This window comes from Oryctolagus cuniculus, chromosome X, assembly GCF_051225735.1.
Source record: "Oryctolagus cuniculus isolate XC-2025 breed Fujian yellow rabbit chromosome X, ASM5122573v1, whole genome shotgun sequence".
In the NCBI taxonomy this organism is placed as follows: domain Eukaryota; kingdom Metazoa; phylum Chordata; class Mammalia; order Lagomorpha; family Leporidae; genus Oryctolagus; species Oryctolagus cuniculus.
This window is the reverse complement of record NC_142888.1, coordinates 25,066,110-25,136,874: the sequence shown is the minus strand read 5'-3', so window position 1 is coordinate 25,136,874 and position 70,765 is coordinate 25,066,110.

Below are 70,765 nucleotides of genomic sequence, written 5' to 3'. Positions count from 1 at the left end.
TTTTCTCTGTTCTCGAACTTTCTGCAAAAAGGCTCATACAGTTTGGGCTCTTCTGTGTCTGATTGTTTTGCTCAACATAATGTGTGGAGCAGTGCAATTTGATTATTCTCATTACAGTGTAGGATTCCTTTGCATGAACACACCACAATTTATTTATTCATCCCACTGTTCACAGGCACTGGAATCCTTTGGCAGCTGGAGGTTATTACAAATGCTGCTGGGTGGAACATTCTTTGTGTGCGTCTCATTTGAACACATTCCATTGAGTATATACTTAGGAGTGGAATGGCTGGGTTGTAGGGCCTACTGATACTCAATTTCAGTTGAACTTTTAGATATCATTAAACCATGATTTAGGATTAAGAAACATTCCAAACACACAGAAAATTCCGGGAAGTAACGCAAAATAGCCATGAACCTACCCCAGAGGTTAGACAAATAACATTTGACCATATTTCTTTCATTTCTCTCTTTCATATAGTTAAAAAGTGGAAATTTCCAAATATAGCTAAATCCCCATGTCTCCCGCCCGTCTTTGCTCCTGAGGTTAGCACCTTCCAGGGGCCGGTGGGTCGCTCTCTGTATGGTTTAGATGGATATGCACTTGTCCATAGAGCACGCACAGCATGGCGTTCAATGCCTTTACATTTTCCATGCTGTACGTCTCCTTTTGAAATTCGCTTTTTATCACTCAATATTACTTGCTCGCAATAGCAGAGCAGCGGGGACCTCTACAGTGTCTTCCCCTAGAAGATCTATTGTGCCGGCTGCAGTCACGGACACCTGTCTCCGTGGATAAGCAGAGACCACAGAATGCGGCTTCTCTCTGAGCTGCGGCAGGCCGGCTGCAAGAGGGGCGAGCCGGAGCGAGACGGGCTGTGTGCGTGTGGGGTTGTGGGTGGGTGCGAGTTCGGGGCTCCATGTGTCCCTGGCTGCCCTGCTGAGGGCTGTTCCTTCTAGGAGCTGGAATGTTGAGCTTCCTTGAGACTGCTGGACGGCCAGGCACACGCATGCACTGAGCCAAGTCCACATTCAAAGAGAGGACCCAAAAAGCCCTCGTAGCAAGCTTTGAGCCCTGGCGGTGGCGGCCGGCAGGGGCAGGTGGCTTGTGGCTTCCTCTGCTGCGCTCTGTCACTACCGTGGCTCGGTGGCTTCCCGGGCAGATACCTGTGACTCACACTCTTGGCTGTGGGCCACACAAGGCCCCTCGGTTGCCTCAGGCACGGCAAGCTTGTTTGTCTGGCTGCCATCAGCAGTCTCAAGGAACAGGGCCCAAAGCGTGTGTGGAATCCTTGGAACTGGGGCTCGGTGGTGCGCTCCGCCCCGCCCACTTCTCTGAGGCCCAGCCGCCTCTGTTGGCACTCGCTCTTGGCTAAGTGCTGGCTGGGAGTCACAGAGGACAGTACCTGCCGCCGCCCGGTGCGACCCTCTCTGCTCGGTTGCTCTCCAGCCAATGGGTCAGCAGCCCGGGCCGCATTTTCTCAGCCATGGCTCGGTGGTCCATGTTGTGGGTTCCAGTGGGAAGGAGCAGGCTATTGACAATTAAGTGCAGAAACTAATGGCCCAGCCCCAGGGCTTTTTCGATCAGCCGCAATATGAGGTAAGAGGAAGGGGACGTGCCTGAGCCTGCAGGCCTTCTACAGGTCCTGGTTGTCCAGGTGGCCCTATAAAAATGCTGATTTATTTTAAAGACAGAGACACAGATTTCCTCTCCACGGATTCACTCCTCAAATGCCTGCAGCAGCTGGAGCGGGGCCAGCCTGAGGCTGAGAGCTCTGTGCAGGTCTCCCACGTGGGTGGCAGGAACCCGAGGACTTGAACTACCACCTGCTGCTTCCCAGGATGTGCACTATCAAGATGCTGGAATCAAGAGCAGAGCTGGAAGTCAAACACTCCGATACGGGATGTGGGTGCTCCAAACAGCGCTTTCACCACTATGCTAAATGCCTACCCCATTTCCTAATGAGGCTGCCACATGGGACAGACATTACTGCCTTCCTTTTACCGCTTCCGAGGGCCCAACCCTGTCCCCAAATGGCCACAAGGCTGGAAGTGGGCCAATCCGAAGCCAGGAGCCTCTTCTAGGTCTTCCACATAGGTTCAAAGGCCCAAGGACTTGGGCCATTCTCTACTGCGTTCCCAGGCCATAACAGAGAGCTGGATCGGAAGTGGAGCAACCGGGACTTGAACTGGCGCCCATATGGGATGCCGACACTGCAGGCGGCGGCTTTACCCACTATGCCACAGCGCAGGCCCCATGGCTAACTGTATGCAGTGAACAGTGAACCCAGCAGGAGTGAGCACGCTAGCACCACGCACACGGTGAAAAATAACAAATACTAAAGAGATGCAAGCCAGTGACTGCACGTAACTCACTTGTGGTGTGTGTGTGTGTGTGTGTGTGTGTGTGTGTGTTTCCCTTCATTTTATTTGTATGCCCCCCAAAAGTTTTAATTAAAAAATATCCAGGCCCTGGGGACCTCCGAATGATTCAAGCGCGCAGGTCCTTAGAGAACTCATCGTGGCTGTAGACGCGGCGCACATGATTAGTATTTATTGTTATTTCCATTCCAAGAAATGGCGAGCATTCTTCCGCACTTTTCGTGGTGATTTGTGGCCCTAGCAACTCTGATGCCTTGTAGCTTTTCGAGATGCCCTGGCTTGATGCTAACGGAGGGCCGCGGCCGCGCTCTGCACAGCTGTCTCTGCTCCTCGTTTATTACCGTGGGGCTCTAACTGCCCGGGGCGTCTTCCGTTTCCAAACCAAATAATTCAGACCCCTGATGTTGGAGCAAGCTTCCACCCCCAGTACCTAGGAGGATAGCGACCCAGAAGCTTGGCCCCGAGGCCCACTCTGCCTTGAGCTGGCTTGCCAAGCTCTCCGCAGCCCAGGGGAGTCAGCTGCTGCATGATTTATGTGCCTGAGAGAGCTCCTTGTCTGGAGGTCTGTCCCACCCTGGCCAGACTGAGTCCCTAGGCAGCGAGGAAAATCGAGGTGGGGAGAGAGGGGGGGGGGAGGGAGGAGAAAGAGAGTAAGCCTGGTAGCCACGTTTGTCCAGGCCAGATGGCAGGTGACGAGGCTGGCAGTGCCCAGGAGCAGGAGGACCCATGAGCCGCAACAAGGCCTGCTAGGCTGTCTTTGCCTCACACACCTCTCTCTCTGTCTCTCGTGCCTCTGTCTCCTCTTTCAGCCCTGCCAGCCACTGCCCTCTGTGCGCAAGCCCCAGCGTCCCAGAGGATGGTCCCCAGACCATCTGTTATGGTTTGGGTCCCAGCAGAGCGGAGCCGAGTCCAGACAGCAATTGGAGTGCCAGCAGCTCATTTGGAAGGAGATGGAAGGAAACCCCAGGAGGGGAGCGAGGGATGGAGACAGGGAAGAGAAGGAGCCAGAGAAGGCTGTGGGACCCAGCCAGTTACCGATGTGGGCAACTGGGGCTAGGAACTCTGGGAGGCTCCAGAGGATGTGCCTCCACGTTAGCCCCCTGCTGCGAGGAGGCGCTGGGCTGTCAGTCATTGGTTGAGAGCCGCTCTGGGGGAGGGGCTTGTTAGACTCTGGCACTGTAGGCAGGTGCTCAGAGGCACGGTGGCCTCCCATAGCCAAAAAGGCTCTCAGACAGAGACACGCAGTGCTGGCACGTGGACACCAGGGCCAGAGTGCCTGAACACGCCAAGCTGAGCAGGTGTGGGCAGGACGCCGTGGCTTCTGACCGTCTCCCAAGTCACAATGGTCTTTCCCGTGGTGAGGTTCGCTTGGAACCCTGGCTCCGGGAAATTTTCTGCAAGCAGAAATTGAGTCCCGGATGAAAGGGGGCTCGGGGACACGCAGCACTCTGTGTCACTTTACCAATCAGCGCACGCATTCCTCTTGAAGGCTTTGAGATAGCTTTGCGAGAACAAGCCCTGGTGGATTTGCTCAGCCAGAGCTTCCCAAGGGTTGGGGAGGGGGAACCGAGGAGTCCTGACTTGGCTGGAGTCCATACTGACTTCAGCTCTGTGCAACTGCTGTTCCAGCCGGCCCAGGAAAAAGGCAGGTGGAGCGCATGTGTCAGCACTTCGTCTTGCCACTTATCTTCCACCAAACGGGGTCGTGGGAAGGACGTGGCTAATGATGTAGGGGACGCCAACATCTGCCTCGGGGGGAGATGGGACGAGTGCCTGCGAGGTTACAAGAGGGCAGATGTCACATGATGCCGGCTTTCAGCTCCAAGTCACATGGAGATGGTGTTTCGCACAGAGAATGGAGAGACTCAGCTGCCTGCTTGGTGAGGTCCTGAGCTCCCTGTGGCTGCGCCTGCTTCAGCACGGACTGCGGCTGTTGGGAAGAGGCAGGGGGCTGCTTGCCTTGGGTGGCGATTGGGCCAGGAACCCATGGGCTCCTTCCATCTCTCAGGTTTACTGTGCTAGGCTTCAAGGCACTGATTCTATTTGAGAGAAGGACTGGGTTCTGCACTTCTTCATATTTCCTTCAGTGCCTGGATTGGTTCTAGGCATATAGTGGTCACTAGTAAAAATTATTGACTGGATGAATGGATGGGTGTGTGGGTGGGTGAGTGGATGGATGGGTGGGTACCTTTGTGGGTGGGTGGATGGATGGATGCATGGATGGGTAGATGGCTGGATGCGTGGATGAGTGGGCGCATGGGTGGGTGGATGGCTGGGTGGCTGGGTGGCTGGTTGGGTGGGTAGATGGATGGCTGGGTGGGCGGGTGATGGCTGTGTGCATGGATGGCTGTGTGGGTAGCTGGGTGGATGGCTGGCCGGCTGGCTGGATGAACTGGTCTGCTGGCCTAGCAGTGCTTTGGCAGGGCTGATGTCGAGGGCTTCCTTACCCATAGCCTGCGCCCGCGTCCATTTAACACGAGCTGCAACCTGGTGCCCTAAAGCCGAGTGCCATGTGATGATAACAGCCATGAATCCAGGGTATGATTAGGTTGCAGCCACTGTGCAATGCTCCTCCTTTGGCCCTCACAGCATTCTTTTTTTTTTTTTTTTTTTAACAGGCAGAGTTAGACAGTGAGAGCGAGAGACAGAGAAGAGAGAAAGGTCTTCCTTCTGTTGGTTCACTCCCCAAATGGCTGCTACAGCCGGCGCGCTGTGCTGATCCGAAGCCAGGAGCCAGGTGCTTCTTCCTGGTCTCCCATGTGGGTGCAGGGCCCAAGCACTTGGGCCATCCTCCACTGCCCTCCTGGGCCACAGCAGAGAGCTGGCCTGGAAGAGGAGCAACCAGGACAGAATCCGGCGCCCCAACCGAGACTAGAACCCGGGGTGCTAGTGCCACAGGTGGAGGATTAGCCTAGTGAGCCGCGGCGCTGGCCCCTCGTGGTATTCTTATGAGGTAGGTATCCTCAGGGGGACCACGTCCTTGCTGGGAAGATTAAGGCAGGCGGAGGTCACCAGGCTGGACCATGGTGCAGCCTTGACTCCGGGACTGGGGCCGGAACCACTCTCATCACACTTTCTTGGACCCAGGGCCTCATTGCTGCCCCAAAATTACTGCACTGCTTCATACATCCCCCTCGGGGCCGCTGTCTCCTGGGCAGGCCGTGAGATGGCTGTCTACCTGTCATTACAAGTGGGGAAATGGAGGGGAGAGAGAGCGAGCGAGTGAGTGAGGCTTGTTTAGGAAGATGATAGGAGGCAGTGAAACAACACACTCTGGGTGGGGGATGGGGGGGAGTCCTGAGCCGGCTCACTTCCTTCCCAAGCCCTGTGTGGGTAGGATCCTCCCCATGCCTCTCCGGAGGGAGGGGGAGGGGAGAGGCGGCACAGACGCAGGGGGTGGGGAGAGGTGGTGTGGCCATCTGGATAGCATTCCAGGTGCGCAGAGGTGTCTGGACCATCTGCGTGAGCCCGCCCACCTGCTTTCCCCGTGAGGCCCCTGCGAGTGGTTAGGGCTGCAGCTCTTCATGACGGCCACACTGCATGCTGCACACAGCTCTGCTTTCACGGCCGTGAGGGCTGCACCCATCACAGCTGGGAGCACACTTGGCCACGTGCGCACGCGCGTGTGTGCGCACGCATTCCCACCTGCCCTGTCCAGTCCAGAAACCTTCCCCGCCTCCCTCTGTCAAAAGGAGGGCACACCTAGCCCCCAGCATTTGAAACCAAGGAAGCTCAGCTCCCTGTCCTGCTCCCTCCCCGGCCCAGCCTCACAAAGGCAAACAGGCTGGTGCTCTTGTTACATGGTCCCTGAAGAGGACCCCGAAACTGCTTCCCGCTTCCGGCCCCTCCCCCACCTTCGCCCAGTGCCATTGCTCTGAAGAAAGATGGATCTATTGCCTGTCCCGCCGATGCTAGGCTTGGCTGAGCAACGTGTTGTGGCCATTGGAATGTGGACGGAAGGGCTGCCCTGCGTCCCAAGCCTAAGCCTTAAGTGATAGCCTGTGCTTCCACCTGCCGTGTCCACGAAAGAATGCCCCTGGGAGCCAGAATGTTTCAGAAGAACAAGACGCATGTGGTGAGCTTAATGTGGAGCCACAGCTTCGAGTCTAGCACAGCCTAGGCCTGCCAGACCCCAGCTGCCCCGTGGCTTGAGGATGGATATCCAGCACCACATGCCACCGAGTGTTTTTTATTTTATAAGCCTTGGTTTTCTCATCTGTAAAATGGGTACATTTCTTATGCCATCGTTTGGAGGACTTAATGAGAAAAGTATCTCAAGTACTTAGTGCAGGACATGGCCAGTGGCAAAAATTCATGGAACGAGTTAGCTGAAGTTATTTTTCTGCGGCTTCCAGCGAAAGCACCAAGTGGTATTTCACAGAGCTTCAACTCCGCACCTGCCTCAAATTTCTATCTAGTTTTTTTTTTTTTTTCTGGCTTTCACTACTATGCCTTTGCTAAAGAAACCTCTCCAAATTATACTTTTCTTGTGCAGAAAGAAATAGTGTAGTAAGCCACAACTCAGGGAGTGCCATCTTGGCATGGCCTTCTCATTCCACCACATTTCCCCCTTTTCATTTATTTTTGAGCAATGGGAGGCATGATTCTTGGCCATACCATTGTTGACCCCGTTTCCATGTGGTCTCCGTATGCGACTGTGCCTGTCTTAGGTTGTCCCCCAGGGGATCTTACCGGTCGTTGACTAACCAGCGCTCTAAACAGGGGACCAGAGGAGTGCTTGCTCAGATGGGGGTAGGAATGAGGAACAGTGGTGATCAGGAATGGCATGACCACTCCCTGAGTTGTGGCTCTGCTTCTTCCACGAGCTCGCTGAGTGACCTTAAGCCAGTCTGCTCCAGTCTCTGGGCCTCGGTTCTCTCCAGGGTGAAAGGTGCGCATTGAACTCATTTCGCAGGCTCCAGCATTTTGCAAGTTCCCTTCGGGAAAGATGTGAAGAGCTGAAAAGAACTTTGACGAGGGCACCGCCTGCAGTGCTGGTGTAAGAAGGGTAGAACTTCCCTGCACACACACAGGCTCAGGGCGGAACTGAACAATTGCAGATGAGTTGACCTGGAAGGACCTTGCAACACTTCTGGTCTGATGATGTCACTTCGCAGAACAGAAAGCCTCGTCCCTGGGGCAGCTAAACGGCTCACGTGGGGCTTTTGTTCGTTCGGCAAAGCGCCGCCGAGCACCTTGGTGTGCAGGCCTGGGGCTTGGGGCTCTGAGGGCACAGGACGTCGTCCATGGCCACCCAGCCCTGGTGAGGGGAAAGACCGCGCGTGCGCACCTGTGAGGCAGGTGCACCCGCGCTACACATGCTTACTGTAACTGATGCTAAGGAGCGCTTGCAAGGGCCCGCTCAGCCAGTCTAATGCAGGACCAGGCTGTAGCAATAATGGCGAGCTAAGCTCCCCCAGCACTGGGGTCTGTCCACGTGCCTGACGCGTATTATGGACCCTGCAAAGGTCACTATTATTATCACCATTCCAGCTTACGGGGAAGGAAATGGATGAACAGAGAGGTTAAGTGACTTGTCCAAACTCACACAGCTAGCAAGAAGGCAAGCCAAAATTGGAACTCAGGTCATCTGGCTCTGGAGAGTGTGTGTGTGTGTGTGTGTGTGTCCGAATGTGTGCGTGTATGTGTTTTATTCATTTCAGAGAGAGAGAGAGAGAGAGAGAGAGAAAGAGAGAGATTTCATCTGCTAGGTCACTCCCCAAGTGCCCATAGTCCTACAATGCCTGTGGTTGGGGGATCAGGTTGGAGCCAATCACTTGAGCCGCTGCTGCCTCCCAGCGTCGGCATGAGAAGGAAGCCGGACTCAGGAGCGGGAGCTGGGATTGAAGCCAGGGACTCCGATACGGGGCGCCGATGCCTGCGCTACCAGCCCGGATGCCCACCCCGGAGTCTGTGCCTCATAGCACCTGGTCGCGCTGCCCCAGTGATCTGAGGAATCACAGGGAGGGGCCAGGAGACAGCAGCCGGGAGGGGGAGGCACGGCACTTGCAAAATGGCAAAAGCCTGCTGGTGAGCACCGCTAGGCCGTGTCTATGCAACTTAGGCCACACACACACACACGTGTTGGCATATGTGTCTACATGTATCTATGTATTTGCACACTGGTCAATGCACAGGTTTCTGCTGTGTATTCGTGTGTGTTTTCTGTGTGTGCATGTGTACACATGGCTCCATCTGGTGCGCCGGTGTCTATGTCTCCTTAGATGGTTGTGTGTGTGCATGTGTGTGCATGCGTGCGTTTGTGTGTGTTTATGTGTGTCCGTGTGTATTCGTGTGTCCGTGAGTGTACGTGTCTGCATATCCGTGTGTGTGCATTAGTGGAAGAGTGTGTGGGTGTGAGTGCGTGGCGGGGGGGTTGTGGAGGCAGATGGCGCAGGGAGGGGACCAGAGCCACGCAGAGGCCAGATCGGCGGGGCGGGGGTCTGGGGGACGTTGCTCAGAGGACAAAGGGGACTCACTCAGTGAACTGCAGGATTAGAGTGTATTTTCTGTCTTATTTCCTTGAGAGGCAGACAGAAAGACAGACAGATAGACAGACATGGAGAGAGAGCTCCCCAAATGCTCACAACAACCCCGGCCGGGCCAGGTGGAAGCTAAGAGCCAGGGGCTCAATGCCGTCTCCCACGTGTGTGGCAGGGGCACAGTCACGTGAGCCATCTCTTGCTGTCCCCCAGGGTGAGTCAAGAGCCAGAGACCAGATGGGAACCTAGCCACTGTGACATGGCTGCGGGGGTTCCAACTGACGCCTCCATCACTGGGCCCAGTGCCTGCCCCTGGGGTAACATTTTCTTGAAAGGCAATGTACTCATCCCTGAATATTTATTGAGTACCTACTATATGCCGGTTACTCTTCCACATGCTGTAGATAAAATGGTGAATAAAAATACGCCCCTATCCTCAGGGAGCTTACATCCTAGCGAGGACAGACAGTTAGCACATAAATGGTTATGGAATATAGTGTCAGGATAAGCACAGCAAAGGAAAAAAATAAAGCACATTAAGGGACAAATTATTCAGCCTCTGCCTGAGAGCGAGCCAGGGATTCAGTGGTGGTGATGGGGGGGGGGCATTCCAGGAAGAGGAAACAGCATGTGCAAAGGCCCTGAGGCAAGTGGGGGCCCGGCATGCTCAAGAGCAGCAAAGAGGTCCAAAGGGCCGCAATGGAATGAAGGAGGGAAGAGTAGTGGGTGCTGAAGTCAGAGTCAGAGCCAGGGCCAGTACCGCAAGGCTTCGTGACTGTGATGAGCACTTTGGATCGGGTCTGCCAGATCATGGTGAGCTCCTGGGGGACTGCACACCTGTGCCTGCACTGCAAATCAGCCACTCCCCTGAGTCAGTGCACCTCCCCTCCATGCAGCACCCCAAGACCCAGAACCAAGGTTGACTTGCTTTCTGCTGTCACATCCAATTTGTATCACAAAGAAACATCTGTCTTCAACGTGTTTCCCCGTCTGAACCGACTGGTCATCTGTTTCAAGTCCTTGGAGCGCAGCTAGTCCTCCCGTGGGAGGGTTCGCTGTAGGCCCACAGACTGAAGAAACGAGCATACAAATAAAGGGATCAGTACATGTCCCAGCACACTGTATGCACTCAACAAGCACGCCTTATTATCTCATTTAATTCATTCACACACCCTATGCGGTAGGTGCTAGGAGTACTTTGCAATCGTGATTTCTTTCTTTCTTTCTTTTTTTTTTTTTTTTTTTTTTTTTTTGACAGGCAGAGTGGATAGTGAGAGAGAGAGACAGAGAGAAAGGTCTTCCTTTGCCGTTGGTTCACCCTCCAATGGCTGCTGCTGCAGCCGGCGCACCGCGCTGATCCGAAGGCAGGAGCCAGGATCCAGGTGCTTTTCCTGGTCTCCCACGGGGTGCAGGGCCCAAGCACCTGGGCCATCCTCCACTTGCACTCCCAGGCCATAGCAGAGAGCTGGCCTGGAAGAGGGGCAACCGGGACAGAATCTGGTGCCCCGACCGGGACTAGAACCCGGGGTGCCGGCGCCGCAAGGTGGAGGATTAGCCTAGTGAGCCGCGGCGCCGGCCTCATGATTTCTTTTTAAAAATTTATTTACTTGAAGGAGTTACACAGAGAGAGGAGAGGCAGAGAGAGAGAGAGAGGTCTTCCATCTGCTGCTTCACTCCCCAATTGGCCGCAACGGCTGGAGCTGCACCGATCCGAAGCCAGGAGCCAGGAGCTTCTTCCAGGTCTCCCACGTGGGTGCAGGGGCCCAAGCACTTGGACCATCTTCTACTGCTTTCCCAGGCCACAGCAGAGAGCTGGATCAGAAGAGGAGCAGCTAGGACTCGAACTGGTGCCCATGTAGGATGCTGGCACTTCAGGCCAGGGCTTTAACCCGCTGCGCCACAGTGCCAGCCCCACATGATTGGTTTTGCTCGCGGCATTATTCACGGGAAGAAACATATGTGAGTGGGTTTGCAGGGTGTCCCCTTGGACAGGTGGGTGTGGGCAGGGTTAACGGGTTAGGGTACTCAACGTCATTGCCACTGCCAGTGCCACCATGGAAGAGCCATCTGCCCACAGGGCTGGGCCGGACCCTGGGCTAAACATTGCGGCTTTAGGCTTTTTTCCAGTGTGAATGGGCCACACAGATGAGAGCAGCCAGCAGGGAGATTAAAAACAGCTGAGGGAGAGCTGGAGCGGCCCCGCTTACAGATGTGAGCGACAGAACAAAGGGCCCGCTCCGCAGTCGCCTGCTCCCCTGGCCGCGTCGCTCCGCTTCTGTCCGGGCAAGCCGGCTTGGGGCTCCAGCGCATCCACAGGAGACGGGGAGGCTGCCTCCCTGACCGTGTTTCCTGAACTTCTTGTCCTGAGGCCACTGGCATGATGAAAGGGGAGCCAGGGTGGGGCTGCTAGGAGTGGCTGTGAATTAGCGCCACCCCCTCCGCCTGGCCCGTTCTCCTAGGACGCACTGCTACCCCAACTCCTGCTACAAAGGCACTGGACATGCTTCCGCCAGCCTCTGCGGCAGGGGGTGGCGTTAGGAGGGGCCGGCACCTGACACAGATGTTCTACTGCTGGAGTTGCCGTCATAGGGACGGACCAATGTCAGAGTCCACCCAAGCCAACCCCACCCTGGGAACTGGGGCAGCTTCGTGTCTTCCTTACGGCGATCACAAAACGAAGCACCCTCAAACCTAGTGGACAAGTTCTTGTCCCAGTGACAAGTTCTTGTGCCCAGAGACTCAATGGATCAAGGAATTGGAGGGGGTATGCGGGGTCAGCTCATCTGTCCCACAATATCTGGGAACTCTGCTGGGGCCGGGACCCCCTGCCGGCCTCACATACCAGCAGCTGATGCTGGCTGTTGGCTGGGGGCGGTGGTTCCTCTGCCCGTGCCTCTCGGTGTCAACTTTGCCTGTGAGTACATTGGGGCTTCCCCACAGTGTGCCCCTTGGGGTCCCAGGGGGAGCTTCCCGGAGAGAAGCATGTGGAAACAGGATCTTTCTTATGACCTGGCCTTGGAAGTCCCGCCGGAGCCTGTGGGTCAGCTCAGTCCCTTAGGCCTATTTAGATTCAAGAGGAGGACCGAGAAGCGCGGCCCCTATTGGTCAAGGGAGTCCCATTGGCAGAGGGTGTGGGGGATGGGGTGCACAGTGTATGGTGATCCACCCCTGGCCCCTGTAAGTCATGTCCCACTCACACGCAAATTGCATTCATTATATCCCAACCCTTCCTAAAGTCTTAACTAGTGCCAGCATTGACCCTAAAGCCGAAAATCCAAAATTGCATCCCAGTATCATGGGAATCTCTTCCTGCGGTAAATTGCTCTACAACGGCAAGCCTTCAAAGTCAAGCAAGTTCAATGTTTCCACAGTAGAGTGCAGGACAGGCACAGAACAGGTATCTCCATCCTAAAGGGGAGACATAGGAGATAAGAAAGATGGAATGCGTCTCAAGAAGTCCACACTACAAGGCCGACTCTGTGAGACCTTCAGGCCCTACAGTTATCCTCTTTGGCTTAATGCCTTGCTGTCCAGGCCCTTGGAGGCCAGGGCCCTGCTTTGCGACCCACTCGGGCAGGGGTTCCTGCCCCCAGAGCTTTGGGAGGAGGCCATCTGGCCTGTTGAAAGCAAGTTGATGGTCTCCCTTTCCGAATCCAAAGAGTCAGCGCTGAGGACTTCCGAATCACCTTCAAGGTCATTCGCCCCTGTCTTGAACGCCAGCACTTGGCTTCTGCCGGGATGTCTGACGAGGCCCACGGTTCACAGCCTTGCTGATCTCATTATTACCTGGGCGCTTGCTCACAGCCTGAGGGTTCTCTGCTGAGTATATGCCCCCTCCCCCTCTCCCTCCAATATGGAGAGGCTGAGAATTTTCCAATTTTTAAGTTCTAGCTCCTTTTCCCTCAACAATTCCATCTTCAGGCCATTTATGTCTGCTCACACTATAAGTAGTCCAGAGGAACGAAGCCTTCAACATTTTGCTTCCCCAAACACTGGCACGCCAACACCACGAAGCCAAGCTCCTTAGCACTTCCTACCAGGGATCACGTTGGTGCCACTGTCCGGTATATGTCCCTCACTTCTGAGACTGTGCCTGTTCCTGCTTGCAGCACCATTCTGCTCATCATGGCTTCGGGATTCGCTAAGAGAGCTGGGAAGTTCTGCACAGCCACCCTCCTCCTCCTTCCGGAGCCTTAGCATTACCTTGACTGCTTCCGTTATGGCACTGGAGGCTTTGTCCAGCAAGAACTGGCACTGTTCCAGCTTCTCCCCAGCGCCCGGTTCCCTCTGGGTGCCCATGTTCTGCCTTCATTTGGGCTGTCGTAACGAATCACCTAAATTACTCACAGTGCTGCAGGCTAGGAATCCTAAGAGGAAGCGAGGTGCTGGGAGACTGGGTGTCTGGGGAAGGCCTGCTTCCTGGTCCTAGATGGTGACTTTACACTGCCTCTCCACATTCTGGAGAGGTGAGGGAGTGCTCCACCATCTCTCATGCCCTGCTCACCTCCCAAGGGCATTACTTCCTTGTACGTCACTTGTGGGTTAGGATTTCAGCCTCTAGGTCTGGGGCGGGGGTAGGGGGTGGGGGCGGGGCAGATATTTAGCAAACGGTCAGCACACTATGCCCCTGCAGAGGAGGACTATCAGGAGAGAGCAGAGAGATAAGCCGCCAGCCCCCAGGCAGCCAGGGCACAGCGCCTGCAGCCTGCTGTTACCTAATCAAAGCAGGTCTCTTTCCTGCCCACGAGACCGCCCTACCTTCTTCTGTTATGACAGCAGGCAAAGGAGGAGGGCTAGGAAGCTGGGAATGGCCAAGTTGTGTAACATTTTCCCAGTGATCTCTGCTGAAGGGGACACAGTGAAGTCCCAACTACAAGCAGAGCGTTGAAGCCCTGTCACCTTCACGGAGGCAGTTTGGCAGCCAGCGACTGTGTACACCTCAGTGCTGGCTGAGTCTTGGTGCGGGCAGAAGCGAAGGATTCCGACAAGGCAGGGGGATGGGACGGGACAGGAGCCCCTGGCTGCGGATGACACGCACTGCAGCTGAGACTGGTGATGGCCAGGCTACGGCAGGCCCTCTGTCTCCCACGGGGTCTCCTCACCAGGACTGATGCTGCCGTCTGCCTGCCTGGACGTCTGAACTCTACCCTCAATCCCACCTCGTCTGAGCAGGATGTGAGGGCTAGGAACTCATGGGGCAGGTGGGGATGGGGGGCCAGGGAAGGGGAGTGAGCAACCAACACACTGCTATCGCTAGCGAGCAAGTTACCACTGTGGGTGAGTGAGGCCCGATCCCATGAGAAACTCTGCTGCCCCTTGTAGAACCCCTGCCTCACAGTCACCTCACCCATGCTGTCAGGGAGTTGGGGGTATTTTATCTCCTAGCAGTCACTGAGGGCCACTCCTGAGATGCTGGTAATTCCCTGGGGCATCTGGCCTGCTGAATGGGTGGGCAGAGCAGGCTTTGGCCAGAGAAGCCCCCAGGAGAAGAGGTGCAGGTGCCGCCAGGTGGGACTTAGCACCGTGTGCACTGAGAGGGAAAAGGTTAGGAGAGAGAGGAGGGGGACCCGCAGCATCTGCTCCAAACCCCTTTAGCGTATTTCAACAGTTCTGCTCACTTGCTAGTTACTGAACACCATCTTATATTGTTAACGTCACTTCTGTAACCTCCTCCCTGTGACGTTCAAAGCCCTCTGCCCTGTGAGCCAAGCCTCGCCTTTGCTTCTGGGGTAGCGTAACCCAGGCACTGAGATGGCACACGCTACAGTGTGGAGCATAAACAAACGACTGGGAGATCTCTGAGTTCGAATCATATTCTCTCTGCAGCTTATTAGCTGTGTGGTTGGGGACAAGTCCTTTAGTCTCTCTGTGCCTCAGGTTCCTTAGCTGAAAATGGAGATACTGGGAGCCTGGTGCTGTGAGGATGAAATGAGTTAACTCATGAAAAACACTTCCACCACTGCCTTGCACATGGTAGGCACGAGGTGAGTGGTAGCTACTACTGTTTTGCTTGTTTTCCCAAGGGGTTTCTTGTCTCTCCATGGTGCCCAGATACACTGATCGAATCGGCTAAGCTCACACTCGCCCAGCTGTGGGCTGCCTCCATGTCTTCACACACGCCCCATCACATTGACTCTTCTATCCGTCCTTCAAGGCTCCAGTTCCATGGGCTGCACACACCAGGTCCCTTCCTGTCGCTGAACCTATGTCCGTGTCCATCTTGCTGGAAAGCCACCTCCCACCCTCTTCACCAAATGAACTCGTCCTCAACCTTTAGCCCTCGTGTTTGCAAACCTTGCAGACTGGCCGTATCACCCTGGACTTCCCCTGTCTAGGCATTTCTCCCACTCGTCCTCAGATGATTACTTAGGTAACCAGATATTTGATGTCCGTTTCCTGGGCTGGAACGTAAGCTCCCTGGAGAAATCGATGGCTCGTACAGCGGGTTGGCCTGGGTTGGCTTACAGCTAGGGTTCTGGAGATGATTTTGGTCTCGTCGTTTGGAGAACTCAGTGAGTCTTGGACTGAGGCCCTGATTCATGTGCCTGTGTTGAAAAGCAGCCGGAGGGGCATCTGTTTTGTTGGGTGGGTCTTGGCAGAGGCTCTGTGGTCTGACAGCCAACAGGGTGACCATAGCTCTAGCGGCAGCCCAATCCTGCACTTTTTTTTTTTTTTTTTTTTTTTTTTTTGCGGGGGGTGGGGGGAGATTAGTTGTTCCAGAAAGCTTGGTCTAGAACTTGCTTCCGTAGCACTGCAGAATCTGCCAAAGATTCTGCAGTTAAGACTTTTGAACTCAAATTAGCCAAAGCGGATTCTGGGCCCTGCAGCTGGCCACCGACTCCCACAGCACTGCTTGCATCGCCCAGACTTAAGGTGGTGCCTGCTCCCGAGTTGGTGCTCCATGTGAACAAGGATCTGGTACTATCTACCCTGTAATCCCGATGCTTTCTAGGAAGTTCAAGTCCATCACAAAGCCCTTAGGTCCTTTATCTCTGCCCTCTTCTAACCATGAATGACTTCTTAATAGCGGTGTCGGCGTTCACCTGAATGAAGTCCTTGATTTATCTCCTCCACTTGAATGAGTGGGGACCCCTAGCCTTTGCAGCCCTGAATCAGCTGTGGGAGCATCTGTCTTTACCGTTGAGAGATGCTTAAGAGCCCAGAAGTGGACACAATGTTTAGTCGGTGGCATCGAGGGTGTGATTCCTGCGTTTGCCACATATTTCCTGTGACTGTCCGCTCCCCCACCCCACCCCCGCTGACTTACCCTCAGTGACGTGGTTCATTTTAGGTGCCAGCTTGACCGGACCACAAGGCACTCACACACTGGTTAGCCACTACTTCTGGGTGTGCCTGCGTGGGAAGAGGTTTGGATCTGATCTGGCAGGTTGAGTAAAGCAGGTGATCCGGCCCAGGTGCGTGGCCTCACCCGGTCCAGTGAGCCTGAGTAGAACAAAAAGGCAGAGGAAGGTGGGCTCTCTGCTCCACTGGGTGACTGCTGGAGCTGGGACCGGGGTCTCCTCCTGCTCTCTGTGCTCCTGGGTGTCAGGCCGTCAGAGCCAGGTTGGCATCTACACCACCAGCTCCCTGGTTCTCAGGGCTTTGGGTTACCCCACCCCACTCCTGGGTCTGCAGCCCGCACAGGGAGGGCACCTGAGGGACGTCTCAGCCGCCATAACCATGTGAGCCAAACCCCTGTCATAAATCTCTATCTGTCTAAACTGAATCTTCTCCTCTTGCTTCTATTTCTCTGGAGCACCTAATACAATCAGGAAGAGGATGTGGCCGGCCAGGTACCTGTCCCCCGACCTGGGCCTTTGGAGTGGCCAAAGGTCTTGCTCACCTTTTCCCCAGGGGGCTGGGGGGGGGGCTGGCCAGGCTTTACCGGGCCTCAGCCTCCAGAGCTGTGGTATGGCCACCCGTCTAAGAGGACACCAGAGCCAGCATCCTCCACCCGGGGGTTCCCTGTTCAGGAAGCCAGCTCTGGTCAGGTGAGAGTGAGAGTGACGACTGTCCTTCGGAGGCTGGGAAGGGACTCACCAGAACAGCTCTGGCCCCCGACAACAGACTTGTCCCAGCCATGACTCACGCCAGGAAGCCCAAATGCTGGGCTGGCCCGGAGTTGAACCGTTCCCCAGGCACATTTCTCTTCACCATCTGCTGTGTTTCAAATAGCCAGGACCATCAAGCAGATGCCTTTGGTGAGAAGCTGGGGAAACTGACAGGACCTGCAGATCCGAGAGGAGATTCTCCTGCGTACGATCAGGGAGGTGTGCAGCAGGCAGGGCCGGGCCAGGTGCACACAGGTGTGTTGGTTGGAATTGCTCAGCTTGGGCAAGACATCGAGACACGTGCAGGTGAGCGAAGCGTTTGAGAGTCATTACTCTAATACTTCTAGTGTTCAGCCCGCGGATTAGATTGGGGCTGTGTGAAAAGCTAGGCAAGCTGCGTGATGCTTATCACTGTCTTACAAGAATGTCAAGGTTAAAGTCCGAAAATTGAATTCCCACTAGGTAGGTCATAGATCCAAGGAACTAGTGGGCGCTGAGCTTGGGCAGGGCAGAGACTTGAAGGGAAGTGACTCGGAGGCTCCTGGCCACCCTGGGTGGAGTGGCTGCGCTGGGTTCCATTAGAGGGACCGGGGTGATGCTCCTGTTGGTGAATGGCAAAGGGCACAGCTGCCGGAAATGCCAGTGCAATGACTAAGTGGACAGAGAAATGCACTTGGCATTTTCCATATACCCAGGTGGCATGTTTGAAACATTTAACAACTGTCAGGGCACGGGCCCTGACTCTGGACTTTAACTGTTGACTTGCTGGTGGGTGTGGAGGTCCCTGGCTCCCTAGGGAGGTTTCCGGGAAGGTCTGGGATGGTGGGAAGAACACGGAGCGGAGGCTGCAGCGATGGCAGGAGCTGGCTTAACTGGAATATCTGTACCTGGGGGAAGCAGATGGCGGAGAGTCTGGACTACGTGTTTCCCAGGGAACACGGAGGCCTGGGTGCATAGCCGGGGAGCCTGGGGCTGGTTAGCTTTGCCTGAGTGGGGATGACCGGAGGGCTCTACGCGCATGCTCGGCCTCGGACTGCACCTGCAGTCAGCAGGGAGCCCAGCATGGCAAGCTGGTCACAGCAGCCTCCATCCAACCCTCTCCCCACCCCACCCCCGCCCCCAGCTAGCAGGGCTGGCGGAAAGTTCGCTTGGAGTTTTCCCCTGGGCATTAGAGAACCTGGTGAGTCTGGCTTTTCCAGTCTCCTCCCCACGCCTCTGGCTCTTTGTGCCTGGGTCTCGGAGCTCTGGGCACGTCCCAGCACAGAGTCAGCTTGGCTGCAGTCTCGGCCCTGGACCGCCCTCACGCCGCCCCTCAGATCTGGATGTTTTGACTACCGATGCCTGTGCAGGACGGGCCGGGCAGTCTGCCGCCACCTCTACCCTGCTTACTGTGTCTCACCACAACCTCCCAGGCTGGGGGCTGCGCGGGCCGTGAGACTCCCCCAGTGCCGTCCCTTCTCCTCCCGAGGTTCCTGGCTTGCAGGGGACTCTGGCCATCGGCCTCCCTTTCAGTGGGCTATTTGGACTATGGCAATGGATGGAGCCCGAAGCTGTAGTTTTGAGATGGCTCAAGCAGCCATCCCCACCTTCCTGAGGGGCTGGCATAGTCCCTGTTTGTGGGAAGGCTCTTGGGTGAAGAACACCTTGGGGGACCTATTGGTGGCCCACATGGGGCACGTCACATCCCCTGAAGACTTGAGCAGAGCCTGGGGAGTCACTGAGGATAAGGATTCCCGGACTCTTCCCAGCAGCCTCTGCCTGGACCTCTGGAAGTCAGGTTAGGCACCTGTGTATCCTCCGTGAACAGTGCCCTGGACTTTGAACACAACACATGATGACTGTCCCTGGTCCTATGGCACGTGCTTTCTCTGCACATTTCACCTGTTCTGAAATTAGGATAGCATTTATCTCTGATGTATTCCTTTAATATGGTAGCCTGTCTTGCTGATTTTTCTTTTTTTTGTCTTGACATAGTCAACAACATCTCACAACTGAGGAATCAGGATCCATACACGAATGGCTCAGCGGATCGTGGATCTCCCCTTTGGTTTCCGGTCTTCCTAGGCTAACTCAGTGGTCTGTTGTGGAGGTTCAGAAACTTCTTTAAGGAAGCCATTCAAGGCTGGATTCCAAGACTCCTTACTGGATGGCACTGCCTGTGGCAGCCTGGGTTTCTCTCTGGGGCTGTTTGGCCCAACTCCTGGTGTGCAACAGCACCAGGTAGTAATGCCTGTGTCATAAATAGGCCGGGGGTGGGATTTAGCAGATATGTCTCAGGATGGCTGCAAGGGCTATCAAAATGCGAATACAGGCACCCCCAGCAAGGGCGATGAGGGCTATCACCCTAAAGGTCTTATATATATGCTTGATCTGATTCACGTGTGTGTTCATTGCGTGCCCGGGCTGGGGGGTCGGAGACATGCAGATGAAGCCCTTCCCGCGGCGTGACAAGGACACAAGAGGACGAGTGGAACTGGTTGGCCAGTGTGAGGTCTCCTGGCCAGGGGCATGGCTACAGGGAATAATGAAAGACGCCATGGGGGTGGGGGTGGGGTAATACAGCAATCTGTCCCGTAGGGCAGTGTTTCCCGACTGCCTCCCTCCTCCTATCAGGACCTAACCCCAGGATGGCGCTGGTGCTGACCAAAGCAGCACAGGACACACAAGGTACCAGAGCCTAGCACAGAGCTAGGGGTGCTGCTGCTCAGGGGAGGGGGGCAGCCTCAGAAACCGAACCCAGGGCTCCCGGCTCCCAGGCCCGGGACCCTCCCCACACAGCACACTGCCTCCTGTCTCCGAGCTCATCACACGCCCAGGCAGCTTGTCAACCCGAGACAAGTCCTGTGGCTATTTTTTCCCGCTGACTTTTCACCAGGGGTGCGCCAGCCAAACAGAGCTGGTGTCACGGGCTTGACGGGTGTCAAACCTTGTGTGTGAAGAGCGGGCCCCGTCATCCTGGCTCCCTCGTCCCCGGAACACTTATCTCATTACCGAGGGCGGGGGGCGGGGGCGCCGGGGGAGCCGGCGAGGCGGGCAGGCAGCGCGCAAGTGTTTACCCGCGTCTCTCTCCTAATTAGGAGGTGATTCTGCGAGATGGGGCCCAGGTGGGAAAGCAACAAGGGGGTCTGAATGATGCTCCAGCCGCCCCTGATTACCCCAATCCCCAGCTGGGGTGAGGACCCCCTCACGTGGGGCGGGAAAGCGGGGGAATATTAGTTTCTGATACAACAAGAGACAAGAGAATAATTCGACGAGGCCGTGTAGAACAAGCAGAGAGAGAAAAGCTCTTTGAGCGCAACAAGGAGCGGGGTTTTAAAATTTCATTTGCACAGCGGCAGGTCTTGCCAATTGGATCCTTTCCAGAAAGCAATCTGCTAAGTCTGACAGTCGGAAGAAATGCCGGGCTGCTGTGCGAAGAGACGCTGGGGTTTTTTAAGGGTTTATTTTTCATCCAGGTCCTTTGTGAGCAATGGCTTTTTTTTTTATTCCATTTTAAAAGAAAAAGACACGCAGCGATCCTCTTTGTGAGGCGGGAAAGGGCTTCCCTGACCATCTGGGCCTCTGAGGGACTCGGGGAGAGGCGGCCTTTTGTGTCGGGCATTCACTGCCCGTGCGGCCGCCGCTTATCTTGGCTGCTGCTCACGCCAGGCTGGCCTCGCTGCTGGCTGGCCCAGGGCACACGCAGCAGCCCAGCGCAGTCCTCCAGCTCCTTATCTGTGTCATGGGCAGGAGGTCGGGGGCTGGGGGTGGGGTGGGGTGTGCTTTCTGAGCCCACCCAGAGATTCATTGTGTTGGCCGCTTGGAGCCACGGATCAGCACCACACACGTCTCTGCCCAGCCTCATTCTTCAGTGCATAGCTCGCTCGCTCGCTCGCTCGCTCTCTTTCCTTAAATCCATTCCCCTCCTGCCAGTGGGGCTGGGGACCCTAGAGGGAACACGGGTTCTTGGCCGAGGGCAGTTGTTACGAGAGCGTTTTATCTCGCTCGTGTGCTCATGCACGCGCGCACGCACACACACACACACACACACACACACCCCTCCCAGTCCCCTCCCCGCCTGCCTGTCAACCCGGCTCCAAAGCCTGAGCAATCTTTTTATAGAAATGCTGAGGTGACGAGGCTGTCTTGCCCAAGAGCCGAGGCTGTTTTGTCCTCAGAAAATTGCACTCCAGCAACGCTGGCCCAGGAAACCCCGGGGCGCGCTCTGCCCCCAAGGGCACGATGGCCTGGCTCAGGGTGGACTGGGCAGCGGTTTGCGCTGTGAGGGGGCTCACCCGGGGTGTATCTTTCACAGTTTATATCATACACAGCGTGGAGTCCTCACAATAACCCTATGATCTTGGGCAGCATGCAAAGCCGTTCCATCCTCTGGATGAGTAAACTGAGGCACTTGAGCAGCTCCGCTGACCTGATTTTCCTGGGAAATCAGGGAGGAAGAGTGAGCACTCAGGTCATTTCTCTGCAGCCCAGCCCATGAGATTCCAAATACACCACCTGGGTCCTTGCACACAGGTGTTTACAAGCGCGACAGCTGTTGCTTTAAAACCAAGGTTACGACAGGACGGAGGTCACCTCGCTTTGGTGAGCTATCACAGGCTCTCCCGTGGCAAAGCTGCTTTATACAGAAAAGGCAAGGACTTGGACATCTGATGTCCCCAGGTGGCTGTGACCTCTGACCCCCGGGGGCGGGCACAGGTTAAGCCAGGGGGCAAGCTTAGGCTGGGCGCGTAGAGTTGTAGAGACAGAATCAGGGCTGTGGGAATCCAGCCCGCTGTTAGCCTGACTGATGCTTACGGCAATAAGATACGAAGGATTACAATTTGGGGGTGGGGCTTGGGGGCGTATTGGCAGGGGCATCAGGTGGTTGGAGGTAGGCATGGAAAGACACTCGACAGGAGTGGGCAGTGTTGATACACCGGGGTAAGCTGTGGGATGCCCACAGGCCCTACTGTACTGTCTGGCATGAAGTCCCCCCTCTGCTTCCAATCCAGCTCCCCGCTAATGCCACTGGGAAGGCAGCAGATCATGACTCAAGTACTTGAGTCCCTACTGCCCCCATGAGAGACCCGGATGGAGCGCCTGGCTCCTGTGGTTGGCCTGACCCGGCCCCAGCTGCTTTGGGCATTTGAGAGGAGTGAACCAGCAGGTGAAAGATCTCTCTCTCTCTCTCTCTCTCTCTCTATCTCTCTATCTCTCTATCTCTCTTGTTCTGCCTTTCACATAAAATGTAAAACAGATTTTTTTTTTTAAAGACGCTCAACATTTCAAACCCAGCTACGGAGACACATACTGGGAGCCTTGCGCGGCAAGTTTCCGCTCCAGATGGCCAGGGGGTTGAAAGCCCCAATTATTCAATGCTGGCTCTACAAAACCAGGGCCCTGGGAGTTTTGGGCTTAGCAGGGGTGGCCTGCAGCAGCCCTGGTCTGCAAAGGCTGAGGTGCGGGAGCAGCAGGGACCAGGGCTGGTACCAGTAGCCCTACAGGAGGTAGGGTACTGAAATGCGTCACTCTCCCTGTCCCACGCGCCCCCTCCACCCCACTGCCTGAAGCCGCTGGGTCCCTGCCCAGGGCTGTGACTGTCTTTCTGAGTGGCCTTGGCTCAGGCTGTTCCCGTTGTTAAATATTTTGAATGTCACCCCCGTGGCGCCGCACAGCTCACGCCCACAGCCAGTGTGGCTTTTTGTTCCAGCCTGTTCAAGACCTCTGAGCTCAGAAATGGCAAACACTCAGGCGAATGCGGGCGAAGCTGGCCGTGCTGTGTTCTGTGCCTTGCGCCGCCGAGAGAGAGAATAATAGCGGCCCCCAGGATGGCAGGCGAGCAGCCCCTGTTGATTTCGCAGCTCTTGAATAGCAGCTTCGTGGAAAGCCTTTGTGAGTCGCGCGGAGGCGCTCCCCTCGCCCCGGCCCCCGAGAGGCGCTGGAATGCTTCTTTTCATGGGGCAGATCGGATATGACCAGCGTGGGCTCTTTCTGTCAGATATTACGAGTGGTTATTACCGAGGCGCGGGGTTCGGCCCTCGCGCGGGGTCTGGCGAGGCGCCGCCGCCGCCGCTGCCGCCGCCGCTGCCGCCGCCGCTGTATCTGGATTTCTTCATCTACGAGATCCAGAGTCGCAGCGAGCCTGTTTGTGTAGCGGGGCGGGGGGAGGGAGAAGGCCCACGTGAGGTCGTCCATCCTTCCGGGCGGGCGGCTTTGCGGGTTTAATGAAATCCCGGACTCGCTGGCTGGGGAGGCCCCCTTTGCCTGATAGGGACCAGCTGATGGGGACATCGGCGTGTCAGGATGCCACATGGTGACAGTTTGGACCTACACCAGCGGACCAGGGTCTTTTCCACGCTGATTGCCTCCGGTTCAAACGAGAGTGGTTTTCTTTGAGTCAGGTGGATGGGGGAAGCGACTCAGAGGCGGCCTGCCTGTGTGTGGGTGGCGGGGCTCGCATTTGCAATTCTGCCCTTACAGCAGCGTTCAGCCGGGGCCGCGTGGGGTGTCCAGCTGGATCTGAATCCTCACACTCGCCAGGCAGGCCAGTTATTTGTCCCCTGGGGAATGAAGGCCCCGGAAGGCTGGGGCTCCAGCCCCCTCTGGGAGTCTGCCGCAGAGCGGTGGGTGGGAGGAATAGTCTCTCTGGCGGGAGCCCGTCTTCCCAGGAGGGTTTTTCCTAACACAGCGCACGCCCAAGCCCAGGCTGGGAGTCGATGATTCTTTCATTCTCTGGAGAGGGCATTTCAAAATATAAGGTTCCCGGAACACACGCCGCGGTGTGAAAGGCCCTTCAGGAGGGCAGGCACGTTTGGCTGCCTCAGCTGCGGTTTAAGAGAGGGGATTAGGAGAGATCTCGCTGTGCCTCCCCCCCCCCCACTTTCCTGCCTGCCTTGAGACCCTCCCCAAGGACGGGAGGGGGCAGGCAGGGGATGCAGTGGAGGAGGGGTGGGGGCGTCTCCCTCCTGCAAGGTGAGCTTTTCAGCTTGGATTGATTTCAAGTGAAAATTGGTGGCTTTTCTCCTGGGTTAACACCTGCCCGGAACACTCATCAAACTGTGTGTTGATAAGTTGATCAGTTCCAATAATACTGCACTCCATCAGTTCCAAGTGGTGGTGGCATCCTGTTTACTCTCTCAGTAGCCCTGTAGGGCGGCCAGAGGAGGAAGGGTGAGGGGACAAGGGAGAGAGATCGCAGGCAGCGTGGGGGGCAGCTGTTCCCAGTCTTTTCTCCTATACTGGCACCCCCCCGCCCCGCCCACACTGGGTTCAAATGCCTTATCATTCTTTCATCTGGGATCAGTCACTCCTTGCGAAGGTAGCACTGTGACGAAGACTGGGGCCTGGGGCCCCTGCCCGCGAGGAGACTGAGATGGGGGAGATTCGAGGATGGCGAGGACTGCGCATAGACTGGGGAGGAGTAGGAGTAGCCAGGGAGACCGCTCCTGGCCTGGCCAGGCAACGAGGAGGTGCGAGTGGGTGGGGGAGGGGCATCTGCGGCAGACTTTGGCATGAGGCCTTAAAGAATAAGGATTTCACAGTGGAAAATGCCATTCTCGGCGTTAAGTATGAAGGAATCGTTCCACGATGAAGAAGGGACGGCCGCTCTAATTATAACTGGCACACTGATTTAAACATTTATTCACTCCAGCCACACCAACACACACGTGCATGCATGCCGGCTGGCAGCGGCGACAGCAGGGAGGGGCATCCTGGGGGCTCCACCCTCAGCTGCAGCTAGAATCCTTTCGAAGGGGACCGGCTTTTTTTTTTCTTTTTTCCCTGACCCAGGCAAGTAGCTGATGTCACCTAGCACAGACCACGCCACGTACTCCCCAGCCCCGTGCTCTGTGGCCAAGGGCCCAGATGTGCTCTCTACTTGAGGCGAAGGTGCCTTGTGCTGGGTTTGTGCTGTCCTAGGTCAGGTTCCTCAGGAAGCAGACTCTGGGTGGAGAAGTGGAGGCCAGGAGTGTTCCACCAGGGAGGCCAGGATCCACGGCTATCAGCAAGTACGTGGGCAGGACCGGGGAGGGGAGATACTCAGCTGCCCGTCAGCTGCTCTCATAGGGCCCTCTGGGACTGGGATAGCCCTGCCGGCTTGTCCCGCAGTTGAAGCAAGGAGGCAGCACCTTCATAACCCAGCAGTGACCTGTCGTGGCTAGCCAGCTGCCCATGGGCGACAGGTGACCTCGCACGAGACCAGCTAACCGAGGGCTCTCAGTATCTGCTGCTTTAGGGCCAGGCCTCCAGGCAGGAGAGGGAAGGGGCACACCGGCCTTGAGGGCCACAGCAGCCTGGAAGATGCTGGCTCGTGGCCCCGCCTCATGCCCCTGAGCCACCTCCATGCACCTGTAGTAGCTCATAGCCACCCACACGAACACATACCCACAGGGTTCACTGTGCCCTGGCTTTTGATTCAAATTCATTTATTCATTTGAGAGGCAGAGTTATACACAAAGAGAGAGAGAGGTCTTTCATTTGCTGGTTCACTCCCAAGTGGCCGCAGTGGTCGGAGCTGTGCCGATCTGAAGCCAGGAGCCAGGAGTTTCTTCCAGGTCTCCCACGTGTGTGCAGGGGCCCAAGTGCTTGGGCCATCTTCCACTGCCTTCCCAGGCCATAGCAGAGAGCTGGATTGGAAGTGGAGCCGTCGGGACTCAAACCCACACCCATATGGGATGCTGGCACTGCAGGTGGAGTCTTTACCCTCTACGCTACAGTGCCGGCCCCTGGTTTTATACACGGTGTGTGATGATCTTCCTGAGCAAGGCTAGGCAGAGAGAAAGCACGGGCTCACTCACACTCATTCAGGTTGGCACTTTCTTCAGCCCTTTGAGAGGGACAGGTGAGAAATGCCTATCCCCATGTTACATACGGGAAAGCTGACGATGATGGAGGTTAAGTGACTTGCTCACAGTACACAGCTACTAGGTAGCAAACCTGAGCCCCACAAATAGCCTTTTATTAAGGTCACTCAGGAAAAGATTAGTCCTTGAGGCCAGCGCCGTGGTTCACTAGGCTAATCCTCCGCCTGCGGCGCCGGCACCCTGGGTTCTGGTCCTGGTTGGGGCACCGGGTACTAGTCCCGGTTGCTCCTCTTCCAGTCCAGCTCTCTGCTGTGGCCCGGGAGGACAGTGGAGGATGGCCCAAGTGCTTGGGCCCTGCACCCGCATGGGAGACTGGGAGGAAGTACCCAACTCCTGGCTTAGATTGGCGCAGCGCCGGCTGTAGAGCCCATTAGGGGAGTGAACCAACGGAAGGAAGACCTTTCTCTCTGTCTCTCTCTCACTGTCTATAACTCTACCTATCAAATAAAAAAAAAAGGAAAAAAAAGATTAGTCCTTAGCCTATGGCATAATGGCTCCTAAGTGTGGTAGGCAAGATAGCCTTTTCTAATTGTGAAAAGCAAGGGAAGGACCCTTGTCATGTTACTTGGTGGTTCTTCCCACTAGAATCAGGTGTATTTCTTACTCCATCGACACTGGACTTGGCCATGAAACTCACTTTGGCCAATGGAATGTGAGTGGCTGTGATGTGAGCCTAGGCTTTCCTTGGGCTTCCATGTGGGGGACTTTTCCTCCATGGCCGTGTGTCTGGATGAGACAAGTGCACCAGACCTGAACTGCATTTATGCTCTGGAGCTTAGTCCAGGAGCCCAGCTGAAATCAGCCAAATGGCAGCTGATCTGCAGGTCCCCGAGCAAGAAAAGCAGGTGTTTCCTGTTGTTAGTCCCTAGGGTGTGGGGCACTGTTCATTATGAAGGAGTACCACGGCACAACCATGGCGTTGACTTTGGTTGTACTCTAGTTGATCATCCCCAGCAGTTTAAAAACATAACTAGCGCTGGGGGTGGCGGTGGGGTATGGTGCAGTAGTTAAGATGTTGCTTGGGACCTGCATGCCAGGTCTGAGTGCCTGGGTCCGAGTCCTGGCTCCACTCCTCACTCCAGCTTCCTGCTCATGCACACCCTGGGAGACAGCTAGAATCCCTGGGGTCCTGCCATGCCCCCGGGAGACCAGGGCTGAGTTGTGGATTTCTGCCTTTGGCTTGGCCCAGTCCCGGATGTTGTAGGCATTTGGGCAGTGAACCGGCAGCTAGAAGATCTCTCTCTGTCTCTCTGCCTTCCAAATGAAAAAAGAAATTAAAAAACATAACTATTCTCAGATGTTACCTGCAGCAGTGTTTTGTCCCCACACTCTAGGGAATGGTGAGGTGCAGCCAGGGTTGAGAACCATGACTCAGAGCCAACCGAGGCATCTCACCTTCGTCAATCAGTTTGGGCCCAGGCAAAACAAGGAAGCCGTTAATAGCCTGCGGGTCTTCTCAGCGCTCCTGTGCTGTGCTCCTTGTCCTCACTCCCCCATCGCCAGGGCTCCTCCCTCTCGCCTTTAGACTCTCTTTCTTTCTCTTGTCCTTCATGTCGTAGCGTGAACGCGCAGATAAAGCGGTCACCTCCCCTGCGGATGTGTACAATCCAAGCTTCATCTTGCTATTGCAGAGCCAAAGCCTCCTCTTCTGTTGAAAGCTTTGCGAGGAGAACTGAAGAGTACAGATGTGGGTGGGATGCAGCTGTGGTGGTGGCCTGCCTGCACGAGGACCTTCCGCAATGTCCCGGGGATGCAGCTGCTGGCTGTGTAACTGACGGATGCCGGCTGGCTACTTCTGCGGGCCTCCCAATCTCCTGGGCTGTGGCTCCACCTGGAAACAAGCCAGGGAAACTCCCCCACCACCTTTGGGGCCTGAATTCCCCTCCCCAGCCACTCCTGTTCCCCCCATTGCCCCTCGGGGCCAGCCAGCCCTCCAACCCCAATGGGCTGATCTTACCGTCTTTTTTTTTTTTTTTTTCAGGTGGTGGAGCTTGGCTATCTACAACTAGGCCCAGACCTTTCTTTTTTCTTTTCTTTTCTTTTTTTTTAAGATTTACTTTTTTTTTTTTTTACTTGAGAGTCAGAGTTACATATAAAGAGGAGAGGCAGAGACAGAGAGAGGTCTTCCATCCGCTGGTTCACTCCCCAATTGGCTGTAATGGTTGGAACTGCTCCCGTCCGAAGCCAGGAGCCAGGAGCTTCCTCTGGGTCTCCCACGTGGGTGCAGGGGCCCAAGCACTTGGGCCATCTTCTACTGCTTTCCCAGGCCATAGCAGAGAGCTGGATCGGAAGTGGAACAGCCGGGACCAGAACCGGTGCCCATATGGGATGCTGGCGCTTCAGGCCAGGGTGTTAACCCGCTGCACCACTGTACTGGTCCTGACCCAGACCTTTCAGACACAAAAATCCCATTACACACTGGCTTCAGGGAAGCCCCATTGGCCCGGCGGCTCTCCACAGCTTACCCTTACACACAGGGGAAAACACAAGTTATATGTGTGATAGGATGTTCTACCACACCCCTTTTCCCCAAGGTTAAGGGGTTACAGAGGACAGCTGATATTTTTTCTGGGGAAATTGATGCAAATGATGGCACTTGGGGTGTCACTGTGATGGCCCTCCAGGGTCCCCACAAGTGAACCGCTTGAGCCCGCTGCTGGTTGCTGGGCTGGGCTGTCAGCGCTGACTGTCTTCAAGGCTCATCTCTAAAGGCTCATCAGTGTGATGGTGTGTAGACCTGTGCCTCTTAGCCCAAGTGGGGAGAACTCTGAGGGCCACTCCAGTTCCACAGCTCCCCCCAAGGACCGAGATCCTAGCGCTCTGAGCAGACTCAGCCAGCCCCACATTTGCTAACGGTGGCTGGAGTCCCTCACTCCTTGATGACATCCCCAGGAAGTCTTCTTTGCATCCACATCTCGACACCCTCCATCTGGTTCCCAGGGAATATTGATCTAGCGCCAGCTGAAAAACGTCGCCACGTCTGGGGATTCCCTGCCAGGCTACAGTGCACTTCAGACCTGCTCAGCGCTTGAGGCCACCGTGCATGGAGCTCATGGCCCCAGGCTCACCGCGAGCAGCAGGGAACAGCCTGCTTCTTAGCGACCGCCATTGCCTATGGATGCATCCTCTCCTTCTCCATCATTAGAAAGAAAGCGGGTGTGATTCTTGGAAGAATTAATTCTTGATAAGGGGTGGTCTTACAAATGACAGGATGACACACTCAGACTCACCAGATGATGATGCTAATAATAATAATTAGAACAAAACAATTGCGCTCAGTTTATTTTAAATGGTTGTTTACCTCCCTCTGTATAGAACTTGGAATCGGGATTATTAGCAAATAGGAACACTTCCTGACTTGGGCTTTGCTTCTTCCCCTGTAAGAAGACTTTCTGAGCAATGAAGTGTAGCCCCGAACACCTGGGAGCAAGCCGGGGAGACCCAAGAGTTGGCTTGGTTGAGCTCTGCTGTTTACTTGGTCTCTCTTTTGTCTGGTTACAGCTTCTCGATTGTCATTTCAAAATCCCCCGCCCCGTCTCATTTCATCATTTCCTTGCACAAGACTTGCTTGGGACAGACGACCCCAGCCTGAGTTCTAGGGGTCAGTACATGACTCAGGTTTGGCCCATCAGCAAGGCTCAACAGCCAGCCACATAAGGAGCTCTTCTCAGTTAGGCGTGCGACACCAGCCTGGCCAAGCGGGGCATTTGTTGGAAGTAGTTGAAGAGAGAAATTCTCTTTCTGTTGTGATTTCTAAGGTAACAGCATGTAAGCCTGGAGTTGCCAATGGGGCATCTTTGCCACCACATCGCAATGAAGTCAACACAGGAGAAAACAGAACCAATAAATGAGAGAGGGAATAGACAGAGAATGAATATTAATGATGTCATTTGAATACTTAGATCCAGCACACCTGAAGCCAACTACTTGTGGACTTTCTAGTTACATGGACTAATAAATTCACTCCTTTTTTAAAAAAAATTATTTATTTGAAAGGCAGAGTTACACAGAGGCAGAGGCAGAGGCAGATAGAGAGGTCTTCCATCTGCTGGTTCACTCCCCAGATGGCTGCAATGGCCAGAGCTGTGCTGATCCGAAGCCAGGAGCCAGGAGCTTCTTCCAGGTCTCCCACGCGGGTGCAGGGGCCCAAGGACTACTTTCCACTGCTTTCCCAGGCCATAGCAGAGAGCTGGATCGGAAGTGGAGCAGCCGGGACTCGAACCAGCGCCTATATGGGATGCCGGCACTGCAGGCGGCAGCTTTACCGATTACACCACAGCGCCGGCCCCATAAATTCAGTCTTTTAAAGATGGTTTGAATTGAGTGTCTGTGAATTTCAGCCAGATACATAATTCTAATTGATCTAGGAACTGAGAGGCGTTTGCCCCTAATGTGTGAGGCTGAGTGGATCAACTCCGGGGGTGGGGGGAGGGGGCGTGGTAGCAGAGCACCCTGAAGGGTTGATGCTGTGGGAATGGTGGCCCGGGGGAGGCCTTGGGAATCTGGCACCTTCTATGGTAGCCTGTCACCTTGGTGGGCCCTGTGGAGACACAATTCCCAGTACTCGTGCCTTTATAGGAGCAGAGTCCCCTGCCACACTGGATCCATGGGCTCCGTGTAAGCTGCTTTGCTTGGAAGACCATTAGCAAGCATCATGGAAGGAGAGGCTTAACAAGCAGGTCTACACGGGAGTGTATCCTCCTGGACCGCTCCTTCCCGGGACCCGGCAGCCATGCCGTGAGGAAGCTCAAGGCAGCCAGGTGGCGAGGCCGTGTGCAAAACCGTGTTAACCCGGTCACGGGCAGCAGCAGTCCCTCCCCGCTCTGCGTGAGGCCATCCTGGAAATCCCAGCCCCAGTTGGGCCCCCAGATGACTGCAGCGGCGGGAACGACCCAGGTGACGGAACATCTGTCCAGCTGGCCCGCAGACTCCCGAGCGAGCGAGGTAATCAGCAGCGATTCTTTCAAATCGCTGCGTTTGGGCGAGGTCTGTTATGTGGCACCAGGTAACCGGAACACCCTCCAAGCTGAATGTTAGCAGGAGCTGGGGATGGTGACATGTGCTTTGCCCCAAAGGCTCATTGGCTGGGAGAACCAGAACTCCCGCGAGCCTCCGCAGAACTTGGCATTAAGAGGCGGGACTCAGTGGGCTCGGAGAGCTGCGGTCACAGAAGTGCCTCCGGTGAAGAAGTGAGAGAGGTGACGGGCCTCAGCTCGAGGTGCAAGCTTGGGAGTGCTTGGGAGCCACAGAAAATGAAGCGGGAGCTGCTCCCATCTCATGATTTGGACTGGAGGAATGGCCCCTCCAAAGGTGAAGCGGGTAGAGGGGGCTGGGCTGCATGATGTGTTCAAAGCCACATTTGTTTCCATGTGTGCAGGAAGTATTACCATGGCATGAATGAACAAGACCTCATGAATTGGGCTGCTGGGGACCGTGAGGGGAGGACTTTGAGAATGGAAAAGAAGTCTTTAGATTATTGAATCTACTAGCTAATAATATTAATGTCTAACACATAGGGAGTGCTTGTGTGCGTGCCAAGCACGGTGCTAAGTGCATGCCGCATCCGGTCCAATGCTTGTTGCAATTCCTGTGAACTAGATACTGCGATTGCTCTTGTGTTATAGGTATCAACTCAAAAGGGACTCACGTTCCGTTTCCCCCAGAAGCAGACTCTGAGCCAAGGTCTGGATGCAAGTGGTGGATGAAAAGTGGGGTCCCCAGAAAGCACCAGTAGGAAGTAGTGTGGAGGGGGACAAGAGAGAGAGATTAGAGCAGGTGACTGCTGTTAGGCAACTGAGGTGCGAGCCACTGGGGGAATTCTGGGAGGTAGTGTGGAATCTATCTCCTTGAACCCAAGGGCGAGAGAACTGAGGTACTGATCCTGCACCTTTCACAGCACCTCCACCCCGCCCTGTGCAATGTGGCATCTGTTCCCACAGCCAGAGCAAGCCTTCGGACGGGGGCAGTGAGTGCCATGTGCATCCAAGCTGGCCACCAGTGACATCTGGTGTATTAAGGACTTACCCAGGGTCATGGCAACAATAAGCAGAGGAGCTGCGACTTGAACCCAGCTGGCCTGACTCCAAGCGTGTGCCCTTGACCTCTCTGCTCCTCAGCTTCTCTCTAGGTGGGAAAGAGCAGATATAGACAGAATGCCTTTTCCAGTGACCTGTTCAGAGCAGTATTAAAGTCATTATTCATTCTAATAAAGGCCAAGCCACAGCTTCCACACCTTGAAAGAACACCAGTGACTCTGTAAAATACATACATCTCGACGCAGCCCTGAGCTGCTGCTGTTTCGGACAAATGCTCTTGCAGACGCCGCTAAGCCTCAGTTTCTCCTTGAGAGCAGAGGCTGGGTTCCACGTGAGCCACCCCGGAGAGGCTGCGATTGCCCTCCATCCAGGTGAGGGGAGTGAGACTAAAGACTCGGGCACTTTTTCACTCTTGAGAGCTTGATGAGCTGCCCCATTGGAAACGCCATTCCAGGGGCTGTTGGCGCAGCCCGTAACGCTGCCACCTGCGGCGCTAGCATCCCATACGGGCGCTGGTTCGAGTCCGGCTGTTCCACTTCCCATCCAGCTCCCTGCTAATGCGCCTGAGAAAATAGCAGAAGATGGCCCAAGTGCTTGAGCCCCTGCACCTGTGTGGGAGACCTGGAAGAAGCTCCTGGCTGCTGGCTTCGGATCAGCCCAGCTTGCTGCGACCATTTGGGGGAGTGAAACAGAGGATGGAAGACCTCTCTCTCTGGCTCTGTAACTCTGCCTTTCAAATAAATAAATCTTTAAATAAATATAAATATGTATATATATATTATATAAGAGAAACGCCATTAGTGGGCTGCAAGGAGCCACAGGTGCAGACGGCCTGGCATAACCAGTGTGCTAAACCGTGCCACCCCTGGCCAGGTCCCCATCTCAGCCTGCCTTGCCCCAAGGCAGGTACTGGGCTGAGAGGTGGGCTGGAGAGACAGCAGAAGGTGGCCGTCGAAGGCGGGAAGGAGGCAGGGCGACCATGCAGAAAAGGCATCGTGCCGGCGGGGCTGTGCTGTGTGCTGAACAAAACCATGGGTCTCAGGGAAGCTCAGAGCTCACAGAAGCTGGGATTAACCGGCCTCCTTTGGAGACTGCCTTGCCAATTGGCGGTCTAAGCCATGCGGGAGAAATGGCCTCCGAGCTGGGGAGATGCAGCCTCGGGACTACCCAGGACCCTTGGAGAGCAGGCCACCTCGGGGAGAAAGTGAGGCTCCGCGGTGCCGCCCGTGGCAGCTCAGAGCTGGGGCGGAGGTTGCAGACCGAGAACGGAGAGAGGCAGGCAGAGCGCGCAGGAGGCAGGTGCGGCTTCCCAGCCCTCCTTCCCTACGCTTGGCTCCTTCCGTGCCCGTCTCCTCCCTGTCTCGTGCCTCCAAGCCATCAGTCTGCACCGTGGATGGTTTTCGGAGCAGGCAGGAAATGCCCGCCCTGTCTCTCTTAGAAATACATGTTCTTTGAACCATTCTCATCAGTATGATGAAGAAATAGAGAGCAGATCTAATCTATTGGCGTGTTTTTCTAATTACTAGATTGATTTACCAGCGAAATCTCCCCAGGAATTTGACTTTCCTGCAAGGTCTTTGCAAGCGCTAAATTTGCTCTGGAAAAAAAAAAAAAGAAGAAGAAGAAGAAGAAAAAGCAGCCCAAGGAAATCTACACAGATTTGGGGAAGCTGGCCCCATCTAATCAGGGCTCAGAGTGCATTTGTTTTCGGATGGAATTTGAGTAGAACGTGACGCACAGCCATTCTGTGTGGACCGCATTCGTATTTTTTAATTAACAAATTAGGAGCTATTTTGCTCTCCTTTGAATGGCAGTCATGTGGGCCTGGTTCCTTTTCGGCCAATTTAGTCAACTCGGATGATTTTAATTACAACAGTCACGAGCACCAGAGATTCCCGTGTCTGACGCGTTCCCGACCTGGCCCGCTGAGTCTCATTTCCAAGCAGGTTCTCCACCAGCAGAGATCTCTGCGGGCGGCAGTGGCATCGGGAGAGGGGGCCCGGCCCCGGGTCCTCGGGCACAGCCAGAGAGGGGCTTTGTGTTCCATTTTAAGAGCCATGAATCCTGATGACAAAGCGGCCAGTTCTCCGTGGTTTCAGCCCCCCCCCCCCCCCCCCCCAGTTTCCAAGAAATGGCACTGCGTGCTAGGGAAACCCATGGATGTGTGGGAAGGCAGTTCTAGTTCCTTTCCTGGGGACCTTGGCCTTGCTCCCACACGAATCCCATGGGGGATGTTGTTACCAGGCAGATTCTGATTCATTTGCTGTTGGTACACGCCCACACGTTGAGTAGCAAGGTTTTGGCTGATTTCTCCATTCCTGGAGGGTCTCCGAATCTAGTGGGGGTGGGGTGGGGGTGGGGTAGTTACCTGAAAGGTATGCAAATAAAACACAGGGCTGGGAAGACGGTGTGTGGGATGGAGGTGTGGGGGTGAATCTGTTCAACTGCAGTATGGTGTTGGGCTGCGGCAGTACCAGAGACACCGCATCCCCTACAACACGCTCTGGCCCTCCCTCCACGCAGCCCCCATCCAAGGTGGCTACCTGAGCCCTCCAGATGTCTTCTACGGCCTCGGCTGGCCATTGCACAAGAGTCCACCATGTGTGCGATGGGCTGATGAGCGGGCTTCATGAACAAGGGGCTCTGCCGGAGCCGAGGAGCTCTGTGGAAGTGGATGGAGCCAGCCAACCACATTGGAGGCAGTGCAAGTCCATTCTGGAAACCGATCTATCCCCCTCCAGCCCTCTCTGTGCTGGCAGAACGATGCTGAATTAGCAAAGCAGAGAGAACCCGGGAACACACTGTTCCCGGGGAGGTTGCAATCAAAAGGGGCCCAGCCCCCCACCCCCTGCTGAGAGCTCTGTGAATTTCTGATGTGTCGACAGTTTGAGCCCCAGCGCAGAACAGTCTGATGGGCTACAATTAGGAGCCGGTGCTGAGCCCCTCCCTGTTCCTCCAGCGTGCATTCATGGAATTTATGTGGTATCAGCAAAGTGAGCGTCGTGCACATTTGGGGCAGGAATTTTAGAACTCTGATGCAATCATCCCCAGAGAGGTGGCCAGGCGAGGAGAAAGAGGAACCAGAAAGACGTGGTCCAAATCCCAAGCTTACCTGGATCTGCATTCAAAAGAAACTATGTTGTCCTTACTACTTTCTGACATTTGGGAGCCTGTTGGCGATCTGAACTGGCCTGTTTGGGGGATTTGGGTTACTTTGAGAGTGTGAGAAGGGTATTATGCTAAACACAGAGGCCTTATCTGTAGCGATGCATACTGAAATATTTATATACGGATGAAATGATACGGTGTCTGGGATTTGCTTTAAAATAACACAGAGGGAGGAGAAATGGATGAGGGTCTGAAATACGGGTCATGGAGTCACAATTCTTGGAGTTGTGCGATGGGTACATGGGAGTTTATTATATAGTTCTGTGCATTCTGGTATGTGGTCCAATTCTCCCCGTTCAAAAGTTAAAAAATAAATCCCAGAGTGAGGGTTTGGTGTGGTGGTTAAGCTGCCTCTTCTGGTTACGAGGTTAAATGGCTAAGCCAGCTGCATCTCATAGCAGAGTGCCTAGGTTTAAATCCCAGCTCTGTTTCCGATTCTAGCTTCCTGCTGGCACACACCCTGGGAGACTGTAGTGATGCCTCAAGTAGTGGAGCCCCTGCCACCCGTGTGGGAGATCTGGACTGAGTTCCAGGCTTTCGGCTTCAGCCTGACCCAGGCCCAGCTGTCGTGGGCATTTGGGGATTGAACTAGCAGATGAGAGTCTCTCTCTCTCTCTCTCTTTCTCCAGCCTTTAAAATGAAATAGAAATACTAGATACTAGTGCACACTGTTCATGTAGTGATACGACATAAATTCCATAAATGAAGGAGAGGGAGAAAGGAGAAGAGGAAGAGGAAGGAGGAGGAGGAGGGGGAGGTGAAGGGAAGAAGGAGGCGAAGAAACAGAGGAGGAGGCGGGGTTGGGAGCCAAGGGGTTCTGGATGCGCCCTGGGCTGGGAAATCGGAGAAAAACGATGAGAACGTGATAAGCCAGTAGAGCCACACCTCTAAGGGAAAGCACGCCCGTGCCGCTCTGATGAGCGCGGACGCGCAGTGTTCTCTGAGAAGGAAGCCCAGTCTCCCGTGGACTATGTCCCCACAGGTCACACCTCTGCTTCTGTGGCTGTACTTGTGGCTGTGCAGGGAGGCAGGCTCTTGGAGGCCATCCAACTGATTCTGTGGCGCCAAGGCAGGCTGCAGCATCAGTTGCCCCTAGCAGGTCAGGCGCTCGACTCTGAGAGTGGTGAGGCTGTGCCGTGTCCGTCATGGACTGGGCTCACGAAGGTGGAAACGACTCTTTTGCCTCAAGCTGAGTTGTTGAGGGCGCAGGGAGGCGAGGGATGCTCAGGTGCTTAGGGGAAGGAGACCTGGGCGGGGAAGAGAGGGAGCACAGGTACAGGTTTCCGTGGTTTTTGCTTAGGGTCCCCAAAGTGGCCGCCAACGGCACTGTTAGCAAACATCAACCTGGTTTGGTTGCACGGGTGATCTGCCCTGGCAGGCGAGACTTTCCTGGTGTTTGTGGCTATTTTCTAATTAGACACAAAGACCCTTGCTAATGCCTTCTGTCCTTGGAAGGCTGTTTATAGGTATCTGCGAAAGCTAAGCTGGAACTTAACCCAGTGACCCAGAAATTCCCCTTGTGGGCCTGTGCCATGGCGTGTTCATAGCAGCAGCTTGATTTGCAATGGTCCCAAACTGGAAACAACGCCAATGTCCATCAGCACGCAGATGGGGAAATAAACTGTGGAATAGTACACAGCAGTGAAAAGGAAGGGCCATGGCTGTCACAGGAACAACACTGAGCAACAAACAGCCACAGTCCCTCTCTGCTGATAGAAATAAACACAGTGGTTGCTCTCTATAAGGCAATTGGCTGCCCTGGGTTGAAGGGAGCTTTCTCTCGCATTAGAAACTCGGATTCGTCTTGTCTGTATTTCATTTGCGGGGACATGTCACTTCCCGGTAATCTCAAAGTTCTCACTTGCAAACCACAGCATGCACTCTGAATAGTATCTGCAGAAACCGACATTAAGTAGCTTGTGAGCCCCGGGGAGGGTCAAAGTCATGGCTCTGGATGCTTTATTGCCCCGGCAATGCGACCAAGAAACACCCAGACACACCAAGTGAATGTTCTCGGTGAGACGGCGCCCACTCTCACGCCTTTGACCTTGACCTGGACCTGATGCGTCTGCCACTGTTCTTGCCAGAAATTCATGTCATTACCTGGATCCGGTGCCTTACATTGCTCACCGCCGCATCCACAGCTCTCTGAGTGTGACTGATTGGTGGCACCCAGGTCTCATGCCTGACCCCTGCTTCTGGAGGATCCTGGGAATTGTAGTTTCCGGTCTTTAGACCCCATCACCGAGGTAGGCAAGCGAAAGGGTGGGAATGGGTGGTAGGTGAGCCCACCACACTTCCCCGCTGCCCTGTTGCTTTTCCATGGGAGAACCGGAACTGAGTGCTTGGCACCATGGAAGCCATCCGGCTGAGTTCGCGCCCTGGCCCCGTGCGTGCTCTTCACATGTCGCCCCTCGATGCTCTTTCCCAGGCCCTGCAACAGGGCAGCCCTGTGGGCTCCAGACGGGAAGAAGAAAGGCACTGATTTGGAAAACACAGAACTTGCAGGCCCGATTTCCCCGACAAGAGAGACATCAGAATAAACCCCGAGCCGCGCTGGGAATGTCTGTGACATGCTCGTCTGTTAGTTCCTGGACACGTCCGAGTCTTCTGTACCCGGCTGCGGCTGGCTTTCAGCAATGCAACATGCGCGTGCGCGCGCGGGGCGGGGGGGGGGGGGGGCGCTGGGTCATAAGCTCGTTTCACAGGGAGGGGACTGTCATGGCGTGGGAGCGTCTGCAAGAAGCTTGTGGGAGAGAAGCAGAGGCGAGCTGTGGAGGGAGAAGACATCAAGAGAAGAGGAGGGGAATCTATTTGTGTCTGAGAGGAAGTGGGTTAAGGGAGGCGGAACCGTGGCGCGAGGCGAGCAGACGGTAGGCTGCCAGAGGAAAAGCCATCAGGGACCTTAGGAAACTCCTGTGGTGGCTGGGGACAGTGAACACTTACGGACTCCCAGGCTGCTGGCTGAGTAGAAACGAAGGAATGGCAGTATCTGTAATCTGTTGTTGTTGTTGAACGGATCTCCTTGTTATTGGGATGGAACTGGTTTGGGGAAGTTGTGGCATGGAGCAACTGCCAAAAAATATTCGTGCTATCTAGTCCCTTCTAGGCTGACCTGCTTCTAAGGGGACTCCCTGGCTGATCAGGTTTTCAAGAGGCCCTTGCCTCCCACATTTTCTCCAAGCCTTCCCAACCCCCCTTTCCACAGTAAGGAAGGGCAGAAAATGTAGAAATAGATGTTTCTGGAGGCCAGCCCTGTGGCGTAGTGGGTAAAGCTGTGGCCTACAGTGCCGGCATCCCATATGGGTGCCAATTCTAGTCCCGGCTGCTCCACTTCCGATCCAGCTCTCTGCTGTGGCCTGGGAAAGCAGAAGATGGCCCAAGTCCTTAGGCCCCTGCACCTGTGTGGGAGACCCAGAAGATGCTCCTGGCTCCTGGGTTCGGATCGGCACAGCTCTGGCCATTGCAGCCAGTTGGGGAGTGAACTATCTGATGGAGGACCTCTCTCTTTCTGCCTCTCCTTCTCCCTCTGTGTAACTCCGACTTTCAAATAAATCTTTTTTTAAAAAAAAGACCTCTTTCTCCTTTCTCTCCACCCCCCCCCCCCCTTACATGTTCTCATTTAAATCACAAGAAGTCTGACTGCAGGGTTGGTTAATTCAGCTTTCTATACAGGTCATTAAAAAGAGATCTCCCCATCCTTCTCTTCATCATGACAAAATGGCTGCCACAGCTCCATGTATCATCTCCTCACCCAATCATATCCAACGTAGGGCATAAAGTTTCACTTTACCCACCCTTTATAAGCAGGGAGGAGGCGCTTCCCTAGAAGCTCTCTTGAAGTCTTTTCCTTAGTCCAAGGCTGTTATATGGCCGTAGTCTAGCCACAAGAGAGACCGGGAAAGTGAAAATCTGGCAGTTTCAGTCTTTTGGGGTCAGTGGGTCCGACAGGAAGAAAGAAGTCAGAGAGAAAGGGCTATTGGAGAGGTAACCAACAACACGTGCCGTAACGACTTCTTCAAGTAGCAGCTCGTCCAGCTGTTGAGGACCGCATCTCCCCGTCTCCCTGAACAGAGACACTGAAGCAGCTGCCATGCGACAGCGACGTGCAGGCTCAGCACAGCTGGCCGTCCGCACAGGGCAAGCAGCATGGCTCTGCGCCCCATTTCCGCCCGGCCATCAGCTCCTCGGCGGGCCACACGCGCGGTCTCCTCTGCTGTGCGGTGAAGGCTTTTCTAGTCCAGGCTTCAGCACCATGCCGCCCACCCCGGGACTGACATTTCATGGCTGTCTTTTCGAGTTTTTGCCCCATACTTTTTTCTTTATGTGTTTTATTTACTTGGGAGTCACACACACACACACACACACACACACATGGACGCACGCACACGCGCACACACACAGTTCCCTTCCATTGGCCCACTCTTTAAACACCTGGGGAACCAGCAGCTCGATCCAGGTGTCCCACGTGGGCGACAGGGACTCAGCCAGTGAGCCATCCCCTGCTGCCTCCCAGGGTCTGCCTTCGCAGGACGTCGGAATCCGGCCAAGAGCTGAGACGCAAACTCAGGCACTGCATTTGGGATGCAGGCGTCCCACACGCTGGCTTAGCCGCTGCACCAACATCTAGTGTGGCTCCGAGGCTCAGAGACTGCTTTTCAGAAGGGGGGTCGTTAACTGATTGTTTTCAAGCCTTGAAGAGCTTTGTATTTTGGAAAAATTCAAGCTTACACAAAAGTCACAAAAATGGTACATATATTCCTATAGGCACAAGCCATGACAGTTCAACGATTCTTAATATGTTAACACATTTTCTTTCCTTTTTTTAAAAGGATTTATTTATTTATTTATTTATTTATTTATTTAAAAGGCAGAGTTACAGAGAGGCAGAGGCAGAGAGAAAGAGAGAGAGAAGCAAAGAGAAAGAGAGAGAGAGAGAGAGAGGCCTTCCATCTGCTGGTTCACTCCCCAGATGGCTGCAACGGCCGGAGCTGTGCTGATCTGAATCCAGGAGCCAGGAGCTTCTTCCGGGTCTCCCACATGGGTGCAGGGGCCAAGGACTTGGGCCATCTTCTACTGTTTTCCCAGGCCATAGCAGAGAGCTGGATTGGAAGTGGAGCAGCCAGGACTCGAACGGGCGCCCATATGGGATGCCGGCACCGCAGGAGGCAGCTCTACCCACTACACCACAGTGCCGGCCCCGATTCATTTTCTTTTCTGTGTGTGTGTGTGTATGTGCACACACATGCGTGTGTTTTCACGGGTCTTCCAAAGTTCATGGAAAATGTGTATTATGTAAAAACTTAATCAATTTCAATTTTTTTGCACCAAAATAAGTGTATTTTTAAATTCCATTTCTTTCCATGAACCACACATGTAGTGCCCTCGTCCTACTGTCGTGGGTGCTATCGTGACATGGCTGAACCACTTCAGAGTGAGTTGCAGCCATCGGGACATTGTAACCCTCAGTATTTGCACCTGCAGCTCCCACGAACCTGGACATTCTCCTGCGTAAACCATGACAACACGATCACAATCACCACGCTGGACGTCAATATGACACCACTGTCTGCTCCACAGACTTTTCTCCAAAATGGCCAGTTGTCCCAGTGACGCAGTCGAGGGCATTGGGTTTTTTGGGTGAATTTCATCCAAGGCTATCGAAAGCCACTACTGCGTTCAGGGGTGGTCGTTCTGAGAGCAGAGGAGAGCAGCACCTCTCTGAGCCCCGGCCCCAGAGGAGTTTTCCCAAGCTTTTGTCCTTGCCTCCATCCCACTTGATCCTGACAGTGGCCCTGTGAGGGAAAAGGGGCGCAGGTTAGCATTTCCATTTTATGGACAAGGACACAGTTACAGGGGAAGCCGCGCCGGGAGAGCCGTGCTGCAGCCCTGGCTTTCTCTCTAAATCCTCAGCCGGGCGAGCAGAGATGTCCAGGAGCGAGCCAAGGCCGGTAAGACAAGGGCAAGAGGGAAAGAGCCCTTCCCTGTCCCCAGGGCGGGAGGGCGATGCTGCCCGGTAAGCCTCGAGCGCTCCAGCGGGCCAGCGACGTGCTCCGAGCCCAGCTTCTCCGTCTTGTACGGAACAAGAGGCTGGCCCCGTGGCTTTCGTGTTCTTTCTTTTACGAATGCAAAGCCCATGCACACTGCCCTTTGGCCATGACCACTTGAGCACGCCCCTGCACTTGCAGCGGCCAACACGTCTGCATCTTCTCCGAGGGTTTTTCCTGTGCCTGCGGACCCAGCGAGACGGCAGTGATGCCAGCTGTCCCCCTAGCCACCTGCCCTGCATTGGTTCGCAAATGACTCAGCCACCTCTCCCCTCAGGCGGGCTAACTCTGATGCGTGCATTCTAAGCGTGGTCCCTAGACTGGCTGGTTTGCGCCGAAACAGAGAGAAAGTATTTGGGGACTTCTACAGCAATCTCCTAGAATAATCATGAGGAGTTTGTTGCTGTTGTTGTTTTTTGAGCCCAATAATGAAAAAATTGGGGCCTGCATTTTCTATTTTTTTTTTAATTTTTCTCGTAATTCATTTTTTGTGGCACAAAAATCTCCAGAGAAAAAGAACTGGGGCCAGCTGGCTTGGACATTCAAAAGGACAAGAAAGCAGGCCTGATCCTCCAGCATCGCTCGCTTGAGAACTGTTCTACCCTGCCTCTCAAAGGGGACTTGGCTCCAGTTGCTCCCTTAGCTGCGGTGGTTTGAATCTGCCCCTTCCCCCCAAAGTGTGTGTGTGTGTGTGCTGGGAACTTAATCCCCCAATTGGCATGGTGATGGTATTTGAGGTGGGGTCTCTGGGAGGTCATTAGGATTACCAGAGGTCACGAGAGGGGGGTCCTCATGATGGCACTGGGGGCCTTATCAGAACAGACGAGTGATCGGAGCTGGCACACGCATGCTCTGTCTCCCGTGAGATGCCTGCCGCCATGTTAGGATGTAGCAGGAAGGCGCACCTCCCCCCCGGGATGCCCAGCAGGTGCCAGGGCCATGGGTTCCCCAGGCTCCAGAGCCATGAGCGCCTCCAGTTTCTACGTGGAAGGACCTTGTACAAACACCTGAGGGGTTCAGAGCATTTAGAACAATGCAAGAGGCATTTGAAGAAAATCCCATCCACTTATTCATTCACTTACAATTATTTGGGGTGGGACCTCCCGGAGTGTGATCACCTCCACCGACTCACACCTGAGCCTGAGCCACACCAGCCTCATCCTTTGTTCCACTTTGCTCCTACCGAAGGCTTAGACATCGGCACTTCCAAAAGTTCACAGAAAAGGAAATCAAAAGATGAGTTTATTTTCGGCCAAAAATTTTCAAAATCCACGCAGAATTTTTTTTTATATTTCCACAAATGTTTTTGAAGACTCCCCTCCCCGTCCCCAATAGACATAGATTTCCAAAAGAAAAATTTGCACCAAAGTAAGCTTCGAGCAGTCCATTTTCCAGGGACTCTTGGCGACATCCTCCCCCCGTGCATCTCACCGCCTCAGCTGCGGCGGTGTCGGGATCTTGAGAGACGCCAGGGTGAGCAGGACCACATTCAGTCTCGGAGGCCTCTAAATACACGGGATTTCAAAGGAGCTGATCGCAAATCAAAGTAAAGAGCCATAGTCTTGGCTTCATTCCCTGTCTGCTGTTTGTATATTTTATATTATGCATAGGCCGGGGGGCACCCACGGCGGGGCCTGCTGGTTATAACCACAATCAATCAATCCTAACCTATTTTCTGGACCTGCCAGCCATCCAGACAACTTCCAGAACTATTGGAGCCCTCTTTTCATTATTTAAAGACTGGTGAAACAATACAAAAATACTTAATGAAAGGGTCAGGCTGAGCCAGTGACAGGGTGGCTCGGGGCTCGAGGTTCGGGGCCCAAGCACTTGGTGTCTGAGGCACGGTGGGCACACTGGACATCTGGGCAGCTTGTCACCCTGGGTGTGGGGGGGAGGGTACCACTGGGTCAGACTCACAGCTCCACGGCAGCGCAGAAGAGGCACAAAGGGGCCCACTACGAAGGTGGCTTTCTCACTACCTTTATAGTCCAGAACATTCCCTGTAGGCCAGACACAGTTGATAAAAATCCCAGACTCTGGGAGCGGTGGCCCAGGGTGATACCCGTGGCTCTACGGAGCACCGTGCTGGCTTATGTTGTCACAGTGGTGTCCTATACCTCCATGACCAGCACAAGCGATCCACCTGCTTCGGTTGGGTTCTTCCTGAGACCCGGGCTGAAAGAGCAATGGCTACTGGGGACACACTCTTTCATAACAGAAGACAAAAGCCTCAAGCTTTCACTTGGAACTGGCCATGCTGTCCTCGTCACCCATGTTCCACTGGCCAAAGCAATTCCTACGGCCAAGTTCAAAGCCAAAGGATGAGATGCTATACGTTTTCCAGAGTAAACAGTGTTGGAGATGAGGACTGAAGAATGATGGACAAATGACATTACCCACCTGTGAGGTCGCATCTGAAGCCCCGAAGGAAGCCAGCAAGATAGACAGGGTCTCAGTGCCTGGGAAGCTCAGACTGGCAAGAGATACAGACACATTAAGACCCACAGAGGTTCCAGAGGAGGAGGGAGGGCGAACGAGCAGCAGGAGCCTGGAGGGGGGCTCGGCTCTCATGGCTGGGGTGTCTTACCTCCCACACTGTGCAACCACGGGGCTGGGAGCCAAGGCCATGTGTGGGAACAGCTGAGCTGGCCCACAGCTGCAGGGCATGGCACAAAGCGGAACTGAGCCTGTGCCTGGGCGGGGACGAGTTCATTCCAGAAACTCCAAAAGCACCGTCCAAAGCAGGTCACGACGGAGAGGCAGAACTGGCTTTTTATCAAAGGGCAGGCCCAGACAGCCAGAAATCAGAGCGAGCCACCGGGGAATGGGGCCTGCACAGGGTTGTGGACGCAAGAGTTCAAAGGGAAGGGTGGGCCGATGGGGTGCCCACCGCACTGAGCTGGGGGCAGCCAACGACCAGGAAAGCGATCAGATTGGAGGGCAGAAGAAGGGTCGTGACTCCAGGCAGCTTTCCCAGAGCAGCAGGTATTCTAACTGGGGCATAGCTGGGGAGTAGGAGTTCGTTAGCAGGTGGAGGCTGGATGTGGAAAGGGGAGTGTCAGGGGTTTGGGTGACAACCCCCGGGACGTGCAGACTCCACTGCTTTCTGTGAAGCTCCTGCGGTTGTAGCCATCTTTGTCCAAGGCCATGGCTCACACCCTCCCCGAGCTGCCATTCTGCCTGGAGCTCCAGCCCACAGCTGTCCCTGAATGATTCCGTCTCCCTGCAAGTAATTGGAATTTTGAGGTTTGATTTCAGGGTGATTATCAGACTTGGGGACTTCCATGTGTATCTTAGGGCTTTCCAGGGAACTGGGGTCCAGAATGCACATTTGCAAGCACAGGCCGCTCCCTTTGCAGCTGCCCTGCACGTCTGTGGGGGGAGAGCGTGCTTCGTGCGAGTGCTTGCTTTGTTGGAGGGCCCGAGTCAGGTTCTGGCAGGTGCATGTTTTTGGAGAAGCCCGGTAAATCCCTCAGGACGCTGTGATTAAACACCGCAAGGAGTGGGAGTCCCTGGGTAAGGGACGCAGGCGCACTCGGCTTCTGGAAGTCTGCCGTGACATCCCGACTCTCCTGAGCTGGGGGAGCTGAAGATGCGAGTAAGCAAGACCTCACCTCTCTAAAGAAAGGGGCTGGTGGTGAGAGGGTTGTGCTTTCTCTTCTAGGTAGTGATGACCATAAAAGTCATTGGAAAGAACAAGTGGCATCTTGAACACTTTTCTCAACTTTCTGCGGAGAAGGCCCGTTGGAGATGGAGGAGGCTGGAACTGGACTCCAGGGAACCTTGGTAAGGACTGTGCTGCTGGAAGCCTGGGACGAGAAGGTTCCAGAACTGCCTCTAGTCTTCTGAGCAGGGGTTGCGGAGTCCATCTTCTCCAGGGATGGGGCAGGAATATCAAGATTTTCTTTTTATGTCCATAATGGCAGCCTGGTTTGTCGTGTCGGGTGCCGCAGCGCTTTGCATAGTACTTCCCTAAGAAGACTGTCCCGGCCACCGAGACATGTGCTCACAGCCATTGTCCTTTACAGACCCAGCTTTGTCCTCCACATATTCGATGGCGACATGGGTATGAGACATGTTTCACTCTCCTCTTAATAGCGCCACACCTGGCCCACAAATTGAAAAGAAGTGATTGATGGCTACCGGCAGGCGGCCTGAGTGCCGGAGACTCTGGGGAGCAGTGCAGCTACAGAAAGGGGGACAGGTACCCCAGGCCCAAAGCGTCACCACTGGCTTCTCCGCTTTAGCGCCTGAGAGCGGATAGTCCTGCTCTGCAAAAGAGTCGCGAAAAGTATCCTAATGTTGCCTTCCCATCTTTAAACGCTGCCTACAGATTCACATTCTTGATGGTGCCGTGGAGGCCAGGCTCGCACTGTGGGCTCTCCATGTGCACCTGCTTGCCAGCATTGTCACTGGAGATAGTACCCTTAGATGTGGGATCATCAACTTTCCTCCTAAGTAAGACTTTGAGACAGGCATGGCCTGGATGGCAAAGCTGTATCCAGGGCTCAGTGCAGCGAGGTGGACATGGGGGCCCGCTTGCTGGCCCTCTGACAATCAAAGGAAGAAGAGGCCTTGGGTTTCTGGCTTGGGTCTCTTTCCTTGGGCTACTCCTATGAGGCCATGCTGCCTGCTCCCCCTGCAAGAATGTTTACTACAATGAAATTCAGATTGATCCAGAGTTCACAGGGGGCCAGACAGAGGCCCTGACACCCGGCTGGAACCTACTAGAACAGGGAGTGGGCTGGCAGGCAGCCAAGCCAGCTGCTGGTGCTGCTGTAACCAAGTATTCCAAACCGAATGGCTTAAAGAACCATGAATGTGTTCCCTCGCAGTTCTGGAGAACAGAAGTGCAAAATCGAAGGGCTGACACGGCCACAGTCTCTCCCTGTGCTGAGAACTCCAGAGATGGGCCCTCCTTCGCCTCTTCCACTTCCTGGGGCTTGCCGGCAATCCTTAGCACTCTGGCTAATGGATGCGTCATTGTAACCTCTGCCTGCACCTTTACGCGCTCATGTCCCCTCTGTGTGTCTGTCCACATTCCCCTCTTATAAGGACATCCACCCTTGAATTGAGGTCTCTGCTCATCTTGACTACAGTCACAAAGACCCTACTGCAGGAGGCCAGGGCCACAGAGGGCCTGGGCTGACCCAGCTCTCTCCTCTGCACCCCTCTGTGAGCAGCTCTCACAATGAATATGGAATATGCCAGAATGAAATGTCTTGAGATAAGAAGGCAGAAACTAGAACAGCCTGGGCTGTGCGCGTGCTCCGGGCACAGGACTCCCAAAACGTTTGTTCTCAGAGAGCCAAGTGCTGTCTGGGCTACACAACCCGGGCTGGAGTGCTTCTGGGGTCCCTCAGATGCAGTGGCACGTGGGGCACAGGCAGAGGAGCTGCAGTTCACCCTGGGGAATGTTTTTTAAAAGATTTATTTAGTTATTACGTAAAAGGCAGAGTTATGGGTGTGGGGGAGACGGAAAGAGAGAGAGCCTCCATCCGCTGGTTCACTCTCCAAATGGCTGAAACAGCCACGGCTGGGCCAGGCTGCAGTCAGGAGTCTGGAGCGCCATCTGAGTCTTCCACGTGGGTGGCAGGGGCCCAAGCTTAGGCCATCGTCTGCTGCCTCCCTCCCGCCCCCAAGGAGGTGAATAGGAAGCAGCACCCTAAGTGGTGACTGAGTCCATTGTGCCACCATGCCCACCCCTCTGGGAAACATTTCTGAAACCGTGGATCCCAGGCTTCGGTTTGTTCTTACAGCCTGTGAACAACAAATAAATCTGCTTGGCTTGGCTCATTTGTCAGTGGCAGAGAACATTTGCACCTATTTCCCAACAAGGTCACGGCTTTGGGGGACGGGGAGAGGGACATGAATTTTGAGTGGACACTGTATTGTGCAACCCAGGATGCTTGCTGTGTTGGATTCCTGGCGCGTTCATCAGGGAAGTGGCCAGAAGCAGATGGGCCCCCCGAGGGCCCTGGGCTCTCAGCTGGCCTCCTGGGTCTCCAGTGGCGTGGAGGTGGGCGTGCCACCCAATGGGCGCCGAGAGAGCCTGGGCTGCCATGGCCCTTCGTTCCCTGCCGAGCTTTGTGCCTGTATGTATGTCCCAGCCCTTCACGTTTCTGCCTTTGCTCTCCTATACTCTCCCTAAAAAGTCACTTTGTGGTGTCCGTCTTGCTCACGGGACCCTGCGCCACCCTAACAGGAGGATCACTGGTCCCCCTAGGCAGAAGGAGCGTGTCCCTTTAGGGCAGGTGCTCCTGGGGCCCCAGGAGCACGCGTACCTCCCTTGGAAGCTCAGTGTCCTTGAACCAGAGACTGTGCGACCCCTGAATCAGGGAAGACTTGCTGCCACCAAATCTAACCTTTCTCGCAGCTTTGAGTCCTCTGGCACAGCTGCTCCTCAGGGCCAGGGCACTTGCTACCCCGCCTCCCCTCCCCCATCCCCCGCCAAAGAAGCCCGATTCATTTTTAGACACCTCTAATCTTGATCAAATTCGTCCTGATGCTGACTCAGAATCTGCCTCCCCAGCACGTCACCCCTTAATCCCCGTTTATCCGCTGGGGCCCTGAGCGCTGGTGTAATTCATCAAATCATCTTAACTCCACTCTCCTGCTCCACGTGCCGCTTGCCGATGCCCCAGCCTTGGCTGGAGTTGCCGGCAGTTTGTATTCGTCTGCCTCCTCCCTGGATTTTAATCGTTCTTTCTTTTTATTTCCTTGGCGACCTTGGATATTGGCCTTGTGAGCCCCAGGAAGAAAAGGAGGGGCAAAGGTGCTCTGGGCAGGTGTAGGACTGCTGGCCAGGCTCGCAGACCCACAGACTGGATGGCGCGGGGGACGTGTTTGCCACAGACACGGTGACGGTGGCGGTCCCGTCTCCCCAGCAACCCTGGATGTGCATGTGACCCATGGCTGCCAGCAGCTGCTGCTCCCCCGCCCCCCCCCATATAAAAGCACCCCCATCACAGTATTTATAGAACTAGTAAATAAAGAATAAAATAGCAAGTGAAAGTAGGGTTTGATTGCCTACGTGTTGGTAAAACGCAGCTGGAATCATTTGATTCAAGCGTGGAAAAACGCCTGAACAGCAGGGCCTTTTTTTAGTGTGCCGGAAGTGAATGCCTCCAGCCACGGAGAGAAATCGCGGTTCCTCTAGTTTGGCTCTAAGACTCAGAATTAAAATCTAAAACGAGATTCCAAGAGAACTAATTATTTGATCCCTCGAAATATCCCAACTAGCCATTTTCCAGTCCTGCAAAGAAAGCTGCTGAACGGAGGGCTGGGGCGGAGCGCGGCGTCTCCGGCGTCCAGCGCCAGAGGGCGCGGCCCCGCCCAGTGGGCTAGGACCCCACAGAGCAGCCTCCTGTGGCAGACCTCCGGACTCAGCCCCGCGCCCCGCCCCCGCCGGGCACAGAGGGCCGTGTTTGTAGGCAAAATTAGGCACCATGTGCGTTTCATTTCTGTTCCCAGTATCAAGAGGCTGTGACTAATTTTGTATGCTGCGAGTGGTTTTTGAGGAATGAAAAATCTCTGCTTCCCACCTCCAGCCACCCACTCCCTCAAACAAGGGTTTCCCTTTCCTAAGACGCCAGATTGCTCTGCAGACAATGCTGCCCACAGCTGCTGCTGCTCCTGCCTGCCACGCCCCCTCAGCCACACATACGTGTACGCGCACGCGCATGCGCGCGCGCACGCGCACACACACAGTCCCAGTATGGTGGCATCGAGAAGTGGCTTGAAAAATGCTTTTGGAAATGGGTGTTCGGTGTAGCGGATAAGATACTGCTTGGGACACACCCATTCCCTATCAGAGTGCACGAGTTCGAGTCCCACCCCACTCCCGATTCCAGCTTCTTGCTAGTGTGCACCCTGGGAGGCAACGGGTGATGGCTCAAATAGTTGAGTCCCTGTCATCCGTGTGGGAGATGTCGACAGAGTTCCTGGCTCCTGGCTTGAACCTGGCCCCACCCTGTCTGTTGCAGATATTTGGGGAATGATGCAGTGGATGGAAGTGCGTGCTCTCCCTCTTTCCCCAATATCTCTGCTTTACAAATCAACCAATCAATGAAACATTTTTAAAAAGAAAAATACTTCTGTGGATGCCACTGTGGTGTAGCGGGTAAGGCCGCCGCCTGCAGGCCGGCATCCCATATGGGCACCAGCTGAGTCCCTGCTGCCACACTTCAAATCCAGCTCTCTGCTGTGGCCTGGGAAAGCAGTAGAAGATGGCCCAAGTCCTTGGGCCCCTGCACCCACGTGGGAGACCCGGAAGAAGCTCCTGGCTCCTGGCTTCGGATCAGCACAACTTTGGCCGTTGCGACCATTTGGAGAGTGAGCCAGGGGATGGAAGACTTCTCTCTCTCTTTCTCTGTAACTCTGTCTTTCAAATAAATAAATAATTTAAAAAAAAAAAAGAAAAGAAAACTACTTTCGTATTTGCAACTGCGTGGGCTGACAGAAAGATGTGGCAAAGCTAGCATGATGAGGAACTGGTCCCGGGAGGAAAGCCCCCACCACACATCTCCTCACTTCTCTTGACAGTTTTTCCTTCACTTTCATACGTGATTGACCAGTTAGGCCACCAACTGGAGTTTTGAGGTCTAGTTTTTAAAAATACCAATTCTCCTAAGGATAAAGGGATTCCCAGTCACTCACATTTTAGTAAGAATTATTCCAAGAAAATTGCTTCCCTCCGAACACCTTTTTGTAGTTGGCCACACTGGGCAAGTGAGATATGGGATGTGCAAAAGGAATGATTCTAGCAATAGTGCACTTTGGGGAACCGAGACACTGAAGGAACAGACAGTGAGAGGAAGACGAGAGAGCGGGGCAACAGAATTATTTTCTCTCCCAGCACATTACGTAAATTCCTACGGTTGCCTTCCAGCAGTTTCTATCAGAAGCGTCTGCTAGCCTTTGATGATGTGGCTAAGAGAAGTGACCAGCCCTCCCCACCGTCTTCACGGGGAGCATTTGTTCCTAGTTCTGCACAAGGTGGTCATTCAGTGCCACAGTCAGGTGCAGCTTGGGATGCTGGGTTCCAGTCTCAGCTGCACTCCTGCTTCCGGCTTTCTGCTGACGCACACCCTGGCAAGCGGCAGCGATGGCTCTAGTAGTTGACTCTCTGCCTCCCACATGGGAGACCTGGCTGGAGTTCCTGGATCCTGTCTTGTCTTCAGCCTGGCCCAGCCCTAGCTGTTGCGGGCATTTGGGGAGCAAGCCAGAGAACAGGAGCTGTCTCTTTTTGTTCCTCTCTCTCTCTCTCTAAAAAAATTTTTTAAAAATAAAAACGTAAAGAAATAAGTTAGGCTGCACAGATAAGACTGGCACCCTTTATTTTCAGTTCTGCCCTGCCGGGGGGTTTCTGAGCTATGGCCTTAGAAACGCCCCAAATCCCCGCTTGCTGCCAAGGACATCCCCATAGACGTTCATTGCTCCCATGTGGGACTTCCATGCAAATCTAACTATGCATATTCTAATGATCGCCCAGGCGCCAGCGACTGCAGTGATGCATGGCTTCTTGTCATCAGGGTGCCGAGCCTGGGGCCACCGTCCCGGGCCTGCCAGGGCTTCAGGACCACGGGGCAGAGGCGAGAATGAGGGAAAGATGTCATTCCAGCAGGTGCATTGCGGGAGCTGTGCAGCCTCAGTGGTGCTGCCAGTGAAACGTCACTTTTCGCGACGGAAAAGGCATCCAGCCCTGAAGCCGCTGAACACCCACGACTGTCGGCAGGATTTCCTGGGTACATTTTTAGGTAAAGGGAGCTCATGGCTTCATCACATTTTATTTTATTTTATTTTTGACACAAGCAATACCCAGTGTTTGAATGCTTACTCTGAATCTCACGTGAGCCAAAGTGGACAGATGCTGAGGTCCCGTTCACCCTGGGGCAGCTAAGCTGATGCCTTAGCTGCAATCCACGCTCATTCCCGCTCTCTCATTCATTGCATTCTTTTGTACATGTTCTTTTATTTTTAAAAACATATTGATTTCATTTGGAAGGCAGAGTGGCAGAGAGAGAGAGGGAGAGAAAGGGACACCCAGCATCTGCCAGGTCACCCATGGTGCATCACTCTGGCGCATTAGCAGGAAGCCGGATTGGAAGCAGAGGCATGGCTCTAGCCTAGGCACTCCCATACGGGATGCTGGCATTCCTGGCAGCAGCTGAACCCACCGCACTTCAAGACCCACCCCCATCATCAGATTTCCAAAGTGGTGCTGACCCCCATCTCCTTCCCCACAGCGCCCCTTCCCCACCAGCCCAACCTCACAATTAAAAAAAGCACTCGTGTAACCATTTCGGTGTCACAGTCAAAGACTTTGTATTAGAGACGATATTGAAACTGCGGTGGCACTGGGTAATATGACTGTATCGGTCCCAACAGCCAAGACTCTGCCATGGCCCCAAACTGCGTGTCTCTGTGTAGCAAAGCTTCGGCATGCCTTACTCACGCTTGGTGGCCCAGGGAGGCTGGCGGGAAGAATATTCTCACTGCAGTGACTCACGTTCCCAGGCTGAGAACATCGGCCCCTCCCTGTTAGCTCCCCTGTCACCACGGCAACAGGGCAGGCTGCTGGGGCCTCCCCCGCTCCCCGCCCCTAGGATGCTCCCATTGCATTGACCCAACCAAGTCATGCGGCCACGAGTGACAGAAAATCGGAGAGTCTCTCCGATCCAGGCGTGTGCCTGAATGGAGAACCGGAATATTTGTGAAGAACCCTAATGACTACTGCTGTGATATAAAAATTTTTTTGAAAGAAAAACCATAAAGTGTGCAGCTCATCCACTTTAAAAATTAAGAGCAAGGCACATAAAACTGTATTCAACAAATATAGTAGATAATAAAAAGAATTTCAGCTCCGTGTTATGGCCAATTAAGACGGAAAAAGTCAGGGGGAGAGAGATCAGAAGAGACGGAGAGAAAGAAGGTGAGCAAAGAGGAACAAGAGCTGGGAGAGAATGAAAGGGGCTTTTGGGGCCAGAGAATGAGGGCCAGGCCGGCGGCCCCAGACAGGGCAGTCTTTTCTGCCCGTGGAACCTTCCAGCTCGTGCGTTCCCCAGCCGCGGCCCCAGCAGTCCAGCTCCTTGGCAGTGCTGAGTCTTCCAAGCTCCCCAGCATCCTCTCCTTTCGGGAGCCGCTCTGGAAAGCAACAAGACCCCCAGGCTCTGTGCGGGGCTCCTCTCAGGCAGCTCTCTCCTGTGGGGTCGCACCCTGGAGACCATCCAAGTGAAGCTAAGAGCTGGGCGTGGCTGGTGGGCCCACCCGGGTCCCCCCCCACCCGGCCGCCAGACACCCACATGGGTTTTGTGCGTGAACACCACCTGCTCAAAGGCCTCAGACAGAGCAACGCGTGCCTAAGCAGCGGAGGCAGCCTCCCTCCCTAATGCAGTAACGCGATTCAGTGCACGCCTCGAAACTATGACATAAATATGCTAAGCACATACTTCTTAATAGAAAGGACTCATTCTGTTTCTCTGTACGTCTGCATGTTTTAAAGGCATAAACTAGCCCCAAGGGTTGCACCTTCCTCCCCCCCAGCCCCCTACCCTACACCCCACCCCAGCTCCTTTCCTGAGCTCCTGGAACTGAGCCTTCTCCTCGCTCTGGGAGAGCCACTGTCACGTGGCCGTTCTCTTGTAGCCACCTGCTAGCCCCCCTTACCGCTCCCGGCAGGAGGCTTGCACCCAGCTGAGACGGGCCAGGCTGGCGGCACAGTCAGGGACAAAGGGAGGGAGGAATGTTGGGAACCACACAGGACCCCACTGTCTTGTATTTTCTGGATCAGCTTCGGTTCCTTCTGCACTGCCATCATCCCAGGGTTAAGTGGTATGAACTTGCCCTGGCCAGGCTACAATCAGCTGTTGCCATGTAACAAGTGCCCCAAGATTCTGCTGTCTGACTGCCCACGTTCGCGAGTTCCCGTGAATAAATGTGGCTTAGCCAGGTGGTTCCTGTGTGTGCTGGGCTGGATGGGGCTTCACCGGGCTTACTTCGGCATCTGTCCCCAGGCAGCTACTGTGGTGGCTGGGGCTGCCTGGGTTGGCTGGGGCTTCTTTGCTGGTGGCCTTGCACCCTCCAGCCCGGCTTGGTTGTGTGGCCGTTGTCGGGTCCCACGAGCAACATGAGAACAGGGCCTGATGCTCAAGGGCTTCTCAGATCTCTGTTTTGTCCACTTTGGTTATTATCTCCATGGCCAAAATAAGTCACATGAGCAGTCCAGATTCAAGGGTAGTGAAATAGGTTGCACTTTGCTGGGAAGGGCATTGTAAGGGCAGGATATTGGGAGGGAATGCTTTGTAGCCACTTCTGAACCACTTCCTCTCTCTCTCTTTCTCTCTCTCTGATTTATTCATTTATTTGAAGAGCAGGGAGAGAGGTCTTCCATCCGCTGGTTCAGTCCCCAAATGGTCACAATGGCCAGAGTTGAACAGATCTGAAGCCAGAAGCCAGGAGCTTCTTCCAGGTCTCCCATGCAGGTGCAGGGGCCCAAGGACTTTGGCCATCTTCTACTGCTTTCCCAGGCCACAGCAGAGAGCTGGATCAGAAGTGGAGAAGCCAGGACTTGAACCTGTGCCCTTATGGGATGCCAGCACTGTAGGAGGCGCCTTTACCCACTACGCCACAGTGCCAGCCCTAGAACCCCTTCCTTTCTACACTGCATTATCTCCCATGTCTGCTCTCCCTGATGCCTTCTGTCTGTGCCCCATGGCCCAAGCTCATGGCCAATATGGACCAACATGTACTATCCCAATAAATTTCCCATGACTAGGGAAGGGACAGAATGGACAGAGGGGGAGTGGGTGGTCTTTGCCAAATGACACCTTTCACAAACATTATTACTGACTTGACTTTGAAGCCAAGAGACATCTTCTCTACATCTCCTCGGCTTAGTCACCAACCTGCAGTGGATTCACGTTGTCTAGTTGGTCAGGGTCAGGTGAAGGCACACTGTCCCCTGTCGCAGTCCCCTCAACGACTTGGTATTCCCTGTGTCCCAGTGGCCTCTGGGTCATGCTCTGAGAGGGCAGGAGAACTGGCTTTTCCAGTTTTAATTGAGAATAGGACATAGGCATGTTGGAATTCACATATCTTAAGTGCACAGCTTGATAACTTTTTTTTAAAAAAAGATTTATCATTTATTTGAGAGAGAGAGAGAGAGAGAGAGAGAGAGAGAGAGAGAAAGATCTTCCATCTGCTGGTTCACTCCTCAAACGTCCACAACTGCCGATTCTGGGATACACCAACGCCAGGACTCAGGGGTTCAAGCACCTGGGCCATCTCCTGCTGTTTTCCTAAGGGCATTAGCAGGGAGCTGGATCACAAGGGGAGAAGCCAGGTCTTGAACCAGAGCTCTGATATGGAACGCCCACATATCGAAGGCGGCAGCTTAGTCTGCTATGCCACAGCGCGTGCCCAAGCTTGATGGCGTTTGACATATGCTGTGCCTGTGTAGCCATCACACAGATCAAGCTAGAGAACAGCTCCAGCCCAGAAACGTCCCCTTGCGCCACTTCTCCGTCTGTCTCCCCCCTCCCCGATATCATGGTGATTTTGACTTGTGCCCGGAATTCTTCTGAGCGGAGCCTGGGCTCTTTGCCCGTTCAGGCAGCCTGCATTCTTGGGTAATACTCCCTGCATGGAGTGTGGCAGAGGGAGGAGAATTAGCAAGCGAGGTGGAAACTCTCCCAGTGGAGGCTGATCACCTGAATGGCTGGGACCTCCCACCAGTCCATAAAATAGCATGCAGCAGTCACCTCCAGGGCGCGGCCCCGCCTCCCTCCTCCCTCCTCCCTCCTCCCTCCTCCCTCCTCCCACACAGCCTTGTCTGCTTTCTGCTCCTCCCCGCCTGGCTCTCAAGGCTTCTTCAGGCTCCCAGCTTGGCCCTGCCCACTCGTGTGTCCCCCTGCTGGCCCCCATCAGAGCAAGCCCATGTTCTGCAAGGACCTTGTCTGTGGACATCATGGCTTCTCCCCACAAGGCGCCCTCCCCGGGCTGGTGGAGGCAGCCCCACCAGGGGGTGGAAATGCAGATCCCCAGGCCCTGGCCCAGACCTGCTGGGAGAGAATGTGCACTTTCACAGGACCCCAAAGTGTTCACACTCTGAGCTCAGAAGAGCCTGGGGCCGGGTGCCCTCTCTCTGGCAGCGGTGTCCCTGGGGCGGGGGTGGGGGCAGGCGGAAGGGTCCCAAGGCAAAGCCCTAGGATTCTATGAGGAGCTCCGCATTCTTGGCCCTGGCACCCCTTGCTCCGACTTCCTAACCACCCATCCCCAACCCCTTATCTGCCTCGGAAACCCAAAGGTTTCCATAAGTTTCGCACCGAGGTGTTTGGCGGTGGCAAAACCTGCCTTTTTTTTTTTTTTTTGACAGTCAGAGTGGACAGTGAGAGAGAGAGACAGAGAGAAAGGTCTTCCTTTTGCCATTGGTTCACCCTCCAATGGCCACCGCGGCCGGCGCACCGCGCTGATCTGAAGGCAGGAGCCAGGTGCTTCTCCTGGTCTCCCATGGGGTGCAGGGCCCAAGCACTTGGGCCATCCTCCACTGCACTCCCGAGCCATAGCAGAGAGCTGGCCTGGAAGGCAGGCAACCGGGACAGAATCTGGCGCCCCGACCAGGACTAGAACCCAGTGTGCCGGCGCTACTAGGTGGAGGATTAGCCTATTGAGCCGCGGCGCCCGCCGCAAAACCTGCTTTGAACTGCTATGAGGCTTCTGTGAGTCATTATTTATTCCATTTCCTGTGACCTACTCATACGTCTCACCACAGAAATATCACCGTGTCTGACTCCTCGTCTGGGCGGTGGGGAGCCCCTTCACTACTCATGGCTTCTACCAGTCTTCTCCCTTGCTTCCTCCCCTCCTCTCCCCTTTCCTTTTTAGATCTTAGAACTTTAAAAAAATGTTAAGTTTTATTTGTTTATATTCATTTTATTTCCAAAGGAGGGAGAGAGAAAGATCTTCCATCTGCTAGGTCACTCCCAAGATGACCGCAACCAGCTGGGGCTGGACCAGGCCAAAGCCAGGAGCCTGGCGCTCCATCCGGGTCTCCCACATGTGAGGTAGGGACCCAGGTACTTGAGCCATCACCTGCTGCCTCCCAGAGTGTGCATTAGCAGGGCTGGAACCAGGCCCTCCCATATGGGATGCACGCCTTCCAAGTGGTATCTTAATTGCTACACCAAACACCAGCGCATACAAATCTTACCTTTCTAATGTCTGAAAACTTCTTTTTTTAAATTTATTTATTTGAGAGGCAGAATTACAGACATAAGAGGGAGAGACAGAGAGAGGTCTTCCATCTGCTGCTTCACTCCCAAAGCCAGGAGTCAGGAGCTGCCTGGTCTCCCATGTAGGTGCAGGGGCCCAAGCACTTGGGCTATCTTCTGCTGCTTTCCTAGCCATAGGAGAGAACGGGATTGGAAGTGGAGCTGCCGGGACTTGAACCGGCGCCCATTTGGGATGCTTGTGCTACAGGCGGAGGCTTACCCTGCTACGCTACAACGCCGGCCCCTGAGAACATTTTAATTCTGCAATGTTACCCAGCCCAAAGGGATTCAGGTGAAGGATGTGAGCCTTGATGACCCCCTTTCCCTTCATAATGGAGGCATCCGACTTCTTTAACCACCTCATCCATTTAAAATTATTGCTATTAATTACAAATGCAATACTTGTTGGAAAAAGTTCAGACTACAGAAATCAATGACTCCGCCCTTGCTTCTGCTCGCAGCTTGGTGCCTGTGCCTTTCTTTTGTTTTCTTTTATAGGTGTGTGTAGGTGCACCCCAAAACTCACTCAACGCACACTCACGTTTTCATAGTAACAATGCGATTACTCTTTGAATGACACTGTGCGTGTCTTCCCCCCACTCAGACCCTGTGGGCGTGGCCTTCTCTCCATGACAGTAGGTCCTGTGCTGCAGAATGATGTTTTGTTCAATGACAGAGCTCGTACGTGTGCCTTGGTGGTCCCATAAGATGAGCCGCTGGTGACCTCGCAACCATCAAATGACCCAGTGCGGTGACCCTGCTATGAACATGACCATTGCAGTGCCAATCATATCCATAGAGTTATACACAGTACATTCTACCCAATAGCCATAATAGATGGCTCTGCTTCCTGCTTGTGAACCTACTGGACTTCTAGAGTCTACTCTTATTTATCTAAAAAATTTTGCCTCGAGATCTCATCATTTTCGCTTGTGCTTGAGTTAATTTTGTGGTGTTTACCATGGCCGTGGGAGCAGCAGGCTCTACCCTTCAGCCCAGGTGTGCAGTAGGTTGCAGCATCCAGGCCTGTGGAATTGGCGCTAAGGGCCTGCGACCGTAGTTCTCTTGGGCAGCTGCGGTTGGTGCCAGGCCTGCGTCCTGGGGCGTCACTACTTCCCCGTGTGGCCCTGCTCCCTCGCTCCTTGGAGGCGTTTCCTAGGGGTCCCCGGCAGGTTGGAGCCCCAGCAGGAGCTCGCTGGAAAGCCTGCTTTTCATTGGCTGCCTTGCCTGCCCTGTCTCCCTTCCCCACTCTCTTCTCCTCCCACCTGTACCCCTCCCGACTTTCTGTCAGCTCCCACCCAGATAAAGAATCCTTTGCGCTCTTGGGCTTGTCTCAGCGTCAGTTTCTGCAGAAACCCAGTTAAGGCAACGTGGAAGTACCATTTGCTTTCTCGTAAGTGCCGGGTATGCAGCAGCAGAATTAGACCATGATCCTTTTCGACAGTCTCCTCTTCCTGTCCTGTTATTGGACAGTGACATTGCTGCCAGGTTTTCAGCGAGGCTGTGCTAAACCTCATCTGCCTCCCTGGGCATATGCTAGTCTACCCTTTCACCTTCTTCTTTTTTTTTTTTTAAAGACTTATTTATTTATTTGAAGTCAGAGTTACACAGAGAGAGAGGCAGAGAGAGAGAGAGAGAGGTCTTGCATCCGCTGGTTCACTCCCCAATTGGCCGCAACGGCCAGAGCTGCGCCGATCCAAAGCCAGGAGCCAGGAGCTTCTTCTGGGTCTCCCACGTGGGTGCAGGGGCCCAAGGACTTGGGCCATCTTCTACTGCTTTCCCAGGCCACAGCAGAGAGCTGGATCGGAAGTGGAGCAGCTGGGACACAAACTGGAGCCCGCATTGGATACCGGCACTGCAGGCGGCGGCTTTACCCAATACGCCACAGCGCCGGCCCCCCCTTTCACCTTCTTTGCATTCAGCTACGCACAGACAACTGCAATCAAAAATGGAAAATTCCAGAAATAAATAACTCCCAAGTTTCAAATTGCAAACCGATGTAGCATGAGGAAATCACTTGTGACCCCACCCCTGTCCTACCTGGGATTCGAATCCTCCCTTCAATCCAGTGTGCCCATGCGGTGTACACTACCTGCCTGTTGGCCACTTAGTAGCCAACTTAGAAATTAGATTGACAGTGGTGGTATTGCAGTGCTCGTCCGGGGTTCGGCAGTATCCATGGTTACCGGCCTCCACTGGGGTCTAGGCACGTATCCGTATCCCTTGCGGATAAGGGAAGAACTACCAGCTCGTTTGGGTGTGGGTATTAGTGTTTCTGAAAGACTCTTGGAGGTAGAATTGCTGGGTGAAAAGGCATACACACTTAAAATTGTGATAGAGATGAACCTATCGGGCTTAAGGTATTTCGGATGTGGCATCATTGTCTCTTAGCTTGTCTGCTCCGTCTAGGCGGGCTCTGTCCCGCTCCTCTGTCCTCAGACTGCATTCTCCCGGGAGCTTCCACCCTCGCTGGGCTGTCATTTTGCAGAGCTCCTGTTTCAATGCCTGTGCCTCGGTATCCGCAGCCAGAATTTTCCATCGAAGCTGCCTTGGGGTCTCCTCTTCCGGCTCACCTTCTGCTCCCGTGACTACCCCTGTGTCTTCACAATCGTCCCACAGGCTGGAACTGCATTGCCCTCTTACAACTATTGTCTGCCCTGCCCTGTATCTTTCCATGGTCCTGTGCGTGTCCATGAACCAGGCTTCAAGGAGAGGCAGATACTTGGGTCCCTCTGTCTAAACCATTCATTTCTGTCTCCCTTGTGTTTTTGTCTTTGCTTTCCAGCTCCCATTCCAGTGGATACCCAGTCTCTGTCCTGGGGATGAAGCATAATTTTCATATATCATTCAGTAAATACTGTATTTACTCAAAAGGCAGAGAGAGAGAGAGAGAGAGAGAGAGAGAGATCTCCTATCCAGTTCACTTCCCCCAATGCCCTCAACAGCTGGCACTGGGCCAGGCAGAATCCAGGAGCCCTGACCTCCATCTGCATCCCACGTGAGTGGTAGGAACGTGCGGACTTGAGCCGTCACCTGCTGCCTGCCAGGAAGCCAGAATGGAGAGTGGAGCAGGACTTGAAGCCAGGCCCGCCGAGAAGGGATGTGAGCATCTCAAGAGGACGTTTAACTGCTGGGCCAATGCGCACCCCTCGTTCTGTAAATGCTTTACGTTTGTCTCATCCTCACCTCCCCTGGTCCCCCGTGGCTCAGTCCAGTTGGGTAGATAATGTGAACCTGCCTGTAAGGTGCCTCGCCTGAGAGTAAGGGAGAGGGAGTATGCACCCATCAACTTCTTGACCATCATCAGTGTTGTAGTCCATTTTCTGTTGCTAGAACAGGATGCCCTAGACGGGGTAAGTTGTAAAGAACAGAGGTTTATTTGGGCTCATGTTTCAATCAAGATCAGGCAGCTGGGCTCCCGCTGGAAGATGGAGGAGGAAGCAGGAGTGTGTCGGAGAGAGGCTGCAGGGTGAGAGGGAGACAGAGGGGAAGAAGCGGACCTGCTGGGTGACAACCCCCTTTGGAGATAATGAACCAGTCTCGAGAGAACTAAACCAGTCTCTCAAGGAAGACATTAATCCCCTCCTGAGATTCATGCCTCCAGACCTACCCGCCTCCACTAGGTCCTCTTAAAGGTGCCATCACCTTTGAACACCGTTATGTCGGGGACTGATGAACCTGCACGCGAACCTTTGGGGAACAAGCTGTATCCAAACCATGGTAATCAGTCGAGGGGCGCTCTGGGGGTGGTAACTCTCCAAAACTTCCAGAAGCCAATCTCCAGTATTCACCAGCCCCCTTTCGTGCACAGGGTGAGTGCAATCGGGTGGGACGCTCACCTGCCGCTCTCTGCACTCCTGTCCTCTTCCTGCCTGCGCCGCTACAGTCCCTTTGCTGTTCACTCCACTTTCAGTTGTGCTTCTGTCACTTGGGACCACAAGAATCCTGCCCAAAGGTCGCACAGCTAGGAGAGCATAGAGCAAGCACTCTGACTCAGGTCTGATGTGCCTGCTTGCCTCGTCCTGGCTCGGCTCATCGGCTCTCCTTTGGGCTCCCTGAGTTGTCTCCCAGCAGGCAGCGCTCTCTCGAGCTGCCCCGCCCCTGGCACCACGGAAACTAGCATCTCCCATTATCTTGTGGCCCCATCTCTGTGGGTTCCTTCCCAGGTTCCCGCCTTGGATGGAGGGTCCTTTCCCACTTGCGCCATCTCTCTTGTGGCTTCCCAGAAAACAAAGTTGAGATGGAAGCCACATCAGTTTTGACCACCCCAGGGGCTGCTGCTACCACCCTGAGGCACAGATAAGGAACAAAGGCCCAGAGAGGGGGTATGGTGTGCCGAGGCCACACAGCCAGAGGTGGGCTTCTTAGCACCTGGCTTGGAATGCAAGCTTGCCCAGAAACTTTGGGGTGGTGTCTTAAACTCCCTGCACTTACTGAATGCTAAGGGTGGGGAGCACACGTGACCGTGCTTGGTTGGGGAGGGGCTTGGGGTTGGTTCCTGTCCTAGGAAACACATGGCAAAATGGGCTGTGATCTCCCCAGCTGTATCTGCTAAGGGACCCAGAGGCCAGTTCCCTGGGGGAGTTGCGAGCGTGAGAAAGGTCCGTCTCCACCTTCCAGTCGTCCCTAGTGGCTCCTGCGGGGCCGACCCTCCCTCCGCGGGCCTGTGCGTCCGTGCTGGAGCTCACGCAGCGCTGACACGGCCGCCTGCAGAGCGCTCCGGGGCAGGCTGGCTCAGGGGCCCAGGGCCCAGGAAAGTGCAAGCCCTGTGCGACTGTCGCCCAGCAACGCCACACACAAACATTTGCTGACAGGAAGAGGCGCGCGGCCTTAAAGCCGCCTGACAGGGAAGTGACGGGGCAGCCGGGGAGACGGCGTGTAATTGCCAAGCCGGCAGGCTGGCCGGTGGCCAGCGCCTTGACTCTAACCGCCTGTGTCACTGCCCTCTGCATCCAAGGAGGACGCTGCCTGCGGCTGTGTTTCCTGCCTCAGAGCCCCGTTCGGCCCGCTGGGTGCTGACCCCAGGAAGCCCTGTGCGGGAGCCAAGTTTCCTGCTCCTCCACCACAGCCTGGGGGGGTGCAGCGGGGCGGGGGATGGGTGGGAGGGGAGCGAGACGAGCGGCAGGTGCAGAGGCAAGGCTTGCTCTGGCTCGCAGGGGCATCCCCTCTGCCAGGCTGCCTGGCCTCGGCCTGCAGGTGCTCGCTCTCAGCCCAGGCCAGAAGGGAGGACCCTGAGGCTTCTCAGTGGGGTTTGGTGATGCCCCGAGAAGTTTCTGGAAGCCCGAGGCTCCTTCCCCGCCCTCCTTCACTCAGCAAAGCTCATGTGAAGCCCAAAATGAGCTGTGAAGCCTCTTCAAGTGTGCCCACAGTGGGGACCCAGGAAAAGGCTGGAATGGGGGACAGCAAAGGGACAGCACACGCGAAGCTGTCCCTCCCCAGGCAAGCGAAGGCCTCAGGTAGGTGGGGCCGACAGCAGCCTGTGAAATCTGATAGCACTCTCATAGCGTCCAAGAAAGAATTATGCCCAGGAAAGCGGCTCCAGTTTTTAGATGAACTGCTGTTTAACAAGCGGCAGGGATGGGCTTCGAACAGTGGCAAAGTCTGCGGCTTTCCCTGGCGGGCCCGCCATTAACCAGGGCTCCCAGAGCTCAGGGCTGCGGCTCTCGCCTCAATTAACAGCCACATTCCAGCAAGCTCCCTGTTTATCAAGGCATTAGCGCTGACATCTGGGCCCGCCAGCCACGCGGCGGGCTGCGCTCCTGCTGGGCCACTCCCCGGAGACTGGCCGGGGGCCCTCGGCAGAGGTGGCCACAGGGGAAGCCGCCCACGTCCCTCGGTGGCAGGCCTGCGACCCGCTCACCTCCCACTACTGCTGTGCCTGGCCAGCCAGCTCAATGGCAGCCTGGCCACCGGGTCCAGGTCCCTGAGGTGACACGCGTGTCTCTGGGTGACTCTGTGAGAGCCTTCTGTTTCCAGGAACCATGGCATCTGGGCCGATTCTCCTCGGAGTTCTTGGAGAGCATTTTCTCTTCTCTTCTCAAGCCTGCGTGCGTGTGTGTGTGTGCACGCGTGCCTGTGTGTGCGTGCGTGTGCGTGTAGGAGGTACCAAAGCTGTTCTCCCTCCACCTCTCCGCTTCATTATGGCCACTTCTTTTTCTTTCTCTCCACTCATTATCGCGAAGACGTTCCTTAAACAATCTACCGTTCCCTTTTAGATCGATGACAAATTCTGTGCTCAGCGGAGTTCCGTGCGACAAAGTCCACAGCCCCCGTCCAGGCAGGAAAGCCAGCAGCTGCCATGTTTCCAAAAACGGAAAATGTTCATTCAACAGCAGCAGTCCTTCCCGCCCGCTGTCCCTGTCCCCAGCCCTACTGAACACCCTTCTTCCTTTTAAAAAAGAAAGTTACTATGTATTTATTTCCATTTATTTGAAAGGCACAGACAGACAGACATCTCCCATCCGCTGGTTCACTCCCCAAATGCCTGCAACAGCCAGGGCTGGGCCAGACCACAGCCAGGAGCCAGGAGCTCCATCGCAGGGTGGTGGCGCGGGGTGGGGGGTGGGGCATCCGCACCACTGCTGCCTCCCAGGGTGCACACGGCAGGAAGCTGGAAGGGGAAGTGGAGTTGGGACTGGCGCTCTGGTGTTCCCATACGGGATATGGGTGTCCCAAGCGGGGTCTTGACTGCTTTGCCAAACGCCTGCCCGACAGCTTCTTCTGTGCCCGCTCGTGTGACTTGTGCTGCGCTTCCCCGGTCTTCCTGGTGGCTCCTGTTCCCGTCTCTAGAGGCCTAGCGCTCAGCCTTCTCAGCTCGTTTTCCGCCCAAGCTTCCTCCAGGAGCCAGGGCCAAGACACTGCTGCGCTGCAGCGGACATGGTTCACTTCAGGAGCCTGGGCCCCACTGCGCAGCCGTTGGCCTGCAGCCACTTGGCCCCGAATGCCCTAGGCACTCTCGCTTCCAAAGGATCAAATCCAGTCCGGCCTCTCTCCCCTGGCAGCCACCAAGTCTGCCTGTCACTCTCCGCTCAGCCCGCCCTGGAGAGCCACGTTTGACTCCTCCCCTTGCTCCAGCTCCGCCCCCCCCACCTTGCCACTTTACAGACAAGCTGGGAAAACACAGTGCCCCCTCCCCGCCCCACCCCACTCCCTCAGGCTTTTAACTTTGACCCCTGCCTCCACACAGCCTCGAGGGCCATCTTGCCCTGCCCTCCCCTCAGGGGCTCTGCGAGGTCACTGTCCCCCTGCCTACAGCCGATGGACGTGATTAAGAGATGACATGGTGCAGGTGCCAGCACTTTGCGGCGGGTGGCTTTGGACAGATGCTGGTCACTATGTAAATGAGAGTAGGAGGAGGTGGAGCGGGCTCTTAGTGACGACCTCAGAGGGGGATCTTGGTGACTTTGCCTGGCTGGGTGGTATCCATTGCCCCCACCTTCTCCCCAGCGAGCCAGCTTTCCCGCTTTCTCATCCTCCCACCCCCCACCCCCCGCCCTGGAGTGGCTATGGCCCAAGCTGGCCAGTTCTAGCCAGTCCATGGCAGTGCTAGGGATTTTTCTAGAGCAATTGGGAAAGAGTGTCTCTTCTATCTATCACAGTTGCTCTGCTGCTAAAATGGCAGTTTGAAATTGCTGGTGGCCATAGTCTTTTTAAAAGATTTATTTTATTTATTTGAAAGGCAGAGTGACAGAGAGAGAAAGAGATCGATCGATTGATCGATTGATCTATCTGCTGGTTCACTCATCAAACAGCCACAATGGCCAAGAGCTTCATCTGAGTCTCCCACATGGGTGCAGGGGCCCAAGCTGCTTCCCCAGGTGCGTTAGCAGGGAGCTAGATTGGAAGTGGGGCAGCTGGGACTCGAACCAGCACTCCAGGCGTTTGCGAACACTGTGCCGTATTGCTGCCTGATGGCTACCTTCCCACTCCTGAGCTAAATGCCATCTCCCCCCACCCCCGACCTCTCTGGAGCTTGGGTCCTTGCTTCTTATACCTGGCTTGGGTCTCTGACTGCATTCAGCTGTGCAATGCAGTTTTTCATTTTCCTATGAAGACTGGGCCCATCCTGAACAGAGTCCCTGGCTCCTGGCTGCCAGTGCTCAGGGCTGATGAGCGTTGGATGGACTTGAAAATGGCCCCCAGCACCATTTACCAGGCACTCAGAGCTTTGCCTAAGCCACCTCAGCCCTGCCCTCAACAGTCAGGGCCAGGATGAAGCCAGGAGCTAGAAATCAAGCCAGGTCTCCCACATGGAAGGCAGAGGCTTGAGTAGTCGAGCCATCCCCTGCCGCCTCCCACGGTGCACATAACAGACAACTGCAGTTGGAAGCGAGCCCGGGGCTCCCACGCAGGCCCCTGGCGCTCCGTCTGAGCATCTGCACCTGTAACGTTGAGACAGCCTTCACCTGGCGACCTGTGTGGCCAAGCTGGTTTGCGTTTCCACACAAGAGAGGCTGGCATGAGGACGACTCTTGGGACATGGCACATTGTCCCTGGCTCTACATTTTTTTGGTGATTGCCTAACTTTATAATGCTGTGTAGCTACAGGGTTCTGCCCTGAAAACAAGTCCTCCAAGTTCACAGACTCGGGCTCAGCTGGTCTCCCCTTCTCCCATCTCGATATCGTGTCTTGCAGTTTTTAAATGAATATTTTGTTTCGTCATTGTTCCAGTACTCTCTGTTGTTGGTATCATTCCCATTCCATGGATGAGAAAACGGAGTCTCAGGCAGGCTCTGGTAAAAGACATGGTGGCGGGCGCCGTGGCTCACTAGGCTAATCCTCTGCCTGCAGCGCCAGCACCCCAGGTTCTAGTCCCGGTTGGGGCGCCGGATTCTGTCCCGGTTGCTCCTCTTCCAGTCCAGCTCTCTGCTGTGGCCCAGGAAGGCAGTGGAGGATGGCCCAGGTGCTTGGGCCCTGCACCCGCATGGGAGACCAGGAGAAGCACCTGGCTCCTGGTTTCAGATTGGTGCAGCTCCGGCTGTGGCGGCCGCAGCGGCCATTAGAGGGTGAACCAACGGTAAAGGAAGACACCTTTCTCTCTGTCTCTCTCTCTCTCTCCACTCTGCCTTTCAAAAAAAAAAAAAAAAAGACACGGTAAAATTGGCACTCAGGGCCATGTTTTCGGACCTCGGGAGAAGTCGGCACTCCCACGAGGTTCACTCGTTTTACAGGTGGGCTTTGGACATTTTCTGTGTGCCAGGACCAGGGCTGGGAGCTGAGGGCATACAGGTGATGGTGGCGTTCAGAGCACCAGGAAAGCAGCCGCTGTGGATGTGAGGAGCAGAGGCGAGGTGAGAAACAGAAGCCTGAGGGAACGGCCCAGGACAGGGACCGCATTAGAGAAGGATCTCAAGAAGTGACAGTCACCTGCTTGCCTTTACTGATGCACAGACAGGCCACTTAGCTGCGACACAGACGTGGGCCCCCAGAGGCGATGGCGGAAGTCCTCCAGTCTTCACTAGGCTGCCTCTCCCCCTGTGCACCACAAGCGCGAGCTGATGCATACCCATTTTACAGATTAAAAAAAAAAAAAAGCCAAAGCCCCAGGAGAGTCAAAGTCTCGGCGCTCTTGCTTTGATTCAGAAGGACGTTGAAAAGCCCATCTCCACTTCGGAGGTCTCTGGGGGACCACCCAGGCCACTGCTGTCAGCACCCCGCCACTCTGCCCGATCCTCTCCCCTCATTGTCACTCAAGTATTGACCTTGAGACCATTCCCCAGAAGATCTCTTCCACGCCAATTTCCATCCCAAAGTGTGCAGACCAGAGGATCGCAAGGAAGACCCCATGCTACGTGTCTTTATCCTTTCCATTGTGGTTGTCTACGAAAAACAAAAAATTCTAAAATAACGGTGATCTAAATAAGCTGGAAATTGATTTTTCACATAAAAGTCCGGAAGTCACAAGTCCCAGGGTGCTAAGATTTTTAGGAAAAGCAATTGAAGTTCCTTTTATCTTGTTGCTCCAACACAGCTGCCAGTCCCAAAGTTTGCTCAGGGTTCCAAAATGGCTGCTTGAGCTCCCCATCACATCCCCTTTCCAGGTCTGCAAGAAGTAGGACAGGGCGCAGAGGGATTACGCCCACTTCCTTGTAGAACATATTCCACCAGAGGCTTCTGCTTGCAGCCCATGTGTCCGACTTGGTCACATGATCACACCTGGCTGCAAACAGAAGATGGAAGATGGAAATTTTATTGAGGGGGAGGCGCATGGATCCAGCTAACACTTGGGGGCTCCGTCTGGAAGGGAGACAAGGGGGCTGGATATGTGACAACTAGCAGGCTCCCAAAGCTGGCTGGGGCAGGGAGGCCCCCCAGGGAGGGCAGAGGCTGTGTGCAGCCTGGCTGGCATTGCGGCCCTCCCGCTGCCTCATCTCTCCGCGAGAGCTTAGACCCCTGGGGCCGGTCTGCTTTTGGCCTTGCTCTGAGGCAAGACTGCAGGAGCTCTCAGAGGACAGACGACTTCTCCTCTTCCCTTCGCCCTCCCTGTCTTTTCCATGCCGTGGTTCCTTCACCCGGGGTGTGTTTCAGTCCCCCCGCCCCCCTCCCCCCCGGGACAGAGGCATCCCTTGTTTGCGCACAAATAATGAACTGCTCTAGTCATTTACTGTCTACACAAACAGCACCTCCATAATTACGGAAAATATATTACACATCAGGCGCGCGCGGAGGGGGATGGCTCCAGCGGCCGGCCCCGGGTTCATTCCTCACTGGGCCCCTAGGGCCCCTTCCAGTCGGAGGAGCACGGTGGGCCTTGACTGTGCAGCTGTGATGTCTGACCCCCTCTGAGTGTGCACATTGGCAAGTCCCCCGCCCCCTGCCTTCGCTTTTCTGCTGAGGCGGTAGAAACAGTGGGTGTGGGGCGTGCTGACGGTGGCACGGAGCCAGGGAAAGGCAGCATCGGAACAGGAGGGTACAAGCAGCTCTGTGCTCCCTGGCGCCCGGGAAACACCGCTACGCACAGCAAGAGCGGGGCCCCAGACTGCCAATCGCCAGCCTGCTGGCGGCTCTGCTGCCCCTGCTGTCCTGAGTCCAAGGGCCACACGATTTATGGCCATTTCCCAATTCATCCTCCCCCCGGGACCCTGTTTTCCACGGGCGAGGGAAGAGAGGTTCCCAGATGCCAACTACTGCGTGTGCTGGCCCCAGGCAGGCAAGCAGCGGCGCTCGGGCTAGCACGGCGAGCCGTGTGTCCCAGACAGCCTGAGCACTTGAGAGGATGGGTGCAGGGGACGCTGGGGCATCAAGCTCGCAGGCTTGGAGACTGCCTATGGTGCATCCTGCTTTTTAAGTCCCAAGCAGCTGAGACGCACAGGGAAAAATAATCGACTCCAGGCAGGGGGTCGGGGACAGGGAGGGGGAAGGGTCAGGGGGTGTGGTGCTGGTGGCAGAAAACAGGATAGGATTAGAAAGAAGACTTGAGCCCATCATCTGTTGGCCCGGGCCACGGTGGACACGGTTACTAAGCCCGTGTGCCTAGAATTTCTCCACCTGCGTAGCGGTCGTCTGTGGGAAAAGACTCCCCCTGTATAAGATGCCATCTTTGTGTTCTGCTTGCAATTGTCTTCATTTGGCTGCACAACAGAGGAGGGGCTGCCCAGGGAGAGCAGGCAATAGAGCTGTCATGTGAAGAAGGGCATTCCTCTGGATGGATGGGTGGGTTGTGGGCTGAGTGGCCGGAGTCAGCCATTCAGTGAGGTAGTGCGTGTGAACAGCTCAGCCCTGTGCCACGGGCTCAGTGCGCGCTCGTCCTTGTCGATTATTTGAATGAATCGCAGGGATCTCTTGGCATGCGGTGTCAGGGATTGGTGGCGAGTGTGTCCCTGCCATGGGTCAGCGGCACCTGCTGGGAGCCAGCAAAGGGAAGAGCCCTAAGGATGTTGTAAGTTCTCACTTCCCTCTAATCTGCCAGGGACCAGGGACGCGGCAGACGCGCTCGGTGAAGGAAGCCCCGCAGGTGTCGGCATCCGCAAAGGCTCTGCGCACGGGCCCGAGCCGCAGTGCTCCGGCTGGGCAGGCTCTGGGACCGGAGGCGGTGGAGGACGTGGCCACGCTTCCGGGTTAGTCCAGCTCCTTCCAGAAGCAGATGGGAAGACAGGATTAGGGTTTTCGTGGGGGAAAGAGCCACGAGGGGCCCGGGGAGGCAGCTGGGTCTGAGGCCGAGTGGAGGAGCCAGGGCAGAAAGGGTGGGTGTGAGCGCCTTAGATGGTCACGTGGCCTACGGAAGCGCCAGCAAGGCCACAGGCTGTCCTCCAGCCAGAGCCAGCTGTCTGAGAAGCCTGGCCTCTTGCAGAGCTCACCTGCCCTTCCTCTCGGCCATGCACCGCACTGTCACTCGTCACTGACTGGGAGCAGCCAGGGCGGGCTGCAGTCTTGGCCCAAATGCTGGGGTGATGCAGGCTAAGCAGCCAGAGCCCTGTGCTCACTCTGCTGCACACTGCCTGGAGTTGCAGGTCTGCGAGGCACGTTCTCAGAGATGCTACAATTTCTTCTGCCGGCGAGTTGCCTGCCGGGAGGGGAAAAGGCTCCGTGAGCGCCCACTGGCGCATGGGCCCCAAGCCAACGGCCGTGTCTAGCAGGTAGTTGTCACTCCGTAAATATTTGTTAATCGACTGAAAACCTCGAGAGCAGAGCTGCCCCTGAAAGATGTGTTTTCATTTTGCTAAATATACCTCCCCAAACGAGATCGATTCCTTGCTTTTCGGAACCGTCTCCTCTCGTGACATTAATCTGTTTTGTCAGCACATCCTCAGGGCCTGGCCTGGCGGGCTGCGGACCTCCTGCAGGGTGAGAGACTCCAGGGCCAGCCCGGCCTGCTGGCTCCGGGGCCTTCCCTGCTGTTTGCGGGCAGCGTGGCGGCTCTGCTGGATTCGCGTGCTCCGGACGGCCTTGGTGGCGCAGAGCCACCTTGGGGGTCACATCGGCCGCGAGCCAGCAATCTGAGGAGAGGCTTCCCCTTGCCTGTGGAGGGAAAGGCCGTGTGTGTCTTTCATCACCGCCACTCGCTCCTGTCCCTGCTCCTCCGCCTGACAGGCAGCACGTTTGTGCCCCTGGAGACCGTGTCCGCGGCAGTCAGCCTGCAGCAGATGCTACGGAGGGAGGGGCTTTGGAACAGGGCCAGCGCGGGGAGACTGTGCTGGAGCGGGAAAGCAGTGGCAGCTACATCAAGCCACGGGGCCTGGCCCCCCGGGCCTCCCAGGCCTCCTGGGGTCAGGCGCCCCCATGCCCCCCACCCCCACCCCACCCCCGCAGCAGCCTTTGTTCTGCTTCTGCAGGATCTTGGAAATAGGGACTGCTGAGCGAGTGTGTGTGTGTGTGTGTGCGTGTGTGTGCACGGGTGCCCGCTCAAGAATTAGCTGGGGAAGTCCATGCTGCAGCGGGGTACACTACGGAGGGCTAAAGCTCCCCAGCTGCCAGCGATGTCAGGGAGAAACATGCCCCACAGCGTCAGTAGCCTGCAGTTCCAACACAGCCACAGCTCCAGCGACAACCAGTGGCACTTATGTAGCACCTGCTGTGGGCAGCTCCTGTCTGAAGTTCTTTCCAGGCGGTAGCCGGTGGAGCCCCGACACAGCCTGAAGAGCGCGGGCCTTCTTTTACAGATGGGCAAACTAAGGCACACGGACAGGCTCTGGCTGCAGGTCCTACCGCGCAGGAAGTTCCCACATTCAGACCCCTGAGCCTTCTGCCGCCGGCTCGGTCATCTGTGTACTGGCCTCCAGAGCACGGAGGGCAAAGGTAGTCCCCACCTGGGAGGGGAGTTGTACAGGCCTGCCCATTGGCGGGAGATCTCGGCCTGTCTGTCTTTCTGTGACTCTTGTCTTTCAAAGAAAACACAGAAACATTGAAAAGCAAAAATGATCATCTGATCATCTCCCACCGTGACCGGAAGTTGGGCAGCACCGGCTCGGAGGGCTCTCTGATGAGGCTGTGGTCAGAAGGTGGCTGGCTGGTGCTGGGACCGCTCAGGGCCTTGCCACGTGGTCTTTAAGGCCAGGCTAGTTTGGGCTTCTTTTGCCACACGGCAGCCTCCGCTAGTGAGATGTGGATCCCAGCGCCAAGCCTGAGTGTTCCATTGTGTGTTAGGACCTAGCCTTGGAAGTCACATGAGGTCACTTGCACCATACTTAGATTTCAGGCGAGGGAACACAGGTCACACCTCTCTCCATGGAAGGAGTGTCAAAGGCACCTCGTCCGAAGAGTTTGTGGGCTCAGAGCTATTGGGGCCGTCTTTGGGAACTGCATCTACCACAGATGGGGGATGGGAAGGGCCACATGAGGGTGTGGAGCACCCCCCTACAGGGGTCTCTTGCCCCAGAGTTGGTCCGGATAGGCGACTGCTCAGCGGTGCTAACTGGCGGTTGAATGGGACCTGGCCTAGACCACCAGGAGCTGGCGACGGCGAAGGCAGAAGGAACAGGGAGGGGACTGCTAGGGTCAGAGGAGCTGAGATGACAAAGGGGAGAGCCTGAGTGGCTGCCAGGCAGG